At 37.6% G+C, this 61,084-nt stretch overlaps 1 protein-coding gene and 1 long non-coding RNA gene across 5 annotated transcripts; both read left to right on the forward strand.

Moving 5' to 3' along the window:
• Nucleotides 1–1,750: 1,750 nt before the first annotated feature.
• LOC310885292 lies at nucleotides 1,751–15,444 on the forward strand. Of its 2 annotated transcripts, none has more exons than XR_014574684.1 (3): nucleotides 1,751–8,360; nucleotides 8,480–8,545; nucleotides 14,122–15,444. It is a non-coding gene; the product is annotated as an uncharacterized lncRNA (long non-coding RNA). The 2 variants fall into 2 exon arrangements; XR_014574685.1 differs by lacking the exon at nucleotides 14,122–15,444 and adding an exon at nucleotides 8,984–9,763.
• A 4-nt stretch (nucleotides 15,445–15,448) lies between these two features.
• On the forward strand, nucleotides 15,449–23,668 carry MGST1 (microsomal glutathione S-transferase 1). 3 transcript variants are annotated; one of them, XM_083808439.1, is made up of 5 exons: nucleotides 15,449–15,655; nucleotides 15,992–16,061; nucleotides 18,210–18,358; nucleotides 20,493–20,587; nucleotides 23,057–23,668. In XM_083808439.1, exons 3-5 carry the CDS (start codon nucleotides 18,233–18,235, stop codon nucleotides 23,301–23,303), a joined length of 468 nt encoding a protein of 155 aa, XP_083664565.1. In that variant the 5' UTR covers nucleotides 15,449–15,655; nucleotides 15,992–16,061; nucleotides 18,210–18,232; the 3' UTR covers nucleotides 23,304–23,668. The 3 variants fall into 3 exon arrangements, with proteins under 3 accessions (XP_083664565.1, XP_083664564.1, XP_083664563.1); XM_083808437.1 differs by lacking the exon at nucleotides 15,449–15,655 and adding an exon at nucleotides 15,707–15,786; XM_083808438.1 differs by lacking the exon at nucleotides 15,992–16,061.
• The last annotated feature ends 37,416 nt before the right edge of the window (nucleotides 23,669–61,084 follow it).

The raw sequence follows: 61,084 nt of genomic DNA on the forward strand, positions 1-61,084 counted from the left end.
GTCTTAAGCCATGAGATTTCTTCTCATTCTTTAATCAATAATAAAATACCACAGATGTCTAAGTATCTAATATCTACAAAATTGCTCTAAGGTCTATAGGCTTGATAAAATTAATTTCCATTAAGAGCAATGGAATGTGAGGACACCCTGTACTGACCAGAAAAGTAGGCCTTGCATAATTTGCAGTCTTCTAATATTCTTTTAATAGAGAATGTAAAAATCAGGGATAGTCAAATTAAAAATAGAGGAAACAGTTGCCAAACCTAAGCTAAAACCAAAATAACTGATTCAAGAAGAAAACCAAATTAAAACAAAACAAAACAAAAAACAGGTCTAAAAAAGCAGACTCTATGAGTGAAAACATTTCTAATGATTTTTCCTTTTTTAAATTAGATAGTTGTTTGTCAGTGTTATGTGTTCTGTTGTCTTGAGCTTTAGGGGTGCACTTGGTCACATTTTTTAACTCCCTCATAGCACAAAGGACTACCAACAGAAATTCTCACAGAATCACCTACCTGAAGGATTTGAATTTCAAGGAAAACATCAAGAATCAAGGAACCTGAAATATGATCACAACAGTCAACAACGCTGAATTGCTTATGCCAATACCTGCAGGTTGTAAGAAAGGAGTTAAGCACTGTGGGAAAAGTTCATCCCTACTACCCCCATAAAGGCCACCACAGAGAGCTTCCAAAAATACCTGAACTCCTTACACCCAAATCTCTCTTAGTCTCTTTCAGATTTTTCCACAAATGTAACAGGAATCATCACTGTGTTGTGCAGTATGTAATCCATCCTCAGCATGTAGTGGGTATAAACTTTGAATCTGCCCATCCCCCTCTATTGCTTGTTGAACTGACTTTTTACTATTGCTCCAACTTAAGCCTGAATCTTGCAATGAGTTATCACCATGCCTTAAACTGGGCACAGTACACACATTACTGACGTTAATGAAATTGCATAGCTAAACATATATATCCAATGTAGTTGTTGTGACAGGTATGACTTCGTTTTTAAAGCACCTAGCTTAACTGGAACATGCAGCTATTGCTCCAGTTAAAATATCAAATAATAGTACTCATGTTATTTTTAATAAAACGTGCTACATTTATAGCACTGATGTTGCAGCAAAAAATGCAGAAATTAAACCATGTTTCATTACAACCTATCCTAGTCCTCCATCCTTGTCTATATGTAAATCAAACCAATTTAACCATCACTGCTGTAAGATACTGTAAGACACTACAGTACAATACTATTTTCCTCATTTCCAGTGTTATATAATAAACTTTGATTCTCTCAGGAATTTGCACAGGGAGCTGACCAGTATTCCTTGTTAAAACTATTGCACAAAAAAGCAAATTATTTTTTTTTTTGCAAAATGCAAAAAAAAAAATGCAAAAATTAAATTTGTTACTTTATAAGACAAATTGAGGTTCTTGGTTGGCATGGACTTACTAGATGGAAACTTTGTCCCATTAGTGTTTATTCTGATAAGTTATCTTTAACTGTTGTAGGGCAAAGTTCTTAGGAAATACATGCCATTGCTATCACTCTCTGCAGTTGTGAGACGTACCCTCCAGATAGGCCCTACTCATTCAACATCCACCCTATTAATCTTCTTAATCACAAGGAAAATTCAGGTTTAAAGAAGGTGCCACTGCTTGTGGCTGGGCTTATTCTTCAAAAGCATACAAATAATTGAAGTCTTTGTGATCCACTTACAGAACACTGGTAGTGATAAGGCATTTAGTTTACAGTTACTAGTTTGACAATTTCACTTCTGTGGAAGTGTTAAGGCTGCTTATTTCTGCAAGAATGGTAGTCAAAAGACTTGACTTTAAGTGAGTATCAGCCCATTAATCAATGATTATATTTTATGTGTTTCTGAACTTATAGTAAAAGGTCACGAAACTTTCTAGGTGACTTGTTTATTCCATAAATTTTAGTAAAGGAAGGAAACTTGTGCTGATGCTCATGATTGAATGGAATGTCCATAGAGTTTAACAAGACCTTCTGTGGAAGACTGGTAGCAGAAAGATCACATTCAGGCAAATCAGGCAACTGTAATGTGCCCTTGACCTCCATTATGTAGCATTAATATCAATTTATCTGCCTTGTCATGAGTAGAGTAGAGGGAATACTGAGTGGTAAGTAGAGGTGATAAGAGTCCCTGAACTGGCTTCAAAAGTAGAGTGGGTATAACTTCAGACAGGCTTTTTAGAGCTTATAAATCAAAGAGTGCACCTGAAAATTCAGAACTAAATGACTGAAGTAACTTCATGAAAGATTTAAAAAAAAAACATGGATCAAGAGTAATGGTGAACATACACATAATTTAAATATATGGTGCTAGAATGTGCCCTTGGGTTATCAGGTTATAAGGGAGATAAAAGGATTCATTTATGCTGCTGGACATTATGTTTGCCTTGACTGCTGTAGACTAGAAAGGTAATGAATAGACTGAGTGCATCATGCAGTGCAGTGCCAAAAGCTGAGAAAAATGAAAGCAGGATCCCCCAAACGAGGGGTAGTCACTTAGCTCTATTACAAGTCTAAGAAGTTAAAGGGGAAATCCTTCAGCCTTACCTACAAAGAGCAGCTGGTTTCAGCACAAGGGAGGATAGAACTTGGCTTTTGCCCTAGAGTAAGCTTAACGGCTGAAGTTTCCTTTTCAAAAGGTTGTCCTTCATTAGGGATGGATCGAGTGTTCTAAGACATGCTTGTGAGTAAAACCTCTATAAATACCTGAGGGGACAATGTAAAGTGGATGGGGCCAAACTCTTCTCGGTGGTGGCCAGTGATAGGAAAAGGGGTAATGGGTATAAATTGAACTACAGGAAGTTTCATTGCCATATGAGGAAGAACTTCTTTACAGTTTGGGTGACAAAGTATTGGAATTGGCTGCCCAGAGAGGTTGTGGAGTCACCTTCTTTGGAGATATTCAAAACCTGCCTGTATGCAATCCTGTGTAACATGCTCAAGGTGACCCTGCTTGAGCAGGGGGCTTGGACTGGATGGTCTCTGGAGGTCCCTTCCAACCTCATCCATTCAGTGATTCTGTGAAAAACTGCCCCATGAAAACCTGCATGTGGTATTCAGCAACAGGCTTCAGTGGAGCTATTGAGGTGAGACAGTTGTTGGTTTCTGGGTCACCAACATCTGGTAGACATGGAGCTAGAAGGACGCTGTATGATTCATGAACTTGAGCTTTTAATTGAGCTTAGATATGGAGCATAATGGGAAAGGATATTTAACATTTACTGAACACAAGGTCTAAAGTAGTTGGTCTTTTCATTAACTTTGTTAGACTTCAGATCACCATGTGAAAGATCAAAAGCTACTGCACAGAGTATGAAGCCCACAGGCTAGAAGTGGAGCATGAAATCTTTATCCCTGCTATCAGCATATCAGGATGACTAGCGACCAAAAGTCATCATCTGACAATTAATTGTTCAGGTGGCTGTTGAAACAAGCTCAGGATCTTAGTTCGCTTCCCAGCAAATGACAGTATGTGACTGTCGCACCAGTATTTTAGTCAGGTGTCACAGGAGGGATCAAGAACTGAGTTGTTGTCACTGACTAGTTCTTCTCTCACCTCTTCCTGTAGTTCATTCAGGTCATTGTTGAGGTGGATATAACAAGCCTTTCTGCTCCTGTCCTTAGAATAGGGAGGTGGGAGCAACATGCTAAATATTATCTGCCCTTTTAGGAAGATTGTCATTTACCTGCCCTACCTCAGGTTTAGTTATCTGATTAATCAAGTAACTCCCCACTCAGTACAAAGCCTTAGAAATTGAATTTGGCCAATGTGGACCACATTATGATTCTCAAAACATCCTTTATTTGTTTGGATCTCATAAACTATGGTATAAGTGGTCTCAGTCTGACTGTATGTACAGTGCTCCATACTGTGCATGACTGAGTAAGATAATTATATTTCACAGTCTCTTGCTGAGTCTGAGTAGTACAGTACAAAATATAAAATGATATAGACTTCTTAAGTCCCTAAAAAGGGTTAAAGGAGGTTTTGAAAAACTTCTGTTGGAAAAGATCTGTTTGGTAGATGATTACTCTGAGCTCAAACGGGCTATAAAGTTTCAAGAAGAAAATATGTAAAAGGAATGAATATGACTGCTATGGAATAAGTTTTTGACAATTGTTGTCAGTAAGCTGATCTCATGAAACAGAAACAAATGAGTTTCTTTGACAAGGCAGTAAATGACTGGATTTGCACACATATGCCTATTTATTTTTTGTTACCACACACACCATTTTCAAGCACACAACATTACAAACAGTAATAGCATGAGCACACACACACACACAGAGAATCTTGAGGGGCCAGTGAACAGAAAATTAAATGCATCACAAAATAAAGAACCTTTTAAAGGAAGCAGTGATGATGGAATGAAAACTCAACAAAGCAAAGGAATTAATTCTGAAATCGGGGTGTGCTACTACCCAAGACTCTCTTGGACTGCAGTGCCCAAATATGTATCCACCCAGACATGGTTTATCTGATAGCAGTCATGCAACTTCACTAGAAATACTAAAGTAATGTTACCAGAATTTTCCCTTGTCTTAACACACATCCCATCCCTTCTCTGACTGTATTCTAATCTGTATTTGTGGACGGTGAAGGCAAATTACATTTAAAGGACAACTCTAATAGTATCTACACAATGGCTCTCTACAATTCATTTCACTTTTTGTGTTCCACACTCCCTCACAATATAGAGATCCTCAGTATGTAGCTTCTTGTAGATTCTTTACTGCACCAGAGCTATAAGTCTAGTTCACAATCAGCACAATCGGGATACTTTTCCCAGGACAATATGACATGGACTAGGAAGAGGATTTATGTCAGGTATCTTTGCTTTGTTCTTTTCTTAGGATATAGTCAATCACATTTCTCCTACTATCTCTTCAATGCGTAATTCACCAAAATCCCTTATTTAGCTTCACAAGAAAGTAATTTTCTAGTGTGAAGACCATTCATGCTACCATTAGAGGGCAATAATCAGATATTGCCCTCTGAAAATATTTATGTGTGTGGAAATGAGGGTAGGGTAAATAGCAGAAGGAGCTCAGTCCTGAATACTCTTGCTGTAGCTACCAGGGTGGGAAGCCGTTCTTCCACGGAAAGGGACAAAATCCTCCTGTCCTTGGGGTAGTAACCTGGTTACTTTTTTTTTTCTTTTTACTTTTTTTTTTTTAAGAACGCTTTCCAATTCTCAATTATTGCATAGCTCCTACAGTCACATATACATACACATGTATGTACTGGTGAGTCACTATAGCTACTGTCAAGGCCTTTTTTTGTTCCCCTCAACTTCAGTGTACTCAATATATAGTAAATGCCTTTGCCAATAGGAGATTGGCACATTACTGCTGAAAAAAAGAGCAAAGTTATTGCTTTGTGATCCTTCCTGAGTAAGGAGAGGTACATATGATATTCCATGGCTCAGAAAACCAGCAGGAAGAAAAACAGTTTTGCTCCATGAAGAAGTGACCAGCCCTAGATCTGTACCATCTCATGATGTGGTGACTTCTCTCCTGTTCTGAATCCAATCCTCTTGGCCAGGGTGCAGGAGATGGGAAGGGAAGAGGAAAGGGGTGAACTCAAGGCCTTTCCCTGCTGCATGGCAGAAGGAGGCTCTGTTCCTACTGCTAACCTCCACTCCAGACAAGGCCAGTGGAATACTTTTTCTGCAGAAGGGCATAAGAGAGTAGTACAAAGCTCCTGTGTGCACTGTGCACAGATAAGAAAACCTTGCCCTAAATGTGAGAAGAAAGATTACAGAGGGGAGAAAACAACAACCCAGCAAAAACTGGCATAGCTACTAGAACTATGTTATTGAGGATGCTATTTGTCATCTGCTGTATAGTAGAGCATGCATTTGGAAACAGGCTGGCAATTCCATTTCATTCACTTCTCTTTCCTATTCCACAAGTGTCATTGAAAGTAAGCAGCAAAGTCACCCTCTTCATGAATTTCTCAAACTGAAATGCTCTCCTGAGGATTGTTATCCAGCTGCTATGTGATCTAGTCTGGAAGCCTGCATGTACCAAATTAAAGAGAACTCTATGAATCAAAGCTGTGAGACCGAGGTATATAATGAACGCAAGAGCATATAAGGCCCAGACCTGCTCCTGCAGAAATGAGCAGCAAGGGTCTGACTCTGATTTTGCTTATCCAGCTATAAATCAAGAACAACTTCACTGAAGCATACATCAGTGAATAGTGAACAAACAGTCTTTCAGTACCAAGCCACTAAATTCCCAACATATCACGCACTGTGTTTAGTATAAAACACTTTCCCAGCTTGACTTTGTCTGCAGGGTCATCCTGGAAGAAAATGCTAAGGAAATGTTCAAACTCTGTCTTAAAAGAAAAAGTGGTTATGATACAGTTGAGAAGTGGATTAGCAGAGCCTACTGAGCCCCCACCAACTGCCCATCTGCAAGGAAAAAGAAACAGGGACACTTCTCAGAGACCAAACTAAGCAAGGCTACTGCTGTCCCTTTGCTGTACTTTCAAATCCCTTCTGAGTCCAGAGCTGGAGGCAGGATTTGATGACCAGACAGCTACGATGAAAGCTATTAAAAGATTCCATAAAATTTTATGTGTGTATGAGCACTCTTTTTTTCAAGCTAAAAAGACAGTGCAGCTAAATATCCCTTTGTAGAATGAGACTTAAAACATGGAGCATCAAGCTAAGCCACAACTGGGCTATATGGGCCAATAGATTTTCACAAGGACTAGTTAGAATTGCAATGGCAGAGAAATAATTAGTTGCAACAGAGTGTAACAGACAAACGCTGGTTATCATGGCTTGGAGGAAAGAAAGAGAAATGGTATTTTTGTTAAGGCATAGTACTCATCAGAATGGCAAGGCTGAAGTTATGCAAAAGAAAATTGCCCATTTCTACCAGAGTGAAGAACACATGATTTTGTGATGTTCTTTGTAAATGGGACTGCACCAAAGAACATCACTACCAGAGAGAATAGCTGCATCCCTGTCTTATCACCTCTTCATCTTTTTAATGAGAATTGCCTGGCAAAGCACCATGTGCTAGGTCACAACTTTGCCCAGAGAGGGTTTGTGTTTGTGTTTGTGTAGTGACTGAATATGAATTTGTAGCCTATTACTGGGCATTATAGCATTATATAGGCCACTAAATGAAAAATGGTCTTTTCCCCAATTACCTTTTAAATCATTTGCAAATTATTTATTTATTTATTTGTTTATTTATTTATTTTCCCCAAGCTAAAAGATGGAACAAGACACATACTCTTGTCTTGCTGCTGTGGTTTGTTTGTTTTTATTTCCCATCCCAGGGCTTTAGGGAACATGTCTCTGCTAAGTGTTTCTGCAGCTGCTCAAAGGCAATCTTACTGCACAATACAGTATCTGAATAATTGTCCCAGGTGACTATTAAAGTCTACGGCTGCACCATAAAATCATGAGGAGTAATCTTGCACTGCAGCAGAAAACACCCAACAGCCAACCCTGCAGAGTGTCATTCCTGTTAGCAGAGAACTACTGCAACCAAGTAAAGATTCAGGAAGACAGAAAGAGCACAGGGAAGGCTTTGGACCTTAAATTGTTGCTTTTCTTGCCAACTAAGCAAAAGTTGTAAATGATTGTTAAATATTGAATTGTCTGTATTCATCCCTAGCCAACTGAAGTCAACGGACTTACATCGAGGATGACATTAACCCATTACATGCAAAATGTTTGTTTTTTTCCTTTCCTTCTCTCTCTTTCCCCTTACAGTTTTATATACTGCAGGAGAGGAACCCCTTTAAAGCCTAATGTATGGTAATACAGTTTAATTGTGGTTGGTTGGCCTGTTGGGGATAAAATGTACTGGTTCCAAGTCATTTTGCTGACTCTAAACTTGGCACAGTGCAGAGAGCTGGGGGAAGGGAGATTGCTAATAAAAATAGCTGTGCTACCTGGGAAGTCTCTGCATACTGCAAAGGTACTGCTGGGGTAGGCCCTGCAATTGCAGATAATCGATTTTTTAAAACAATGATGTTTGACTCACTGACTACACAGTTTGCCTCTTAACCCTTAAATAAGCACAATTTACACACAAATTTAAATCCCAGATGAGCATTATGTGGGCACCCAGTCCTCTCTGAACAGCAGGTACTAACTTTGCATTTATTATACAACTTCTTCCGAGTTGTGAGCTGGGGAGAGCCGAATTGCTTAAGGCAGGAATCTCTAGTCTTCATTTCCTGCAGCATGACAACTGAGACCCAAAAGCAGGGGTGCTTGTTTCCTCTTCCCACCTCTTCTGATCTGTCATTTGGACAGAATCCCACCCCACAGTCCTCCTACCAGGTAAGTGATTTGTGCCAGTGTGGAGCTGGCTACCCACAGCTCAGGACACAGGCTTAGGAGAGATGATTATTACTGATCGATACCTTGCTTACATGGAAAACTTGAATTCTTTCTTTCAGATGGTTACTCCACAAAGGTAACCACCTGTGCAGGAGTGCACCTCTCCTTGTCGGCCTTCAGCTCTTGTAAGTATCTCCAAACTGCCAGACAGAAGCAGCTCTATTAGCTACACGTGGTTCACATCACATCAGTGATATGCATACAAACATTGTGTACACAACTCCAATTTTAGATGATTCATAATGGGCAATGGGGCCTTTGAGCCTATTCACATCCATCCGTGATATGAAACCAGTTAAGATTATCAGTGACCAAAGGTTCATACCACCACGGAGCTGTTCAGCACCCTCAGGAAAAAATGAACTTGCTTCAACCAACAGTGCCTAGCACTTTTACTCTTTTACTTAAATACCTACATCTACATGAGTTTAAAAACCTCACAGTATGATTTCGGAGTGCTTTCAAAGTTGGCTTTATAACTTCACCTATTTGGCTATAGACAAGTACAGGGCAGTAAGCCCTTTCCTAACAGCCATTATTGATGAATCTTTTTCCTGCACCAGCAACCAGCCCAGGGCTAATGAAGTGGTGGAAGCTGAAACTAGTTTCATTTTCCTCCTCATCGCAAAGGTAACTTTAAGTGCAACATATAAAACTGGTTCTCATTCAGGCACTGCTGATGTTCTTTGGTTTCAAGCCTCATCATTCTGAATTTCAGAAATGGAACAGCAGGACATTCATCCTGAGTTTAAGATCATCAGAACTGAATAGCACAATTAAATGATTTGTCTGTGCAGCACTGAGTTACGGTGTCATGCTCTGAAAGCTGGTATTAGTGCTCTGGACAATGAGGAGGAGAGTTTAGATCTGAGATAGCATTCCTACACTGTAGTTGTTACGAAGTTGATGAGACTTGCACAGTTTGGCTTTATGAATAGATAAAGGGATTTCACACTTGCAGCTGTGCTAATCACAGACACTTGAAAATTCATTTAATTCTACCCAAATACATCCTACTAACCTGGATTTTCCAACTTCCAGTCTGCTGTGTAGCAGGCACTCTAATAGCCACAGCTGACATTTGAAGAACTTAAATGCACTTAGCAAAGTTCCAGCTTGGCAATAATTATGTTCTACCCATCTAAAATGCTGTATGTAATTTAAATTTCAGATGCTAGAGGGTTCTCAATTTCTCTACCTGCAAAGTCTGTCATAGAAGTGCAAAACCACTAATATGTCTTCCTCCCTCTCCTCAACATTAGCTTTATTTCAGCAATGTGATGCTGAAGTAATTAACTAGTCTGTGAAAGTGCGTTTTGAGATGGGATACATCACAGATTCCCTGTTACAGATTTGCCATTAACAGCAGCAAACTTTCCCATCTGTGGCTAAATCACAGCCTAGCAACAGCTCTGATAAAAAGCTGCAGCCCACATAGGAGAGAGGTAGTTGTGAGTGAAGCTGGGAATTGCTTCTTAATTTTTATGGCAGCTTAGCAAGGAAGTGCCCAAAGAACAGACCTAGAAACACCACCTCACAAAGAGGAGGTAAATCAGATGGGCTTATATTTATTTCTTCACTCTGTGCAAAGAAGCCTGTGCTTTCTGGGCCCACGCAAAGTTGAGTAACACACGTGGACTAGAATAATAGAAGACTGTGGTCCTCAAGAGTTGAGAAATTCTCGACAAATTTTTTTTTTTTTTTTGAGAATGAGTACAAATCTCTCTCTGGATGCTTCCTGGAAGGTTGTTATTGGTGGCTTTTTTGAAAATAAAAACAGTTAGTAAAGGCTGACAAAGAATCTGAGTGGATGATCTGATCAGGAGGAATATACGTGCAGACCTGGGAAAAGGAGGGAATCCAAAAAGAGGACTTATTATTGTTCTGCATTCATTGGGATCCTTACTTAAGTTGTGATGCAGTTTCCATTATCTGTAACATTTTTGCTTGTTCACTTCTAGGAGTCTCTTGTCTGCACAAATACCTTGGCATCCTCTGTTTATATATTTTTTATCAGCCCTGTGTCTTCTCTGTAGTTCACTTAAACTGACTGCAAGCCTCCTTGTGTCTTTGAAGTGGCAATGTAGCAAGAAACCTCCCAGCTTGGTCTCCAGCCATATAATTCTCTTGTGCCACTACAGCAGAGCAGTAGTACTACAAGAAGGAAAACTTATCCTTACTGGACTCTTCCAGTAATGATTATAAACTCAACGTCTTAAAATTCATTTTGCTTTATGTACTTTGACTCCTCTCTGGACTTTGTTCACTTTGTGAAGTGAAACTTGATAAGTCTTTCAGCTTTTATAAATATTTTTCTCTTTCTGCTACTGCTGTGCTATTTTAAAGGATCACATTTTGCTCTGCAAGCTGCATTTAATAATTCTTAACAAATAACGCTCTGTACAGGATTAGCTTAAAAGTAACTTCTATGGCATCTGCATAATCTTTTTTTATTGGCACATCTGAGCACTGTAATGATGGCGACTCTCTCATGGCCTTTACTGAAATATCTTGCTTTTCTAATAAAAAAACAATTTTACAGATCGAACAGCCTCACAGGAGCTGAGATTTAACACTCTTTTCACTTCAGTGCAGCACAGAACTTTAAATACCTCACCACATATGTCAGCCACCACCAGTCAACTGCAAAGGTGGCTCTGTGCTGCTGATGTATCTTCAGAGGCAGGTCCATTGCTGCAGTCTGCACAAGCAGGAATCAAAGCAAACAGTGTTCCATGATATGCTTATAAACAGACTCACTGAAACAGTTCACCTATATGCTTGCTCCGGCTCTTCCGAGAGTCTTTGGGCATCAAGCTGTGTGGGACACCAGTCTATGGATATTTCTCATGTGTTTGAGTATTTCTTATATGTCCACATCCTAACTTTTGATCCCTGTCTTATATGGTCCTTGTAGCAACTATGCTAATTGATGGAGGGAGCAAGCAACTTCAGAGGATAACCTTACTCATTGTCTCTTTAAATAGCCATCAAATGAGCTTTGTGGGACTTTTGAATAAGGTATTAATAATGTGTAACTGAATAGGCAAACATTTGACATGACCATTCTTGTGCTTTGTGGAGATGTCTCCTTTCACCTTCCCTCGATGTTTGGTGGTTACCACCTACTGTGGGCAAATATGTTATATGCTACTGTTTTCTTCTCTAAGTGAGTGACTGTGATTCTTTAAACAACCTGAATTCCACGACTGAGAATTGTTGTCTTCCAAATAGTAGCATGAATAAAAACCTATTGAAATGAATACTTGTTCAAAAAGCAAACAGAAGAATCATAAACACGTGCAAAGCAAGTACCTGTTAAAAAGGTGAAAAGAGTTGTTTTTATTACCTAGTGGCACTGGTGAGCAGCCCTCGTTGTGAACCCTTTGAATGTAGCCAGGCTGGTTCTGTACAAACACAGAACACCTCCTTCTTTACAGATCTCACAATGTGAAGAATGTTGTTTTGTATCAAAAAACAGCATTTACCTTACGCTCGGTAAACCGGGGAACTGTAAAGACATTTTTAATGAGGCAAGAGAAATACATTTTGGTGAAACTGTTTCTGACTCATGGTTACATTGCCTCAGTTTCTGTGGACATTTTGAGCTTTTGAGTTCAGATCTTCATGACTGAATTATTAGAAGAGACACGCTGGATGTGCATGGATGCTTTGGAGTCCTAAACCCAACCAAAAGACTGCTTATACCAGAGTAGCCTTCACTGGGTTATAACCAGTAGGAAGCATTCCTAACTGCAGAAGGATCCTTTCTTGCTGTTTTTGAAGCAGTTCCCCAGAGAAACTTGATAGCAGTTTGAGATCTGATGCAGAAGCACGTGAATCACAGTGAAATTAAATAGGTGTCAACATTTGATATAGCGAAAGTGCTTTCTAACCAGAGGGTGTAGATTTTAACAGAGCAGCACAAAAACTGACTGTGGTCTGCTATACTAAACATTTTTTAACACTTTCCCTTTGGCTTTAAACAGTAATTCAGGTTTTAACTAAATATGTACTGAATCTCAGTGTTCTTGATTTGTTTTACTCTGCAAATCATCAGTTAATATAATTCAGGAGGTATTATTTACTAATTTTACAGAACAGCTGTTTGAGGAAATAACTACATTAGCAGTGGGGTGGTGAACAGACGCTTCAGGTGGGGTGAAAATGTATTGTTGGTACATTCTTTACCAGTCTAATCATGGTGAATAAATGGAGCCACAGAAGGAGACAGGATGGAACGGGGTTGATCAATACATGCTTCTCCCTCACCTTCCTTGCAGTCAAAAGAGAATGATTACACTTATCTGAACTTAGTGGGCAATATCTATTCCTTGCTGGAGGTTAAATGAAAAACTCTTGTGTTCCTACTTTTATGCTGACCCTAAATTTGTGTCTTGATTCTACTGTCTCTGGCTATATGGATAGTTCTTCAAGTCAATGGGAAAATTGTCATGAAAAAGGGTTGCTCACATGAATGAGGTTTGCAAGATCAAGCCCTTCATGATCAGTATAACCCTGGGCATCAGGCTGATATGGCATCCCTGATTTACAAGAGTAATCCTATTAGCATCAAAGGGACAATTCACATGAGTAAGGGCTGTGAGAATGGGTCCCTCAGGAGCAACTACCACCATAGTTATGTATCTAACCTCACTTAGATCACAGCAGTTTTCAAATGTTGCACAGGCACTTTGTGCTGCTACCGAACTTTAAGAGAAAATAGACCTTGAGCACAAGTTCACTTCTGCTTTACTATGGCCCCGATTTTGCACTCTATTTAGACTCCTCTTCCCCCAACTCTTAAGGAGTCAGTTTGCGAGAAATATTGGCTTCGGTTCTTGTTTCTTTTCCTTCCTTCCTTCCTCCCTTCCCTTTCCCTTTTTTTCTTTCCCCGTCTTTTTTTTTTTTTACTTTTTTTTTCTCTTTTCCTTTCTTTTTTTTTTTTCTCTTTCATCCTTCTCCCTGCCTTCTTCTCTCTCTCCTCTCCTCATAACTTCTTTCTGTACCTTCCTTATAACTAGGGGAATTCCATGGTGTTAGGAAAAAAATGTTGGCCTCAAAATTCAAAGACTGGGAATGTATAAGCTTTCTGTTTCAGAAGTGTTTGTTAAGATAACACAAGTCAATCTAAATTTGCAGAATCCATAAAACAGAAAAGAGAAATCCAAAGGAAACAGTGATTTTTGTAGAATTTCTAGCTGCATTTCTGCATCTCTTAATATCCTCCCTATATCTACTGAAAATGGCCTTTCTCCTGGCATTCTTGTATCTCCAGGTCTGGTTCTGAGAACTGCATATAAATCAGTCACCAGCTTTTCTTCTCAAGTATAATAATGTGAGTTTAGTTTAACTCTGTTTAACTTAGTAAGTTTGCCTTCTTTTTAAACCTGCTTCAGATAAAGAAGAGTATCAATCAGAAAAACAAGAATTGATAGAAAATAAATATATTTCTATCGTAGTAGGACTAATTAGACGATGTGATTGGGATATACTATGTTTTAGGTTGTGTATAGATATTTTTGAAGATACAATTTCTGCCTTGAAGTAACAGCTAGGAGCGGCTGAAACATTTCCAGATTTCTAATAAATACATTCCCTAGGAAAGGAAATTTTGCAGATTTTCCTTTCTCTTACCTATTCACATTCATGCGACTTGTTCTGTTGACTTCAACTGAAATACTATTTACTGTGTCACTAGTGGGAACAAAGGTTGTTGAACCCAGCTCCTACGGCACTTAAAAACAGTTCCAAAGCTACAGTCCTTGCTCAACTGAGTTTTGCTGTTTCATGGTTGATATGAAGTCTCAGAAGGTCTGCATACACAGGTACGTAAGTAACACGAATCATAGAAGTAGCCTCAATGAACACTGAATATATGTATGCAAGACTAGTTTTTCATAATGATGCAGCTTTAAATATGATATCCCCTTCCTCCTTTACACGTATCTACATATACTACTTCTGAAATTTTTACTGTGCGCCTGCCTACATTTGTCTACATCTTCATCGCTCTTGTTTACATAATCTGCTTAGTCACAAACATCATTCAGTTACGAGAAGTGCCCTGAAGGTTGTGCCATTTTCTCTGCAGAAGCAGAGGGAGGTTTGAACACCCCATTTCCTTCTTTCATCACATTCTGGTGTGTTGGGAGAAGTCCTTGCCCAACAGTGAAGTTCCTTTATTGTTAGGTTTTGCAAAACAGCATGATTAACTGTAATAGCACTGATGGTTTTGCAACATAAATAGTTTGGTAAAAGTTCAGATCCACCAAAATAACACAGGCGCTGAAATCACCGAGATTTTTCATAGAATCATAGAACCATAAAGGTTGGAAAAGACCTTCAAGATTATCTCACCCAACTACCAATGTCACCCACTAAACCATGTCCCTAAACACCACGTCCAACCTTTCCTTAAAGACTCCCAGGGACGGTGACTCCACCACCTCCCTGGGCAATCCTTTCCAATGCCTTACTACTCTTTCTGAGAAGAAATGTCTCTCCTAATTTCCAACCTAAACCTCCCCTGGCGCAACTTGAGGCCATTCCCTCCAGTCCTATCACTGATCATCTGGGAGAAGAGGCTGACCCCCAGCTCCCCACAACTTCCTTTCAGGCAGTTGCACAGAGCAATAAGGTCTCTCCTCTTCTCCAGACTAAACAACCCCAGTTCCCTCTGCCGCTCCTCACAGGACTTGTGTTCTATGCCCTTCACCAGCTTCACAGCCCTTCTTTTTGGTGCTTTCAGTATTTTTTCAAGCAACCTTCAAGACCACTTAGCAACTTGTGTAATCGCTGAACACAGTGCCTGATGATGAAGTCTGCCTGGGTTGCAATCTTTGCCTTCCCTCCAGGGTTTTAAAAGCCTTTAAGACCATGAGTGTTCAAACCAGAGGGCTTTCCCTTTGCTTTCTCCCATGGTTTTCTTCCAACTAACCTCCGGGAGGGCCGAGGCCTAAACCCGGCCTCAGCGGGTTCACCGAATCCCGCGGAGCCACCAGGCGAGCTCTGGGGCCCCCAGACACATCCGCCGCCGACCCCTCACTGGTGGCGGAGCACGGCCCTCAGCCCCCCGGGGGCCAAACTGCCGCCCAGCTCCGGACCCGCCTCCACCGCCGCGCCCGCTGGGGCGAGGCGAGGCGGGGCCCTGCGGCCAGCCAGGGTTCAGCGAGCGGCCGGGAGCAGCAGGGCGGCGGCGCCGGGCGCGCTCTCTTCGAGGGGACCCGGGCGAGGTGCGTGGGCGCTGCGAGATGGCGGCGCCGCGGCCGGGCGGGAGCGGAAGGTTCCCCCCGGGGCCGCCGCCTTCCGGGGCCGTGCTCGGAGAAAGGCAGCGGGGTTTGCTCGGGGATAGCCCGGGAGCGGGGTGAGGGGCTCGTTGGGTACTGGCTGGGGAGAGTGGGGAAGTCGCCTCCCTCTGAGGAGCCCTCGGGGCTGGGGGAGGTGGGGGAGGTGTTGGCTGCCACCCCCTGTCCCCTAGGCTGCCCCCCCGAGCTGGGGAGGAGTTGCTCGGCCTGGGCTAAGGAGCGCCTAGGGCGTGTTGAAACTTCCCGATTTCTTTCTTTTTAAAGGGCGCAGTTTCTCTTTGGACGCTTGCAGCAGCCGAAACGTGCTTTGAATTCACAGCTGCGGACGGCACAGGTTTGCTAGGGAAGCCCCGTGACTTCAGCGTGGCCGCGGGGGTTTTGTTATGGATTGAGTTTTGAAGGCGGGTTACATTATTACAGTTTATGGAAGGGGTGGGTGTAGTGTCAGAGCTTAAGGATGAAACGGGGAAGAACACAGCATGTATTTCTGAGAAGCTGGACTTGCTATCAGCCTTTGAAAAGTAGTGTTTTAACAAATGAACAACACAAGGCCATCCCAGCTGGTATTTAGCTGATATTGCCAATTACAACTGCATAGGGAAGGCCTAGTCTGTCAGCATTGGGACAAAAATCATGTGTAATGTGAATATTAACATAGTTAGGTTCCCAGTGAGGGCAACGTGGCTGAACTATCTTCCCCTCTGTGCTTTTAAGAGCCTGTACGTGGGATTCAAACTTTGACTTCTGAATTTTGCATTCACACCACAATGTGGTATTACATTTACAGATCAGTCTGCTGATAGTTTTAGTAAGCATATGCCTTTAAACCCTGACCTGTTATACAAGGTAAGGTTTATTTTGGCTTTTCTGCTGATGAATTCTTTGTCTTCAGTGAGGTTTTGATCTTCCCTTTTTGTAGTGAAGACAAGGCCTTGAGAATTAGAATTTAGGAGAATTAGAAGAGGATAACCCTAGAAGTAGGGAAAATGGATAAATATGGTTTAGTTCCAGCAGGTGAAAAAAGAGACCTTGGTGAACAGTTTTTCATGACTTTACATAGTTCTTGGATATATTTTTAATGTGCCTTTCAAATTCAGTGGGGGAAAAATGCTCCGAAGCCACAGATTTACTTTTTTTTTTTTTTTTAAACCATGCATACTTTTTGCCGTGATACTAAGTTAAAAATGACAGTGTCTATTCATTGCTGAGAAAAACCTTTGCCAGGTTGCTGGTTGTTTTCAGAACTGCTGGGCTGCAGTGGGAGTAGAAAGAGTTGCTCTGAGTTTCCCATAATCCCTAGATCCAGTGCTTGGCCCAGTGACCGAAGCACTCTTTTGTAAAGAATAAAGGAAGGAGCAAAATCCCATCCCCACATCTAGACATGTTCAGGCAAGGCTAGATTTGCATCACCGAGCAAACAGCTGCTTACCTATGTCCTGCTCACTTCGTCACCGAGGATGTACCTTCAGAACAAGAGTCTTCTGCTGTGCACAGCTAGTCCAGTTTCCCTTGTTTGGTTGTTGCTGGCAGTGACTACATGCTGAAGGCAAAATGAGTGAATGTTAGATCTGTACATAACTTTAACTTTTTAATGTTAAAATATTATAGGAAATTTTGAAGTTAGCTGTGACAAAAAAAGGTAATTTTGTTTTGGTCTCAGAATGAATGAAGTAGCTGTGAGCTAAGAAATACTAGTTATATGGATTCCTACTCACTAAATGCATGATTAAAGCAGCTGGTGAGGCAAAAGCCTCGCTCCGTGCAGAGCACAGATTGGATGTGCAAGTGGACATGCTTTTCATTTTATATGCATTCAGTCCTCAAAACTTTCTTAACTTGATGGTGTTGATAAAAGATACCGCCTCCATATGATGGTGGGTTTGGTACAGCCTCACTGGAAAGAGACTTCATTAGCTTAAACCTCCCTTGATAAAAGCATAAATAGTTCTCTGCTTTTTGTCATTACAACTTAATCTTTGCCCGTGAATCATGCTAAAAGCAATTTTTAAGAACTAGGTCTCAAAGGAAGAAAATGCATGTTTAACTCAGTTTGATCGCAAGTTATTGCTGGGTGGGAAGATATTGGCTAGTTTGAAAGCTGAAATGCAATTATAATTGTGTCATTTTACAAAAAAGGTAGGCAATACTAATTTTCCTCTTTAAACACTCTACTACATACAGTATGTCATCACACTCTTTCTATTCTGGTAATTGCTTAGGGAAATTCACTAGTTCAAATGACTTGGTCTAAAATTGGCTTTTGTTACTTGGAAAGTGTACTAGTTTCTTTGGCTAAATTTTGTTTGTGTGATTATGCTAAGTATTTTGCTTGTTTAAAAAAATAATTTTAAAATAATATTTTGAAAAATATTTTTTTCAGAGAGCCAAAGTTGTGTTGTCACTGCAGTGATGCTAAAATGAGCTGTTTTGTTGTCAGAACTTTGGGCTTCTCTAATGTTAGTCTAACTTCAATATTTTTAAGGGTCATCAGTGAGAAGCGGAGAAATGGCTAAACTTACCCAGCTAATTGACAATGAAGTCTTCCGCGCCTATGCTACCTATGCAACTATTGTTCTCCTAAAAATGATGCTAATGAGTCTTATAACTGCATACTTCAGAATCACGAGAAAGGTAAGAAGTTGGGATTGTTGTCTGGTAGAAGAGCTTGGAATCTGTATTGAAATACAGAGATATCACAGGCATCTCTTTTCACCTTTCAAATACAGCTGCTTTTCTTTCTTTTTTGTTTCAACTTTCTCTTCTTTGCCTCCCCTAATGATATGCTGGATTTGGCCAGCTGGTGCTTTATTGCTATCAAATGGAGAATGTTTTTAACCTAACTGTAAGATATTTATGAGACTGTCTCTTGCAGTCGCATTTGACTTACGCTACTCTTCTAAAACATATCTATTCTTTTTAAATTAGAAGTTTTCAGAACTGTAATTTCCACTGTCTTGTGGATAATGCTGGTGTCCAGGCTACCCAATTTATAAAGAAAATAAAACATGATATGAAGCTGTGTTAAGTGAATAACCAACCAGTAGGGTCAGAGAGGGGATATGAGTTATATTTGTATGCTTCTATAACCCTTTCATCCAGTAATTTCAAAGCTTTTTACATTCCCTAATTGTTTTAGCCTTCCCATTTCACATAGATCTTAAAAAAAAAAAAAAAAATTCAAAAATGAGTGGCAGGCTGAAAGTTTATGTGGATTGATGGATAGTCTGGATAAGTGTATGAAAGATCGAGTGAGGATTGCTAAATAATGTAGAAGCTAAATGATGTAATGCTAAATAATCTAGCTTAGGAGAGGGTGCCCATGGGAAGCATCACGTTGTGTTTGCAATGTTCTTGGTGATCTCTAAGTATCTGCTACTGGCCACCCTTGGAAACGCTTGGTCCTGAGATGAAAGAGCCCTGGGTTTGCCCCGTATGACTGTTCTTGTGAGATTTGCTTCTGCAAGACAGCATGTGCTTCAGAGAGTTTGTTGCAGTCCCTTAGTTGAAATGCTGCTTTTTATACCTGCTGGTTGAAAGAGAAAACAGCTCAATTATTCTGTTGTTTGTGATGTTACACAGTACCTCTGAGGTCCTAGTAGTATGGCATTTGAGCAACTGCTGATTTCAGATGGTTTTCTAGGTCTTTGGCACAGCTGAATGTTGAGTCTAGTAGACCACACACACTCACATGTTCAAAACAGAACACAGATTTCTGTGATTTCTGTGTTGTAACCTTATTTCCTTTTGCTCTAGAAGCAGGTCAGCTGTATGATCCTATATGTAGATCTAATGAAGTCCTGTATTAATGCTCATACTGTGTTGTGATCCATATGTGTGCAGATAGCAATAGGGCTTTCATTAATTTGGGGTAATTGCTTTTCTTATGATGGACAGTGATATTAAAAACAAATAAGTAAAGTTCTTTTCATTTCTTATTTAAAACAAAAAAAGTCTTTAAAAGAAAATAGACTAAAGAAGTATTAAGAGAAAATGGAGGAAAGCAGTGGAGCAAGGGAAGGTAGGGTGTTGCTGACACTGTTAATGTCTCCAGAATTTTGAGGCCAAAGATATTTAACAGCGAGGGATCAAGGCTGCCTCAGAAAGCAATCATGTACTTCTTAAAATCTAAATCCTATATAGCATGAACGGTTCACAGAATGCATGTGTTACTACATCTTGGCAAGGAGACATCTACTGCAGTCTGCATCAACTGAAGTGAATGATGTTTTCAAATGATATCTTAAAGTATTGGAGGTAATAAAGGGTCATATAGGTGGCAAAGTTTGTACCTAAAAGGAAAGGGATCAGCTTATTTGGTAATAACGAGGATGGAAGTGGATGCTATTCTTGTATAGACTTCTGAAGAAGGAAAGGATCCAAAAGGACTTTCAGATAGTTTGTCAAGAATAGTGAAAAGAGGCTTAGGCAGTACAGACACTTCTACCTTCCAGGTTATGATGTTCCTTCAGGCCACTGGCATTGCTTCAGTCATCCACTGTGTTTGTCCATATTACAAGAAAGCATCGTTTACATGCATAAATTATGTTAATTTGTCAGCATGCATGCTACACGTGGGCTAGGTTCAAGAAATTATTATTGTATTGAATGATGTATTGTCCCCTGTGCTTTTAACTGCAGGTAGGTTATGTGGGTTTACAGGGGCATTAGTAGAGAGCATATCTTTGTATGAAGCTACTTTGGCTAGAAGCAGCATCCTTGCATCTAACGTCTCTTGTATGCTTTTTTTTTTTTTTTTTTGAAATAGGCATTTGTGAACCCAGAAGATACAGCATCATATGGTAAAGGCGAGAGTGCCAAAAAGTACCTGCGGACTGATGCAGATGTTGAACGTGTACGCAGGTAATGCATGGGAGTCTTTCAAAAGCTACTTTAAGTAGCAAAATCAGCCTAAATCAAAGAACTAATTTCATCACATTCTCTTTGGCAAACCCATGCCTTTTTTGTGTTGCTATTTCTAATAATCTTTTATGTTAATTTGTCCAAATGAACAAACTATTCCACATTCAAATGGTCAGCATGCATACTACAAATAATGTCATTGGCTATAATAGCACACTCTTGGATAATATCCTGAGTGGATGGGAAAAGTGGTGAGAAGATTGTAAAACATGATTGTACATTGATTTAGTATGAATCAGTGTATATTAAGTATAAATCAGCTTTCAATATATTTCAGTAATAGTTGCATCTTTTACTAAAGTGTAAAGGAAATAACAGGGGGAAGAGGAATGAAATTGTATTAACATTATGGAACTCCAGAGTTGTAATGAGGGTGTGATTTGGCAAATTATACTGAGTGGGAGTCCAAGCTTGTGTTCTTTTTGCTGGATTGAATTGGGGTTACTGCCTGATGTATCAGTTGTACAGGGAAGTTGACCAGCCTTCTGGAAGGATGCTATTAATAGTATGGCAGTGTGCAACCTGCAGTGTATGTATTTTGTTTTGCAAGATTCATGGCAGAATGTAAAGTTTAGTTCAGTGGGCTAAATGTTGCAGCTTATTTAATTTTATTTAGCTATTGGCAAAAATTTTCTGATATCAGAATTATAAGATTAGAGATGCTGTTTGATATACCTGTACTAACAAGGCACAGGAACCTTTAGTATTCTTAATGCTTTCCATATCATTATTCCTTAATGAAGCTTGTAGTTTATTTGCTATATTCAAGTTTTATACCAAAAACTTCAATGTGAATGAACTGTTCTCATTAAAACACCATTAGGGAAGATCTAGAAAATAAATATCAACTTTGATTTCAGAACAGTAGATTCTTGCAAGTGTAGATGATTGTAGTTCCATGAAGGCTAGTATATTTCTGTATATCTCTTTTGGATTAAAATCTCAGAAAGGATGGTCTCAGTGGGCTGTAAAGATATACTGAACTTTCCTTTTCTTCCCTTCTGTCATTCAGGGAGTTGTTGTTTAATTTGTTGGTTGCTACATAAAACTGGGCACTTCTTGTTGAAGAGTAATTCCTTTCTGTTTGTGATTTGTAAGAGGACAGCTAAATTGCTACCAGCTTTAGGACCAAGTGCCCTTTTAATTCAAATAAGTATGTTAGGAAAATGACAGTCACCTCACAGTCTCAGCTACACAGATAGGGTTTTTACAAGACGGTATTCTCAAAGCCTGCGCTGCTGTTTTGCAGTGTTTGAGACTTCCCCAGTACTAGTAAGTCAGCTTGTCTCTAGTTACTCCATTGGTGTTAGAGCATCCATTTTTTTTTCTCCTGACAATGGTTCTTAATGGATGTTTATTTTCTGTTCCAAGCTTCAAGGCAACAGAGAATGTTGGATAGATTTATCATGGCTTCTCTTCTATATAAGTGACTGGAATTTGTTATGTTTATGGGTATGGAAAACATTACTTTTTCACTGTACTTTTTTGGGGAAAAAACAAAAGCAAAAAACATTTCTGGAGGATATGTTTTCTTGTAATGATACATGAGTTCAAAAAGCAGCTGCAAAACGGCACCATGTTCTGTTTCTAGTTGGCAGTGAAATTTGACATAATTAGTAAGGCTTACAAGTTGTTTCAATCAGCAAATTTGGCTGGAATTACAGTTTATCTGAAGAAGTAAAGGGAGCAGGGAAGGTTTAGGAAGAGCTGTGTAAGGGTTCAAGATCCGGAGATCATTCTCAACACATTCTTAGTAAATTATATTATGGTTTCAAAATTTCAAACACTTTTCCACTTAGCACTATTTTAGTGCTTACTAGTGAAGAAAATGAACCAAGAGTGTAATTGTCAGACATGTTAGGTGCTAAAAAATAACATTCTTCAAGATGATTGAGGCTCATGAAGCTGGATAGAATGTTTGATATATAGGGTATTTCATATTTTCTTTATGGAGACTACAAACTAAGTTGATAGGGTTGGAGTAGATCATGAAGGTCTACTAATGAAGTCTAATAGTTGTGGTTACTGTCATCCAGTTTAATTGATGTTCGTTTGTGAGAGGGTACAGGAGAATTCCAGCTGTTGTCTTCTTCCTTTTGTTTCATTCTTGCACGCCATGGTGCCCTCACATACTTCATGTAAGTCCCTTATATTACCAAGATCCTAGAGAAAAAATAAGACATTTCATGTAGAAGATCAGAAGCATAAAAGTATGGGGGTGCAGCAAGAGAGACCAGAGCGATGTCAGGTGAACATACGTTCAAGTCAGGGCCTCACTGTAGAGAAAGCCAGCAGTAGTGTTAGGGCCTTAACAATACCACACTTTGAAGATGCTGAAAAATAATAAGACTTGAAGTGATTTACTCAACAAAATGTAACACTATAAAACAACTTTGCTTTTCTTCCCAGAGGCCACCTGAATGACCTTGAAAACATTGTCCCATTTCTCGGCATTGGACTGCTGTATGCTCTTAGTGGCCCCGATCTGTCCACAGCCTTGCTGCATTTTAGGATCTTCGTTGGGGCTAGGATCACTCACACTTTTGCATATTTGATCCCTCTTCCCCAGCCTGCCAGAGGTTTGTCTTGGGTAGTTGGGTATGCTGTTACCATCTCAATGGCATACAAAGTGCTGAAGACGGCGTTGTACCTGTAACTGAGTCATAGCTTCTGTGTATCATTTGACATTCCATGCAAAGTTTCCAGTGGTGTGTGTTGATGTCTTGAATGAGCCATCATAAGTTTTACAGGGTGACTGGAATTAATTTTTTAACAGAGGCTTTTCATTTCTGGTTAGAAATATTTCTTTTTGAAGAAAAAAGTCCCTCTCTCTGCATTCCCTATTCGTGGGCTGCATTGCCAAAATGTTAGATTGAATGTTCTCTTTGCTATTTGTCAAGTGCTTATAATTCTAAACATACGATGATGCTGTATTGATAGCATGTGTGGTAATTTTCTACAGATGCACTATTTTTGGCTATAGCTCTGAAGTCTAAATAAATAAAGATAAGACGAAAAAAAGTGTGTTTGAATTTTTGTTTTCATTTTGACTCTTCTAACTGCAGCCAGCAGATAGAATGTCACTATGTATCAGAAAGAGATTTCCAATCATACAGTTCTTTGAAGAATGCTTACCTTAATAATAAGATGTAGCCAGTAATGCTAGGTTTGTTGTAAAAAATCTTTGATGAAATTGTTGTTTGTGGAATCCACTTTGGGATTAAAAAATGCAAACCATTGTAGCTCCATTTCTCCCAGATGAGTAGATTAAAAAAGAAAAGAAGTATTTGGGTTAAACACTATTTAGTGACACTGGTGAAAATTTGAAGTAATTATTTTTGTAGAAGTTACTTTATACATAGGTTTTGTGACTGGATAAAGTGTAGACCCTTTGTAAATGATCTTTTTTTTTTGGTTTGTGAATAAATTCAGCATAAAATGAGTGACACTTGCAGATGTATATATCGAGTAATTCAGATGTGAATATATAATTAGTTTGCATGTCATACTGTCATAAATATGTTGCTGATAGGAAGTTTTGCTCTTTGCTTATATCTTTCTACGATGTGTTAGTTTGAAATAATTTCTTTAAAGACTCTTTCTGGTCTTTTTTGTTTGTTTTTGTAACTGTGGCTTAAATAGTAGCACGAGATTTCAAGGAAAGAAAATAACCCCCAAAAGACTTTATATCCAGTGTGCTGGTCATTGATATAAGTGGCAAGTCAGAGCCCATTGTGTTTGGTTTTCTTTCCTGCCTCTATACTTCAGAAGCTGTTCTACTAATGGACAGCCCAGAGAGGAGTGGAAGACTTTATTCTGCTGTCTCCATATGCCACAGGCTTTTTCTCTTGGCCTGAGTAAAGTTGTAATAGTGCAAGGCACATCGTGCTGGGGCCTGCCTATCTACCCGTTGTTGTGGTGAGTCACTGAAGGTCAGACAGCGTTGTACTAGGCTGTAGCAGAGAAGGCCGATAGGAGGAATTGGGAAGGATACAGACGGACTGGGTAAATGCAAAGAAGGGGGATTTTTATTGCAATTCAAGGATAGTGTCTAAGTCTTACTTAGTAAACAAGAGAAGGGTAGGACATGAAATCAACAAGTAAACATTGATTTACCAGAAATTAAATTTAACTAATGACTGAAATAATGAGGAACTGGATTCTTTAGAAAGAGGTTGTTCAAGAGAGGATGATTAAAAGTCAAACACTCTGGAATTGGAAGTACATGTCAACACCTTTGGGTTACCAGGGCCTTCAGAAGGGAACAGAACAACAGAAGCATGGACTTCCATGTTTCTTCTCCTTGCATCTTTCTCTACCGCTTCCTGCTTTTGCTCTTTTCCTCCTATACCTTCTTTCTCTATTAGCTTTTTATGAGAAGTTGAGACCAGCTACCTGGTAGGGTATGACTGTAACGAAGTAATGTTGCCCATCAGCCCTTCCTAGTTTGAGAGGGGCTGGTAGTGGAGATGGAAGAGGCCAGGCTGGGACCTTGAACTGGGGCCCAAACCAATAGTTGTCAGTCAGCTTGACAACTCAGACTGATCCGTCTGCGACTGCCCTGCCCCCTAGTATTGTAATGTCAGCATCTAAAGTTGTATTTTTCTCACTTCTTTGTGGCTTGCCTCTTCTTACCAGCTGTGTCTTTCTATCTGTTTAAAAAAAAAAAAAAAAAGGAAAGTAGCCACCATGTAGAGGGATCTGCTTGAAATTCAGCAGAGCTAGTCCTTCCCTTTAACACAAAAAAGGCATTATTTGACAGAATGAGAAACTCACAGTACCAGCTTTCCTACAAAGGAATTCTTAGTAGGCTTTTGAACCCTTAATTTCAAAATCGTTTGGTTCTTAATTGATTAATTTCCAAATTTTTGAGTTTTTCTAGTACACCTGCAGTAGCACTAAGGAAGCAGAGGTCTGTGCATTCAATTCATTCTGTTGTTTAGTAGTACATTATCTTAACCACCTAACAGCTATGTGTTCATAACACCTTACGTTTAAAATAGGAGGTTAAGTTAATTAACAGGCATGTTAGGAGGTCAGAATGTCACAAGTGGTCCACACGGAGGGATGCAGCCTAGCACAATGTATTCAGGAGCAGCTTTTAACTCCTTTTGCATCAAGCTTCTGTATAGAAATTTGCTTCTGTATAGAAATTTCACTCTAAAGAGAAATATCTGGAGCCTATCTTTATTTCTGTGGTTTCACATTTGAAACAAAACTAATTTTAAAACCCTTCCATTTGCTCAGTGGTATCAAAGCCTTGAACATACACTCACTATGTGCTGAGAAGTAGAAAAGATAAACAGAAACCCTTAGAAATACCTAGAGTGATTCAATATTATTCTGTGTTTCTCTTGCACTTATTTTAAACCTATATTTTATTTTCCTTTGCTCCCACAAATACCATCTGTGAATCTGGGTGGGGTACAATCTGTGAAATCTGCATTACCAGCTTCAATGAAACTCTGACTGCCAGCTCTGTGGAAGTTATGTTTGAGTGGTCCTTTTCAAATGGCTCTTGCATTGCTCCAGGCCATGCGTTAGAGAGATGTGTCTGTGTCATACCCAGTTGTACAGGTGTATACTTTAAAATGTTAGCACATTTTCAGAACTAGTAAATTAAAAAAAAAAAAAAAAGAAAAAACACTAGTTGAATACACTGATATAAAATGATTTTTCACCTTTTGTATATGTGAATTTCGGACTGAGATTATCTGGCTCTATTACAAAATCATTAAATGAGGTAATCTGTAACTCTGATGAAGCAACTGACTGTTATCGGCAGGTAGAATACATCTGAGATGGTGAAAGTACAGAAGAGGCTAGACCATAGGAAACTCAAACCAGTGTCTTGCAGGCTTCATTTCTATACCTTATGCATCCTATTTCTACCAGTAATCGTAGGTGGCTGGAGAAACTACAAGTTTTCTTCTCTCTGCACAGCATTCCTGACATTTTATATTCTTACTTTTGTAAAGTACATCGTGGTTTGAAGTGTCTCTAATAGGTTACCTTAAGGTACTTTAAAATACTAGCTGACATAGCTTGATCTAGTTAGTTAATTTCCTTTCTCAGTGAATTTCATGGGCTGCTTCGTTTTCGGAAGTGTAAGCTTGTGAGCAACTCCTCAATTTAGATTTCAACTCAGAAGTAAATGTTTACGTGACTGTAGACAAGGTTACTTTGTCCAGGTTTTCATGGCTGGAGACAGATGTGCTGTAGGCAGTGAGTTGCTGAGAGGGCTGGTGACTGGCGAAGACCTTGGAGCTAGGACTTGCCATCTGAGCATGATTTCATGGCCTGGCACAACAAAGCAGGTGTTTAAAACTATAAATGATACATTACATGTTTCCTTGAATTTCTGGGAGTAAGTCTGCCTTCAGGGTTTTATTTTCAAGAAGCTGGTACAATGCTTCTGAAAATGATGACGTTGCATGTCATCAAAATGGACAAAAAGAAAAGCTTAGGCTCCTAATTCAAATCACTCTGGGGTTTTAAAAAATGTAGTCACCCAAAGTCTGTTATGGTCATTACTCCATGCTTAGCACTGTTTCTTCTTAGTTACTTATAGAAACAAGTTCAGTCTAGTTTTTTTGATGGACGTTGCTTGTAATGTATATCCTTTCTCAAGGCAAAAAATAAAAACTTGAAAAATACCCTTTTAAAAGTAATTAGAATGTTCTTTGTTATTAATCAAACTTTTTAACGTTTTTCATTTCAAGGCTGAAGTTTTAAGAAAAACTTTTTTATTGCAGTACAAACCTTGTCCTGCCAACTGAGATAGCACATCAAATGCTCCGTGAAAAGTTGTATTGACATGCATTAAAATACTCTCACGATTAAATACCTCCAGCAGTTGGATGCTTAGAAAAACACATCTTTGTCATGTATAAGTCTTTGTAAGTGAAACAAAGTGGTATTAATTAAATTCTGATTTTCAAACTTCCAAAACTTGATTAGTAACTCTTGATTAGTAACTTGATTAGTAACTCTCACTCAGAGATTTTGAAGGCTAGAATAGATTATTACTTCCTTCAGCCTGACCTCTAGTGGAAAATATGCCATGGAATGGCTGTCCTTCTGCTGAGGTTAGTTTAATTACAGCATGTCTTCCAGGAAGGTATGTGATCTTTATTCAGAGACATTAGGAAACAAGCATTGATCAACTTTTTTCTTTAACCTGTTTCTCTCTGGAATACGCACACTAAATTTAATCTTTAAAAACAGGATTATTATTATTTTTTTTAAGTCAAGATAGTTATTATATTATTGCAATGCAAGGAGGAATATGAAATATTTTAAACAGGTGCTTTCCTCCTACAATGCACACTGTTCTTCACTCCTGTTCACTCTTGGAAAAATAAAAATAACACAAAGAGAATTTAGAGCCTCTTTCCACGTGTACAAAGATACTACTTTTCTATTTTAAAAGTAGTCATGAGAAATGTAAAGTATAATGCCTGAAGTTTCTTCTGTATGTTATTGCTAATTAAGCACTCTTAGGAAAGTATATTCTGGTGAATATGTTTCACAAACACTTGCAATGTATGAAGTTGTAACCATGACCCTATGTTATAAATTCTGTAAATAGTAGTATAGTGATGTAGGGCATCGCTTGCTAGCCTGGAATGAAGCGTCTTGAAGTGGGTGTTTATAAAAGAGAGGAAAATGACATCTCCAGCACACTTTCTTCAAAGCCTATGGAGGTGTAATATGGGCAGGGGAATGGTGGCTGACTTGTATTAACTAGTCAGCCTCCATGCCTTGACATGGCATTCCCAAATACTGACCTGTGTGCCAGGTGGCTGCTTTTGCCATGGAAACACATTTGAGAGTCATTTATTTTTATGCCTTAAAGGACGTTATTTTAGCAGTTGCCATATAATCTCCACAACCAAATGCTTTCATCTTTAGTTCTTTGCTGGTGGATCCCAGTGCGCATCACCACTGACAGTTAGCATCTTTCTTTTATTCCACATCTTACATGTGCTGCTGGACTTTTGAGAGAGCATAAGAAGAGAAGTTCCAAGAAGCCTGTCTGTCATAAAAAAAAAAAAAAAAAAAGGTGTGTGGGGATTTGTCTCATGGGTACTGCTCGTCCAGTGAGGGGGAATAAATTCAGAAGGTAGTAGCAGTCGTGCAGAAACAATGAGGAGAAAAAGAAAGAGTGAAATGAGAGGGTTATTTTCATGAAAGCTTGGTGCAACCTGAAGTAGCAGACTCAATGCAGTACTATTAACTGAAGATTAATAGATTAAGCATTCTCAAAGAGGTAGGCAGCATTCTGCTTCTGCAGTTCTATTTTATAAGCCCACTTTACTATCTCAAGTTAAAATAAGTTAATTTTAAGGATGTTTTTCCATGTACATCTAGTCATTATATATCTGCAAAGAGAATTATTAATATCCCAAATCAGAATGGATATGACCTTTGGGCTGGGCCAACTCAGTAGGTAATTCTGTTTAATCAGCTGCCTCTTAATGCACCTTTGTGACACACAGTCCACCACTGTGGGAGATAGGAGTTGACATTATGCGATTACAAAGAATAGCCTATGATGCTGCCCCAAAATTAATGTCACACCTAGAGCATTGGAGAGGATGACTTTTTTTTTTTTAATGGAAGTTCACATATGATATATGCTTGCAAATTTATGGGAAAGTCTCCCTTTTCATGCGTTCATGGAAAGTCAGAAAAGTCCATCAGAGCAAGGGTGAAGTTCTCTGGGAGCTGAGCAGAAGAGGGCTCAGCCCTGTAGGTTGTCCCCTGTTCCTTGGAAGAATTTCTGTGCTTTGTCTCTCTTTAAACCTCACTTTAGAGAGGAACTGTAGCGATCAGCATAAGTGGAACTGCCACAGAAGTGCTTGAGATAGGTTAAGTTTACTTCTCTTTTGGTATGTAAAAGACCCTTACATAATTGTTATGAAGCTAGAAGTTCATCTGCTTTGTCTTTTGATAGAAAGTAATGCTAAAAACCTCAGTTTTCTGTAACTAGTTTGCAGTTATATTTTAATATACATGACTGTAGCTATATAACACAAAGTTGCTTGTTATGTGACTTTAACAAAACAAAAAGTAATTGTGGACCATCTTACAAGGCTGCGTTTTTGACAGAGAGCAGCTGCCCAGCATCATGCAGAGGAGGATGGGCAAGAAGTTTGCTCCTCATCATCAGTGTCCTTGGTCCATAGAAAAATATGTGCACATTTCATGCCTTAACATACTGATGTTTGGAAGGATGTTTTGTTATGGATTGTAAATTCATTGCTCTCCATTCAGACATCTGTTTCCCTGTGAAAGAACCAGCTATAAAATGGGTTCTTTTTTCACCCCAGCTGTTATCTCGAGGTAAGGTCCTACTTCTGCAACTTATGCACTCTTTTTGGGGGTGTCTCTTTATGCTTAAAGGGCATTTTCATAAGAAAGACACAGTTTGTTACAAATACAGATGCTCTTTGATGCTAAATTTAACTGGGACTCTGTGGCTAGTGCTACACAGCTCTGCTTTTTCTTTCCAGCATTCAGGAACTTGCTGTTGATCTCTCCTTGTCTTCAGCTAGGAAAAGAGTCCAGTACTACTGATCTGCCTCACTAGCTGACAGATGGCTTAATTCACTAATATTTCATGAGCACTTCATGATGATTATGATGAAACGTTCACTTCTAATATAAGTTAGCACTAAATCTTATGATTTTCTCATTTGGTGACTTTTTGGAAATTTTGTTAAACTGGAATTTAATTCTAGTTTCTGTTGGTGTTCAGCCCTTCACTGGAGTTTGATATATCTGTAGACTTTCAAGGTAAATGAAATTAGTTTTCCTGATCTTAGTTGTCATTGGGATTGTTCTGCTAGTGAAAGCCAGAGTGCAGCTTTTCTCTTTGTGTCTGGAGTTCTGTGGTAGTGTTGTTTGTTTAAGAATTTTTCATTTATAATTAGTTAATTTTGCATAATATGACTTCAAACAGACTTAACTTGATTGTTAGCTCTCCTTTTGTTTCACTTCATCTTTCTGGTTTGCCCAAGTGGTGTTTAGTATTAAGTATATTACCATTATAAGATTTTGTAGGTTAGAAAATAATAAAATGAACAAACTTTTTTTTTTTTAATGATTTAATTTCAGTCTTTCGTTCAACTTTTCCTCATTTCCGATGAGAAATAAACTATTCTCTCTGATCCATAATAGTCATTGCAGTAGGCTTTTCCTTCCTCTGCTGATGCTTAATTTCGTTCATGTTACCACTAGATGTCCCTCTTTGGCTTTTTTATTAGGATTTAGATCTGGTCCTGTGAAGAATGAGGTAGCTGTGTTCTGCATCTCTGGCAGATTGAGTTGTAGGGCAAAAAATATTTTGCTAGCTTTAAAGAAGAAATTTGTAATGGATATTAAGGCTAACTACTGTCTCTTAGTACTAAAAAACCTTTATGGGAAAAGTGACCTTTGTGAAAACAGGATATTTAACCCATGGCTGAAGCATTAGAACGTTTTGCTTTATTTTTTAAATTAATACAGCACCAAATAACTGCAACGTCTAAATTATTCTGTTGAGGTTTCTATAGAGCTATGCAATTTATCTTTTAGTTTTCCGCTATTGGTATTGATAAGTAAACACACTTTATGATTTGTATGTAGCTGTAGGGTAATCTGAGCAAGACCGAGTCTGTTCAAAAACTTGAATTGAGTAAAGCAGAAATAAAACTTATAAGCTATGTGTATAGATCTAACAGAACCCTGTTACCTGTTCTGCCACAATATCCAATGGAGAGACTCAGAGCAAATAGTTTTATTAAAAGTATCTCAGTGGTTACAAAATTCAACATGGGAATTTAAAGCTGCTGTTAAAAATGTTGCTTGTATTTATACAAAACTGGGATGCCCTCTAAAGTAATGTGTGCACAGCAGATTTACTTGTCACACCAAATGCCAGGGAAGTGGTGGGGGGCATCTTTGAGTGATCCACTTGGCACAGAGGTGGAGTACAGTGTCAGCATAATGAATAGGACCTTGCTTGGTGGATGGAAAATATTTTAAATTGAGTTTTTATTTAATGGATTTGAACTTTTCATGCCCAATTACCTTTTTGCTGAAAGAGAACAATAATAATAATAATAATAATAAAGTGCAAAGGTTCAGTTTCATTCTAGAAATGGGGAAATATGCTTGGAGAGCTGTCAAAAGACACAGTCAGATCTCAGGAGCATGGAGCAAGGTAGCTAATGCTCTGCAGAGGATGTCCGTCAACTTCTTTTGTGGCTTTGCATGTCCTTGTCAATGGTAATGTGACAGACTGGGATGAGTCATATATGGGGAAGGATAGCAACAAAGAGTTGGTTAGGGTCAGAGAAAGTATGTCCTTGCAAGGGGGTTTATATGATTTTCTTAATTTGTTCAATTAAGTCTTATGTATGCAGGAATTATAGAGAAACCCAGCAAAATGAGGCTATCAGGATTCAAGGAAACTATTCCTGGACATACAGGAGTAAATCCTTCCTACAAAAAGTTTAATCCATCCTATAGCAGAGGAGGAAGAAGAAAAGCAACAGTCCCTATTAAATTTGGTGGGTCTTTTCCCTCTGAAATAATAACCTGTTCTCAATGAACTTCAGTTATGAGTTTTTAACTCCAGGCACATGTGTATCTAGGAAGAGAAGCTTAGCCCAGATGTGTTGAATTTACTCAATAAAAGTGTACTTTTAAGAGTGTATGTAATGAATAAGCACACATCTGTATGTTACTTGTTAGTTCTCATCACTCTGATATCTGGGTAGCAACGTATTGACTACAGACCTGATTCAGACACTAGTAAATTCAATGAAAAGGTTCCCACTGACTCTTACAGGCTTTGTATCTAGACAAGTAGTCTGTATCATATTGGCTTCATTTAATGAAATATGTGCACAATAGAGTCCATGTTAGAATATATAGTGTCCAGATAATTTTATATTTTTTAACATCTCAGGGGAAAATAAATAAATAAACAAACTTGTTAGGTAGTTGCCACCCTACTTTAGGTTTAACTCTGCTATAACTACCTCTAGAAGTGGCTGGTCCATTGTTTACATATTCTTGATCACAGCAAGAGCTTTATTGATGGTTGGCCTTTGACTTGGCGTTACTGATGGCTCATATGGTGCAATCCTCAGCAGGGGACATAAGAGAGCACCACTTTAAAATGGATCCTGCTGGCCATGTGGTGCTGTTTTGTTCTGTACACTGCTAAAAGGGACACTGTCAACTTGAAATCTAGTCAATTAAAAACAAACAGGCTAATAGGAGCTTCATGTCTCCAACTCCTTCTGCCAGTTTCTGTGGGATTACAGTCAAAAGGATCCTATTTTTAACCATGTTTTTCTCATTCATGTGGGTGACTTATTCATTTTTATTTTTGTGCATGTATGTTTGTGTGTACAAGTATGAACCATTCTAAAGGAGGTACTGGCTACTTCACTGACATGGAAATGAATTTGAGTAAACCCAAAGCACACAAATAATAATCTACATTTCCTTTGTGCATTTCATGAAGTAAGAATAAAATGGTATTTTGCCTTTAACTCTTCCAGTTGCTAAGATTATTATTATATATATTTTTTAATTTGCATGGAATGAGCTTAGCAGTAGCATAGATAAACTTAGTGCTTTTTTAGCAACCTCAGAAAATATTAGTTTAAAAAATTGAATAGAATTATAAGATCTGAATAAGCATTTCAAAAATACTTTATGAAACAAACTTTAAAAAATCATTAAAATTGCTGCAATTAGAGAAATCAAAATATTTTATTTTGTACAATGATACGATTATGTTTACAACAGACACAGCAGATATTCTGTGCATTACAGATGACATTTAACTATGTCTGTATAAACTCTTTCACCTAGAACCACCCTATCTCAATAGTTCCAACAGTGCTTAAAAGCGGAGTCTGGATCAGCTCAAGAAAGTCCATGTTCAGTCAGTCAGTGGGCTGTGTACTGTGTGATATGCCACGGAGGCCAGGCAGGGCTGATCACTAGGGGACTGATTCTAGGGGCGCTGAGTATCATCTGTTTCTATGGACTGCAGCGTGAATTCACGGCACTTTAGTTTGAGTGTGTGGGTCAGAACTATTGATGCAGGGTATTTATTGAAAGACCCTCGGGATGTTTTCTGACCAGAGCTCTGGATGACTTCTGGAGAGCTACCCAAGTACCTGTGACAAAAGTAGCACAAACTGTGGACAACACATATCACATCCACTGAAGACCAGTGACTGACTGACCTTTGAGTTACCACTGCAGAATATACTGATCTCAGTCCTATCATAAGGGGCCTATCACACAACTGAAATAGTTTCTCAGCTGTTAATATAACTGCTGCTTCTCTTAGCTCAAATATAAATTTTTTCCCTCCTCTGTTTTGAAGTATTAAAGTGAGACTAGCAGACATACCGGAGAGTGATCTGAGATCCTTGTATTCTCCATGGTCTCCATGCTGTCAGTGAACTTGGTGTTGGCAATAGAAGGTCCATTGCAGCCCTGGCAGAGCTGGTTGATGGAGTGGTTAATGATGCTACACTTTTTTTAGTAATGTGTCTCATTTGGACACCACAGCACATCCTGTTTGTATTTCATCTCCTTTCCCTGATACTTTATCGATGTCCACTACTCTTGTGTTTTGACCCAAGGGACTTTTATTTTAATCATTTGCTCTTTCCACCTGAACTTTCTTGTACATACTTAATATTACTTTACTTGGGACTTGAACATATGGAACAGGTATTTTTAATTCTCACAGTTAGGCTTGATTGCTTAAAAGATATATTTTTCTTCTTTCAAAGAAAGCATTTAAAAACTCCTATATTCTCACTGGCTCACCCAGAAGGATATTTAGTGCTGACCAGAAAAGCATACAAAGTGAAACTTTTTTTTTTCTTTTTTTTTTTTTTTCTTTCCCCTCAGCAGGTTTAGTGAATGAAGAAGCCTTATTTAATGGAAACTTGATGTTTTGCAGCCATGTGAGCTCACTTGGCCCAGTCATGGATCTGTGCTATGTAGTCACATTAGGGAAGCACTAAATGCTGGCAAGTAGGTTTTATTATCAGGGCCTTAATATTATGAGAATCTGGTTACAAAACTTCTAGATAGCTCAGACCAAGAATAGCAATTGCTTCTGCTCATAAAAACTAATTTTATGAGTTTTATAATTGGAGCACAAAAGGCCTGTGTTTTATCCCTATCTTGTTTTTGACCAAGTCAGATAATATCCCTGTTTCTGTGTTTTCAGTCTCCAAACTTCTATTAATAAAAGAATTAAAGCTTAAACAAATAACAGTTACTAACATTGCCTGTATACAAGTTGGCCGAGCTGTAGATCACACACATGCACATGCACTCTCAGACTTTCATGCATAAAGTGAAACATTCAGGTGTAAGGTAAGAGAAGAGACATACTGACAAAAGGCCAAATGACAAAGAAAAAATTAAATGTGGTACCTTGGACTTGGTATTAGGAAACTTGCTCTACTGTTGACATATGACATGAGCTGGGTCACCTCTTTTTGCTTTGATTTTGTTTCTGTCACCTTTATTCTTGCCACTGTGAGCAAGAAGCTGTATCTTATTATCACTGAGATTTGTACAGAACCTAGCATAGCAGGATAATGTTTATGATGGGAGCTGCAATTTTAATTTGTTGCTATAGATGGTACTGTAATGTTAATACATAATATTAAAGAAAAGGAAATAATAAAAGTGTAAACAATGAAAAGAATGGTAGCAACCAAATGCTGGTGTTTCATACTGTCTAAGAAGAGTTCCCCCTGAGGTGACTTTTAAGCTTGAAGGAGATATGGTGACATTCACATGGTGGCTTTTAAACTGACTAGTACAAGTCTGTTAGATGTTTAATTTTCAGATCTCTTCCACCAAACTTCACAGAGTCAGGGCTGGATCGCACCCTACTCATTTCTACTGACCTAATAATTGTCTGTGATGAATACCTGAGTGCTGTAGCCTGAGTGCTGTTGCAAAAGGCTGTTGCAAGGTGATCGGGAAATCTTGAAATAAGACATGGAAGTTAGCAGATACCTTTCCAAAGGGAAAATGTTCTTTATATAGGCAACCAAGAAGAGTTTGAAGGGAGTGTTGTGCAGAAGACAAGAAGACTTAATCTCCATGGTCTTCTCCAGTCTCATCTTGAACAGGCTTTCCTCTCACCTAGCTAGACTCTTTTTTTTTTTTAAAAAAAAAAAACAAACTTTTTTTTTTTTTTTTTAACTTTTAAATAAGTAGTGCTACTTAGTTTTCTTACATTTTATAGTATTGTTGTTTTCAGGTTATGTAGTAGTCAGTCCAAAGAGGAACTGAAACATAGTAAGACTTGTGCATAGGCCTCTTTTGAGAGAGTTCTGTAGATCTCCCATTTGAAATTTTTCATTCTGATGTATTTTACTTTGGCCAGAAGTGTGAACGTCAGTATCAAACGCTCCAGCTTTTCCTTGGTTACTAAATCTGGAAGTGCAATAACATAAATCAGTATTCAAGGCAGCTGGATTTTCTCAAAGCTCCTATTCTGACAGGATAATGCTGACTGATCTTCTATAGTGGCATCAGTAATAACACATTTTCAAAGAACATTTACTGTACAATAAAGGTGATTCTTTAGGATGTTGAGGTCAGCATGCATCTTCTGGCTTGTCCTACAGCCTCAGTGTTTAGAGTTCTTACATACCATATGGGCTTTGAGTTCCAAGAGAACAAAGAGTAAGAGTCGCTCTTTAAGACTTTAAAAAGACTTAGGGTATGGGACACGTGTTATCAGCAGACATGCTCTGTAGAAATACCCAGTTCATTTTGATAGTACACCTCTGCATGTTGAAGGAATTTGAACTATTTTCTGTAAGATAAGAAATATCGGGGGGTTGAAAGAAATGAAATTTTTAGCACGTCAAGGAAGACATCTGAAGTCTAAAGACATAAAATAGAATCATAAAATAATTTGGGCTGGAAGGGAAGACCTCTGGAGATCATCTAGTGCAACCCACTGCTCAAAGCAGATCCAGGTAGTTCATAGCCTTGTCCAGCTGAGTCTTGAGCACTTCCAAGCATGGAGATTCCACAACCTTTTTTGGCAACCAGCGAGGTTAATTACCAAAGTCTTATTTATTATCAAAAGTTAGTTACCAAAGGTTTTAGAAAATTGTATAACATTGTCCAAACACTTTTCATGGGGATGCCTGAAATACTGAGGTGCCACTGTGTCACTGCATGAAGGAGTGGGCGAAAGGTGGCTGGGAGAATAGCCAGTGAAGTTCTTAGGGAAGTCCCTGTCTTAAACATTTGAGATGTGTTGCTGTGACACAGAAAACTATGTTCTTTGTAACACCTCTAGGGTGCCAGAGCATGGAGGTATGGGAGTGCTTGTTGGGGTGGCTGGTCCAAAGGAACAGAATTTCTTTCTGATGAGTTTGTGCTAAGACATTTGTAAGGAAGACAAGAATGCAGGTTCAGTTCCCACCTGAACCACAGCCTTTTGTTTCCTCAGACTGGTAATCTGGGACCTGGTCTGGAAACTATGAGTTACTTAGACATTCATTGCTTAACTGGAGTAAGCCTTTAAACTTCCCTGCAGTTCTGTCACATTTAGTAAAACAAAGAAGGTGAAACTTTTACCTGCTTTGCTAATCTACATCACAGGATCTTTGGGACAGATATGATTGTTAATTGCATAAGTAGTTCCCATGCATGCCACCATTACATTAATAATAATAATAGTAACCATTTTTCTGTATGTGATTATGCATTTCAGTATAGACTAAATGTAATGGAGAAGGTATTCCACAGTGTAAAATGTTTATTGTATAGTCTGAAAGGTCTTTCTTTGTGCAGTGTGTGCAGTTTTTCAGATATAGTTATTTTTATTCTGTTCTGTCTATAAAATATATTTTAACCTTCCCCCTCAAAATACATTCCACTGTATCACTCTAATATCCTTGTGAAACAAACATTTGGGTTTTTTAACAACCAACACTATCATTTCACAAGGTTTTATACAAATGAGAAACGTATTTAAGATTTATTTATTATGTAAAATGGCAGGGATTATTATGTTTATTACTTTTAAATTGCACAATGCTTTTACATTAGGATCAATTTTAGAACAGGATTAGCTACTATAACTACTGGCAGTTTGGGTGCCTTATTACCTTCTATTATATTCTGAAGTAATTTTCATTTATTTAATTTAAACTTCTGTCATTCTGCTTTTTCAAGCCTTAATGTCTCAGTTTCTAAAAATCCAGTTGGTGTTTTCTATCTCCACTGCTACAGAAGTGTTGTTACTAAGTGATTCAATGGCTTGTTTAGTCCCTTGACTATTCCAAAGCTCACTTTGCTTAATTTAACTACTGTACTTGCTGCTCCCTTTCTTCTACCCCCCTCTCACCCACCCCTTTTTTGTTCCTAATTGTTTTCTGAGTACTCAACTTCCTGTGGGGAATCAGTCAGCATGCCAGACTTCAAAGAACTCGTTACAGTAGACCAGTTTGGCAATATGCTAATTTAAGCCTATTTTTATATCATTCTACGTTGTTTCTACGCAAAGAAAGACCATTTTGGACATTAGCTAAAGAGCCAGGTCTTTGGAGGTTTTTTTATTAACTCAGATCTTCTTGGAGAAAAAAAAAAAAAAAAAAGAGTGACTCTTAGCCACTGGAGATGGAAAATACCTGTTGGGTTCCATTTAATACAGCCTTCTCCTAATTATTTGCTGCATGTCCAATCCAGCCCTGGTCCTTCCAGTGAACCCACATGATATGGATTGGCTTTAAATCAGGATAAAAGGGTTACGGCTGTTACTGTATGACCATGGAAATGAGATGTGGGGCTTATGGGCTGTACAATCAGCTGTACACATCTTTATGGGTGCACAGAATGAAATTATGTGAAAAGTAATGAACACTTAATTAAACAGTTTGGACCTTTGAATTTCTAAGAACAGTGAAACAAGTTGAATATGTAAAGTTTTTAAGTGTGCTGGGCAAAAACATTGCATATATAATTGCATACACATTTATCAACACTGTACAATTTAAGCAATCAGGCGCCTGACAGTTGAATCTAGGAAACGCACACAAAAATGAAGTACAAGTTTATTCACACATGCAATTTTATGACTGAATTGCTTAGAAGGATCATTGATTCATGTTCCTTCATGGATGATGGGTGTGATCTAAGTTACAGGACGGTTCAGGCATAATCCAGGTAAGATTTTATGTTGTACTTAAACATCTCACATCATCTCAGCGAAGTCAATGAGGTCATAGTTCCAGACTCGTCCACAGTGGCTGTGCACATCACTGAATAATGTAGCTTTAAAGATTTGGTCTGGATCCTTCACAAAGCTGTGGTTAGTGTTATTTCTGTTAAAATAAGACACAATTTGTTGCCAGCTTTGTGCTTCGTTCTGGTTGTAGGGCAGAGGACAGACGATCTGGCAAGAAGTATTCTGGGACAATTTTTTGAACAAATTTTAACCGGCAGAACAAGTTTGGTTTAGTTTGGTGCTTTGGGTCTGGAGAGCACAGCATTTTTGTAATGTTATAAGGGGCCAGTGTCTTGCAAAACCATGACCTTGGATTTATCATCTGCTTATAGTTAGGAATGTTTAGTTTTTCAGTGGGATTATTTGATGACAGAGAGAGAAATCTTTGCCAGGTTCTATAAATCTTCAGTAGAGTCAGAATCTCGTTCAAGGCCGCTATTAGCCTTATGTTTAGTAATCGATGTCTTTGCAGTTCTTGATTATGGTAATTTCATTAGTGATACTGTTCCAAAATGGCATGGATTGATTTTTGCGAGGGGAGTCTTGTATACAAGAAAACGACAGGAATTCTTTTATTCTCATAACCATTTTTCATAATCAGACTGTGGAACGCATTTTCAAAACGCTCTCTCCGTTTAAGAAGGCACTTCTGTGCTGGAGGACTTCAGTCATGAAAGGAGAGGCTACTGTGTCAGCAGAGGCTGATGGCAGAGGCTGCATGCTTGTGAAGGGCACAGACAGGTCATAAAATGAAGAGTTACCAGGAATCTCTTGCATGTAACATATAATTTTTCTTTAAGATGATGGTGAACGTGAACTCGGTGTAGAGTGCTGGAACAAGGACCCTTATGTGAAGGCTGTGCTTCAGGCAGAGGGGCTACAAAGTGGATTCCTGCATCACCTGCTTTCTGCAGAGGGAGCACTGTGCAAATACTGGAAAGGCCAACCTGAAGACTAGATCTGAAGATTTTCCAGCTACTAGCTGAATAATTAGTTTGAACTTGTGGCCCAAAATCATACTGAGTTGCTAGGGATTTCCATAAAGAACTGGCTCTTTGGAGAGTTACTCTGACTGATCTATTGCTGTAATTTGTAAGGCTGCCTTTTTGGATGGGTGTGATCTAAAGGTGGTCTTTTGGTTCACAGACTCAGCTGAAAAAAGGAAACAAATATTGGGTAATTCCCAAATGGTATTTTATTTGGGCTTTCCTACTGTAAGAGAAAAATGAAGGAGACATATAGGAGACAATGAAGGAGACCTGTGTTTTTTAATGGGATTTAATTCCTTCAGTTCTTATAAAAAATAATAAATGTCAGTGGATTTTAAAGTGAAAACATAATTTTTATCTATTAGGTTGAAAAACTTTATTTTTTTATTTTTATTTTTTTTTTTACTTTTCCAGACTATCATTCAATTATTTTCTTAGAGCCAAAACTATTGTCTTAATTCTGTCCATCTGGTACACAGTTTTGGACCCTCTAAAATAGCATTTCTTGGTAATTTTACTACCAAATGATATAGTTGATATTTATATACATTGATGCAGTACAGTCTTTCTATAAGAAATGGTTTCTTACACATTTAACAACACCCATAATGTGGAGTGATGCCTGCATGCTCAAAAGATCAAACTATAATAATGTCTTTGCAAATGGAAGATAGCAGATTCTCCAGTAGCCCTCATTAGTGGAATTATGTAGTTGTAGCTAAGAAAATTATTATCTGAATACTACAGATGGTTCAATGGCTTCTTAGTGCAGGGACAGAGGAAAAAAAAAAGTAAGCAAAACATGCTGGGAATGACTAAATGGAAAATGAGAAAAAAAAATCTGACTCCTAGTAGAAACGGCTCCAAGTCAAAATGTCAGATTCAGATAGCTGCAGACCTTGAGGCTAATGAGATCTGGATCTGTATTTTGTAGCTTGGATCCATAGTTTAAAGTGAATTTGAGATCTAAATTTAGATGTGTGATGCAGTTTAATATCATTTGAGTTTTTGGTTCTGGTTCCAAAAAGCTCTTAGACTGATCTGAGGAGCTTCTGAAGAAGGCAATGGAACGTATGTCTCACATTTTGCCTGAGTCTTTAAAATCAGAAAGATGTTGTATTCTTTATGAACATGAATGTACAAAAGAAGTGTCTGTATTGCAGAAGCATAGGAAAATAAAACAACTTCTTTCATAGTAAAAGTTTAGGTCTTGTCCAGTAGATGTTTGTTGTTATTTATTGAATTTTGCTGTATTGATTTCTATAACTCTGACCATTTATCTTTCTACTGCAACACACATTTCAGTAAAAACTCTTGGGGGCAAAAGGCCAGAATGAAGTCTTTGCATGGCTTATCTCTAAAGTAGGAAGTGAGAGACTCAGAAGTTGCACCTACAAAAACCAGCGGGGACTCTTTGATGTCTCTCTTAATGTGCTGGGTTTAGATTACTTCGTGAGTACAAAAAGGGTGAAAGGTTTGAGGTTACTTTCAACTAACTCTTAGGATCATGATTTGTCCATGGGGTAGTTTTTAATGGAGCAGATACAAGGGGATGGGCTATCAGATGCAGTGTCTTGAGGCTGAAATTCAGCCTATGTCCGTAATAAACTTGCACAATCCAAAGATTCGTGATCTTAGTTTCAAAATCATACTTGTTAAAAAAAAAATAATAAAAAAGTTACAGCATGGGATATTTTTTTCTCCAGATTTTGAGCCCTTTCAAGATATTTTCTATAAATCAGAGTACAGGATTGCCTCTTTATTTTTTTTTCTAAATATGCAGATGGCTCCAAGGTGTCTTAATGTAGAATGCTAAATACCACAAAGTGCAAGATAATGTCACAGGAGTATACTGCATGATGCAAGGGATTTAGCAGGCACCACCAGTCCTAGGGTCTTGAAGTACGTTAGGAGCATCCTTATTCTAAAGCAATCAGATAGTAGTTCCTTTGTTCACAGTCTACTGTATTATCCATCAGTTTCTGCTGAAATGCGGAGATATGTGAAAAAGAAAATTTTAGGGCTAAAGCTTTCGATCCAGTTCTTTCATTCTGAAGGGGTTACTGTCTTCAGCTGAGCCCAGTAGTTATATTTTGAAGTAAATTTGTTCCATAGCAAATGGAAGTGACATGATAATGTTTAAATTAAGGTGAAGGAATTTTAAGATAAATAGCATTTCTGTGAGTTTTGCATAGGTCAAGAGCATGCAAATTCACAGTTTTTATGGGTCATCTCATTCATACTAACAATAATAACATGATTCAGAGGTCAAGCCTTAGAATGGGGGCAAAATTCTGACCCTTGATTAGTCTATTGCTTTTGTTAATGCTCTTCCACCTGTATGGGACAATAGAATATTGTGTCAATAGACTTGCATTCTTCTGACATCCTAATTTAAACTACCGAATTTCTAATAATCTGCCAATCCCATTGCGTATTCAATTTTTGCGATAATACCAGTCCCACACTATGTATCTTCTGTTAGACGTTCCATAAACACCATAAATGATGTCTACGTTACTGTAATGACACTGCCCTTTTAATTTGGTTGATTAACATGTGATTCAGGTGTGTTGTCTTTATTTAAGACATAAGGCATTCAACTCGTAGCTCATAGGTCATTATTTAATGGTTAAACTGATGTTACTGGAATGTTCCTTACAAGTGAAAAAGTACACTGAAGTGTACAAACAAAAAATATGAAAATTGATCCTTTTAGACCTAATGCTGATTGGAAGCCTAATGGTCTCATCAAGATTTCCTTTACAATCTGAAATAACAGTTAAAATCAGTCTACCCCAGATATATAGCTATGTTACGTGGATCAGAACCTAGCCTAGGATGTTCTGCTTGTTTCTCCACTCTACTCACAACGGGAACTGACAATTTCTGCTTTTATTTTATTTTATTTTATTTTATTTTATTTTATTTTATTTTATTTTATTTTATTTTTAATAGAAATGTTACATTTTCACTGCATGGATAAATGGATTAAGGATTTGTCAGGCCAATTTTGCAGCTTGCTTTCAAGAAATTCACAAATCTTAAAAATGTCATTTGCTTTTATTCTTCACAACGTCTGAAAGATCTACCTAGGGAAAGGATGCATATTATTTATTACTTTCCTATGTATCTTGGCTTCAAATATTGAAATCTGCTAATTACTGAGAAAAAAAGACAGCTGTGATTTCTGAAGTACTTAAAAAAATCAAAGAATATTTACAGGTTAGGTATTTGTTAGTATGGTGACAATGAGCCCTGTATAATTATATACTAAAATTATGAGCTAATTATATAGGTTGAGATTCTGCCCGTTAGATTCATTCTGGACATGTATAAATCTTCTGTTGCCTACTCATATCTCTCGTTTGTCGCTGTCCTGTTCCTGACGTTAAGAGAAGTAGGGGAGAATGTCTTTGTCCTTTCAACATTTTCAGAACTGCAAGAGAGAATACTTCTCATGTGTTGAAACAGAAAGGGCAATACTGGCCCAGATCTCTTCTGCAGAAGGATAAAACCTACCTCTCACAGAAGAGGATCTGGAAAGGTTATGGGGGATCTTCCTGACCTGAATGAATTTATGTAAGGACCACCAAATGGACTTCAGACCCTACCTTGTTCCTGTCATTGGACCTTTTTTTTTTTTTTTTCATTTTCTTTTTTTTCTTATTTTTTCCTAAATGTAATGCTTTAATTATCTTTAGGTTTCCAGGATTCTCATGTAGTGGCCACCATATTCAACAGACAATTTGAATATGGATTGTTTCATAATTGAAGCTAAGCTAGGACACTAATTAATCCCTTTTCTACAGCTCTGTAATGAGTTGGCTAGCTTACAAGTACCACTGACCTCTAATGGATGGAATCAGAACTGTTCAGTCATTTGTCATGTCTCATAGGGCACAACTCATGGCGAACCTGCTTTAAGTTAAATAGCAAGGACTTTTGCTTTTGGGTCAGGAGAATCCAATTTCAAGCTCAGTTGCTGCCAGGAATTTCTGATCGGTTGTGGTCTCCATCTCATGAGTAGAGTGTCATTAGCAAGCTCATACTAGTGAGCAGTTACTCACAGGAATGAGTTAATGCTAATGTTACTTTGCTCACCACTGTAAAAAAGTTTGCAGTCTGTCCACAGTAACAAATGTGAAGCTGTAGGTGGTGAGAAGTATAAACAGAACATTTCTGAGCTATTATAAAATTCAAGATTTGTGGTGAACAGAGCTCTTTATTATGTCTCTGTTCGTTGTGGGCTAGCTAGCAGTGATTCATGGAATATTATTGTACATCTGATTTTAGTAGTTACCCATTACATCATGTTAACATATTTCAGTAAGTAATCAATTCAGTTTTCCGTACGCTGCTTTAATTCAGGTTTCATTCCTTGCCTAGTATTTATTTGGGGAGGTGTGTTGTCCATCTTTCTCCACGATCATACTGCCCTCTTTACCGTAGCCATTTTAGGATAAAATGCTTAATAAGATTTGCATTTAAAAAATGAACTAAAAGAACTGGACCCCCTCCAGCGAGAAACAAGTAATTATATCATTTGTATTGCAAAACAGGAGCAGCTATAAAACATTAGTATACTTTTTAAGAAGATTGATATTCTTAAGAAGCATTACATTACATATAAAATGACAGCCCAGGCAGAGGGGAGAAGCTCTCTGCAGGGCAAGTAACCCTTAGAAACATAGGCAGAGGCATGGCTTTTACTCTGGATTCAGTTTAATCAAGAACTCAGAATTTACTGCTTCTAGTTTTTCCCTTTTACTTTCTTGGTATCGTTATGAAAGCTAGTGAGTGACATTATTAGACTTTGTGATCAGAAGAATTTTTTTTGGTAGATTTGTCCCAGAAAACCATCCAAGTGTTGCATAACACATACAGAAGTCTTTTGTCTGGTTATTTTATCTTACATTTCTTCCCCCTACCCCTGCCAAAATATAAGCCATTGAAATTTTTGTCTGACTGTGCAAAAACTGACATAACTAAGGTGTATTTTCTGGTGTTGGTTAATGTGGCAAAAGATATTTCATGTAGCTTAGATGTTCCTGACCTTAAAATCTCTTGTTCTAAGTAAAAATACAGGAATTGTTATTCCTTTCTGGTTGGATGACTAAACCAGTTTAAACAGTCTTCAGGCAAAGCACTGTTTGTACTAAAATCCATGTAATGTTTTATGAATCTCAAATGGGAATGCTCATCAGTTTTCCAAATAGTTGTGAATAATATGTAATCTTATGAACTAGAATCATGTGTGTTTGGCATTTTATTAATGAAAATATACCCAAATCAGTTTCTGTTAGCTTGTTTAAATATTCAGTAACTTCTATCCTTCTAGACCATTTGCCAAAGCTGTTAGGTGAATATTAATAAATTAGTATGTTAATTAAATCAGTATCTGTGTATGGAGTTTATTGTTGTTTGTTTTGCATCTTTTTCAAATAAGGCTTTTATTTTCATGTGTAGCAAACTTTACATTAGATTTGGTCAATCTATTCTCATATTGGCAGAAGGGGATTTTCATTGATCGTTTTCTCAGTATTTGCCTTTTTTCCTCCTTCTCTAAACCCTAGTGCTGTAATGCAGAAGATTTATTGTCAATGATTTATTAAAATGCAATTCTAAGGTGACTCCTTATCGTGAAAGTAATCTGCAGGCTATCTTTGTTTAAACTTGCAACCTGCTTTGTCAAAGAAAACAGCCTATGAAATTTTCATTATAATAGACAGGTTTTTATAATGAACTTGGAAAAAGCTATTATGACCAAAAAACAAATTGTTAGGAAACTTATGCATTGAAACAATATGCTCATTAATTGTAATTTTTTTGGGAGGGTGAACAATTGCCTTTAATGGTTACATTTCTCAGTCTTATAAATTAATTTCAATTACCCAATATCACTTAATTTTTCCCTAGGAAAGCTTCTGCTTGCCCGAGCAATATTATAACTGCTAATTCAATTATGCTGAAATTGTTTAATAGAAAATATAATTGCTTATTCATACAGAATACCCATTAAAGAAGTGCAAAGGCCTATACCCTAGGGTTACTGCATATTAGTACTTTGGGAATTCAGATGGGAATGCTGAGTAGGGAAGGTGCTGACTGATCTTTAATTGTTCATCACCTGCCTCCAAAATAATATGAATGGACCCAAACTAAATGACCACTCATTACAAGTTTCAATTTAGGAGCTTGGCTGGGGTCAGCAGATTGCTTATGCTGATCGCAATGATTTGAAGTTGTGATTACCATAAGCAATTTAAATTTTATTGATCTACCCTTCTGAAAGTTGTAATTGAGCATAGATGTTGGACCCGTAGCTCTCCAAACTAAATTGTACTCTGAAGCCCTTGCTGGATTACTGCAGGAATCAATAAGCAGTCAGTCACATTAACAATGAAATAGCTCCATTAACATACAGTGCTACTGGTGAAACTTTATTTAGGAGGGGTGTTAGCTCACTTCATTGTTTTATCAATGAATTTCAGTTGTATAGGGAAAAGTATAGCTTGTGTATGCCTAATGAGCTTGCATAATGATAATCTTATATGCTTTAACTATGAGTCTTTTTATGGGAGAGAGTTTTTGTTTTTGTTTTTTTTTTTCTGTGACAGATTTGCTTTATTATGAGCAGAGGGACTATGTAACTGAAATTACAATTTGTTAACCACAGTACAGTGGAATAACTTGGGCACCAAAGAATTTTCTACCATTACATATGCTCACTATTAGTGGGTTTCAGACAAAAAGCCATGTCTCAAAGAAGAACACAGACACATAGTGAGTTTGTCACTTACATATTTTTGGAACTTCCAAGTGGAATTCTGGGTCAGGGGAAGAAGGGGTTTAGGAGGTTGTCCACTAAAGTCTCCTGCTCTGTGGCATTGCTCGGATGATAACAGTGACTGGGGAAAGGCACGTTGTTCTTAAATAAAATAGACACTAGAAACAACACAGAAGGGTGTAGTTAGATGGATAACAGACCTAGTCTGGATTGTGTGAAACATTTTTTTTCTGTTGAAAAAGTGGCCCAAAATTTTGGAATTGGAGTTTTGGAAAGACCTAGACTAGTAGAAGTATGGTGTAGCTTGAACTACAGAAGAACCTCTCATGCATCCCTTCTTATCACTGCTTTCACTGCATCTGCTACCTTAGTTTGTCATAACTTTAACTCACTGCCATCCTCTTTACTGCCTAGAAGCCCTAGCTACATACAGCATGCCTCAGTTCCCTCTGCATTAGGTTTTAAGTTAGCAACGAGCCTATATTGGTTGACTTGATTGGCAGTGATATTGTGCTAATTGAGTGGTTTTAATTTCGTAATCTTGGATTTGGGAAAGTGCCATCATTGTATTCACCAAAATGATAGTGGGAGAGCCATAATGATCAGCACTTTACGTTCATAGATTATGTAAATTTATACCTCTGTGCTACCTAAGGAGCTGTTGATTTTGTAATGTCCCAAACAATCCTATTGGCAACATATTCATGAAGAAATGAAAGACGCTAGTACACTGGACCTAGTTTAGAGACTGATGGAAACCATAGCCATTAAATACAACAGTTACTTTTCAGGATCAAAAGACATCTCTCCTAGTAAAGGATTCACATGTGTTTGAAGGGGGTAATGCTATAATCTCTTGCCATGATGTTACATAGCAGTATTGAAGGTATCAGCACTGGATTACCACTCTTACACAATCCTTGACTTGAACACCTCTCATAGAACCCAAACTGCAATTTCATCACTTCAGTACTAAAAAAAGTTGTAGTCTTATTGGTGTAATCACTCCAAAATCAAAATGTCTGACATCTATCTATGCAGAGCTGTTACAACTATGTTTGCAATAAAGCTTGTTCATAAAAATTTAGCAGTAGATCAGCTTTTGTACTCTAGGACATACTTCAGATCAGTGAGACCACCCCTAAAGGTTGTAGGCATGCTACAGTGAAGAGCATTCACAGTCCTCTTCTAGAAATATACTCCTGTATTTTGATATGAACTGTTTTTTTTGTTTGTTTGTTTGTTTGTTTTTAGTGTAGGACAGTTCAACCATTTCTTTGCAGCTATAATGACACAAAATGATACTTTGGCTTGTCCTACAGGTGTGAAAGTATTTCATGATATTTTTGCTGCCTTTTCAGGAATGTATTATTTTGTCCAGGTTTCTGCCATTATATGCCACATCCTTACTGAGATGATAAAGTGTTTTCTCCTAGATCTTGGTTTCTCCAGGATTCAAATGAATGTATGTATTCTGTGATCCAGCTCTCAGAATCCCTCTCTCATTCAACAATTCAATTGGTATGGTTTATGTGAGGTTCCTCCTCTGACCCACATCTACTTTATAGAAACCCATGTAGAGGATGAATTAAAGAAAAATGCATAAATTGTTTGTCATTCCTTCAACTGAGGCAGTGTTATTATCCCAGGGAATATGTGTGGAACAAAAATATGTGCTACTTACATATAATTTCTATACCAGCTTCTGACATAGAGCAGACACAGACCAATGTAAGATGTGGCATTGATTCATAAGAGACTTAATGATATGTTTATGAATGCAACACATCCTAAAAAAGACACAGCTAATTTTTATATATGAAATATCATCAAGAATAATATTCAGTGAAAACTGTCTAGTTTAAATTACAGTTCTTTGGTTAAGATATTATACTTATTAGAAGACTTAAGTATTTTATAAACTGTAAGATCACTCACAAGGTTGCGAATCCAATACATACTTAGTTTTCAAAAGGGGTTTTTGAATATGGTGTTCTACGGCTAATATATTTCTTGCAGGAAATCTGAGAAAAACATGTCTGATTGATCTATATCCTATATAAAATGTCATGCATCAAGAAAATTCCACATGTACTGTCTAAGTGTTATATTGAAGGGATGAAGAGTTCTCTGTCATGATAGCCCGATTATGAGATATTACATATCAAATTACATTGAGGAAAGAAGATTCTCTTTTAATATTTGAGATTCAGATCTCTCTATCCTCTCTTTTTTGTTAAAGAGCTTGGGGTTTTCAGGTCATTTGTGATAGGAACTCTAACAAAAAAAAAAAAAAAAGAGAAAGTATCCTTTAATTGAGAGCCCTTTACACTAAAAACAATTAATTTTTGAGATCCATTTAATTTTTACATGTTTTAAGCACCATCATAAACATCTGCCACCTGGCGTAGAAATTGCTTCATATGGCAGGTGGAGAGATGAGATTTATTTAAAAGTTCTTTGTCTTTGATACTTCTCCCTGCTGTATTTTCCAGTGGAGTAATTTGAACCTGATGGCATTTAAATAACCATTTATTGCCGTAATGAGAGAATAGAGTTAAAAATACATAGAGTAATTACTGCTATTCCAGGATAAGAATACAACAGTAGGCATAATGGAGCAAATGATCTCCAGTCTAGTTTGGCCTCCTGCCATAATATTGGCCAAGACTTGGATCATTCAGAAAAAAATAAAATGCCTTCCATCTCTTTTATTAAACTGGCCAGAAAAGTTTTCTTTTTCCTTCACTAGATAGTGCTGGAAACCCCAGATCAGGGAGCTGATTATATTCAGTTTTTAGCTCATCCACAAAGTCAAAATGAGTTTCATGTCGTTCTCTGAAAAGCACAATGTACACATGGAACCTTGTTCCCATGAGCTGCAAACAGCCCTGTTCTGTGTCTTTCCTCCCCTACATAATTTGTGTATATTTTTTTAGTGCCACTGGAATTCCAAAACAATTTATAGAGAAAGAGGAAGCCTTCCCATTGAAATTGCAGCAGTGCTAGAATGCAAATGTTAAGAGTTAGAAGGAAAAAAGAGAGAAGCCAAGTTCTTCTGCTTATCTTTTCCCTGCCTTGGTGTCCTTCACATTATTATATTTTTTTTTTTGCGTGACAGTTTAGGGACAAAGAAAGGTATTTCTGATTGTCCTGCTCATGAGGCTTTTGATCTCTGTAACAGAATCATCTAATAAAATCATATGTTCTTGCAAAATTTGAAACATCTTGAGCAAATGACCTAACCTGAACAGTTCAACTTACAAAATTTTTGCTGATTCTACTTGGTCCATAAGAGCTTAATACAGAAATAAGACCATACAAATAGATAGTCAAGAAAATTTGTAAAAAGATCTGAGTGCACTATTCGCAACTATAAAATCATCAAATTTGTTTTAAATGCAACCGTAACACTTGATTCTCGTGTCAGTAATTTTAAACGGCTGAGTATGAATGACTGCAAAACAGTATTTTATATTTATCTGATTCATTTTAATTGCTCATACATAGAGAGTGTTCCTAAAGCTTCTTCTTAGTACTGAGAGGAGGAGAAAGAGTGAAGAGGATGATTTTGTCATGGTAATCCTGTGGATTTGGGGTACTTTCCCCAGCTTTTTTATTAGGTTATTTAAACTTCACTTTGTCTGTGCTGGCATTCGATAAATATCCCTGTGACACCATTCATATACTCGCTATAAATTCCGTAGAAACAGCAAAACATGAGTAAATAATAGAAAATATGCTTGAATAGGAAATTGTAAAGTTGGTGACATGAAATTTTCCACAAAGATCTGGCCTCTGTGTCCTCTGACTTTTTATTCTGAGTGTGCACAATGTACTCACTGTGATTAATCTAGAGATCAAAATTTGTCAGAATTATTGGGAAAATGGTTTTGAGTTACAAATATATCTGAGGAGAAGAGAAATGATGTTTAAATGGAGGATTCATCTGTGCTCAAATACCATGGTCTGCCCTATTTTATTCTTTTTTTCCAATTCTTCAACTGATGAAAACAAAACTGAACATAAACCATTGTCTTATATCGTTATGAAAGTTTCTTGATTGCTCTTTCTTCTAACTTTATTTTTAGCTGCTGAGGGAACAGGGCAGATATACTCATTATGGCATTCAAATCAATTTCCCAGCATCTTCTTCAGAGAATTCAACTATACTGGTTGTCCAAGGACCATGTTCAAGGACTGTCAGTGTGTGAACATGGATTTGTTTTGGCCAGCAACTGTCAGCTTGCCAAGCTTCAATTCCTCTTGACTTTCCATTCAGAGACAAAGCTGAAATTTCCCACAACTAAAAATAATTTTAAATTGAACCATTGCTAAATTAAACTAAATTCACTATTTTTCCTTTTGAATCATTAGTATCAGATGCAGACCAATCAAAAGCCAAGTTTCACATTTATTTTGGAGAAAAGTAAGTCCCAGGCTCTTGTGTCTAGGCTTGTGGAAATTCAGGTTTCATTCTCTGCTCTACTACTACTTTTACTACTACGACTAATCAGTTCAGACTACATTTCTAAATGTTCGAATTCAACCACCATAACGGAGGTTAAACTACTGTGGTGGTTTTGAAAATTCCAGTAAGCACTTATGTGCATCGCTCTGGCCCACATTTTCAGAGATATTTCACTGATTTCTACTGATCTCAGTTAACCTTTGTGCCTCAGTCCCTTACTTGTGTTTTGTTGCAAGGATATGGTAAGTCTGAAGCCAGATAAGGATTTTTTTTTTTTGTAATAGACACAAAATTCTGGATGTAAATAATGCACTGTGATTGTAAATATGGAGTAATCAAGACCAGATACACTTCATTTTGCATAGCAGATTCACTTTCAATATTAATTTTAGTATGACCTGCAGTCCTTGTCTCATTTCCTTGAGCAAACCATTATCAAGCAAATTCTTGAGCTATATTTGATGTCTCAGAAAGTACCAGATTTAAATAATCAGAGATCAGAGTGGTTTTTTTTTATTTTTTTTCTTCCTACTAGAAAATACTACTAGAAAAAGTATTTATTTTAGAAATGTAAGATGTTCATTTACTGGTGCAGTGATTTAAATTTAAATTTAAGATGATTTTTAATTTAAAGATAAATTATTCTTGGAGCAGAAAAAAAAATTATTTGTTCATGTGTTTGTTGTCCTACCAGGTAGGTAACAATTTTAAAATATTTTGGAGGCCTTATTTTGTTATCTTCTATTAAGCTACCATGTAGTGTCTGTTTTACGCATAGAAATAATAAGAACATAACTGCTAAAATAGTGTGTTTTATGTGGCAAAATAATCTTATGTATGCCTAATAACTGTGAATAGCCTTATATATAGGCAGATGATCATTTATTAGACATAGAGTCAGAGAATGGTTTATGTTGGAAGGGACCTTAAAGACTATCTAATTCCAACCACGTAGCCATGGGCCAGGACACCTTCCAATAGACCAAGTTGCCCAAAGCCCCATCCAACCTGGCCTTGAACACCTCCAGGGATGGGGCATCCACAGCTTCTCTGGGCAACCTGTTCCAGTTCCTCATCACCAGAGTGATTTAATTATAAATAATTAATGAAATATTAGATCATTAATAGATATATCAAATTCTGAACCTGAAAGTCAGAGTCCATTTAAAAAAACGTCAAAATCTTGTAGCTGGTGTAAAGTTTCATAGGTGTCTTGATTTCACAGTAATGCCTCTGCATGTCTCAAGATCCACATTTTGGTACTTTCTGTTCAGTAGCAGGCTGTTGCACCCAGCAGAAGTATTTGAAAGGTGCCACGAGGATGACTGCCCACCCTGGTATTTTACTCCAGTTCTATTCTATCTAGTTCACTCAGCAGCCACTCAGGCTTCACTGTAAATGTGCCTCAAACTTAACCTCCTACTTTAAGAAACAAAATGGGCTACATTGTCTTAAGGTGAAATTGCTAGCTTTAGCAGAGGTATTTATGTCATTTTCTCCTGTATTTTAGACACTATAATATACCACAAGGTAGTCCTCAGGGCTGAAGACAGATTAGGAGAATGGAAAATAAACAAGCCAAACAAACTTTGCAGAAGCAGTTGATTGGAGAGGATATGACAATGTCTAAAAGAAAGAGGAAGAGGATTATGAAATAGAATGAATATACTATTTCTTCCATAGTGCATATCATATCTTAATATAGATATTGGTTATGATTTTCCACTGACTTAAGTGGGTATAACTGTTGTACACACTATGATGGATTTTGTATGGAATTGTGATGATTTCTGCCCTTTGATGGTATGAAACCTAATTTTGCAGGCCCATGGAATGGGCCTAATATCCTATTTGCTGTCCTTTGGTATAATAGCAGTCATTTGAACAGAAAGCTCCATGACTTTTGTTTTGAACTGCCATAAAAAATATTTTTTCTGATAAAAGTGTCTCAACAACTTTTGAAATGGCTGGAATTAACCAGAAAAGGGCATATCCTTTAACCAAATTTTCTCCAAAGCACCGTTTTGGAAATGGTTGCCTGACCATTGTAGTGATTGATGGTCACAACCACAGAATTGCTTTTGGGGGGAGGCTCTATTAACTATCCTAAGCACAGTGTTGCCCTCCTTAGATAATTTTTTCTCAGTCTAGTTTGAGTAGTTTAACCCTTTACACTTCAAATAACTTAAAAAAAAACACAGCCCTAAAATAGATAGCTTCCATTTTCATTCCAAGCTTTATAGCTTCCATTTGCTGAGTGCTTCTTCTGTTTGTCATACATATAAAATATACTTTTTCACAGTAATATTTTAGGTATTGAGATACACAGTTTGTGTTGAAGCTAGTTGTAATAAATCAGAAATCTGAAATGTAACTTAGTTAGCTAATTAGATAGCTGTAAATGAAGAATAATTCATGATTATGGCACTCCAACAGTCTGCCAGCCCAGAGCATAAGAAACACCCTGAAGAACTCAGATTTGAAATACCGGGAAATCTTCAGAACTCTGCAGTCGATTGGAAGTTTCCAAATTAAAATTAAGAGTTTCTGTTCAGGACTCAGGAGAGTGAACCAGAACCTTCCCTAGATAATAAAGTATTGTTTTTCTTTTGTTTGGGGAATTTCTGAGAAATTAATACTACCTTTTCCAACCTACCCTCTAAAATACCCATTTGTATGAAGAGATACTTCTCTTTGGTTGTCCTCTGTGATGCTTAAGTAGCTCTGTGATTCCTGTGTCTTGTAATATAGAATAAATTTGGTTCTTCTCACTTCCAGCTGCACCCTTGGGGACTGTACCACCTATGGAAGGCCTGTTAAAGCAGTTTTTTATGAAAACAGATGGTGTCAATTGTTCCTGTATGACAATAGATTAAAAGAAAATGTCTGTTTTAGTTAAATTATATTCCAAAACTCTGACCCAACTGAACATAGGCAATCTCCATAACAGGGATGTCAGAATGACTGTGACCCAAAATCACATTATACTTCAGTAGCAGGATTCTCGAAGAGATACCTTTTGAAATGGAGCACTGTGTTACACCAGATGGTTGGCCTGAATTTCCATTGTTCCTCTTGGCTCTCTAGTGATATGCAGATTTCAATAATGCTTTTTACTTTCTCACATCTCTGCCTAGTATTTACATTCAGACAACTGTGATGAAGAAAATGAAAAGGCCAAACATAAAGAAACTACAGAAAAATGTTTGTCGCCAAAATGTGTGCGCGCACCTGTGTGTGTGAATACTTGTGTGGTATTAGAGGTATACTAAGTAGGTATTAATCTTGTTTTCTCTTTTTTTTTTTTTCCTTTTTTTTTGTTTCCATTTTACATGAAAGCTGCCACGATTGGGATAAGAGTGAAATGAACATAAGTATGATAAATGATAAAGTGCTCCTGGGAGTAAATATACCACTCAGAAAGAGCATTGCTAATCAAGCAGTGCAGCCAGCTAATGCACTCTGAGAGCAAGCACCTCAAAAAGATTCTAAATTTGAAACATTGAAGACTGGCATTTAGCTTGAGTAGTTTCTGGTTTAAGATGAAACTGCTGCACCAGGGGATCACAGTAGCAAAATGAAATCTTGGAAGGGGCAGAGGCTTGATGTCTTGTATTAAATGACCAACAAGATAGAGGGAAAAAAGAGAACTAAAAGCCGGATTTGCTACCCGACTTGTGCTAACTGACAGTTTGGGCAGTGAATATGATTAAGGAAAGGCAAGAATAAAATCTGTCCCTTTTAGATTCATAATAAATATGTAACTGTTAGTGTCCACCAGGATGACTGAGGTGCTGCTTTGTTACAACTGTATCTTTGAAGGGCATTTGTGAATGCCTTTGTAAATTTTGGTAGCCAAGATGCCAAAAGGACTTTGATCTGGTATACTGAACCAGGCAGTAAGCACTGCTTTCAGAGAAAGCAGCATATGCTCCACTTGTGAATTTCATCTGCCACCCACTCTTCAGAAGTGTAACACTGCCCACATGTCTTTCCTGAATGACTCGAAAAATATATTTTTATTAGCAAATGATACTCAAAAGTTGGAATTACTGAAGTTGTGACAGGTCAGGGAAATCATGCAGAAGGGCTTCTCTTTTAAAAAAGCAGGATGAAAATACTTCTGGCATGAGCAAACTGCATTAGCTCTACAATGTGAACTCTAGAATGGGTGAATATTAGGGAAGTATTTAAAATAATTTATCTAAAAAACTTTGTAGATACAGTATGTAAACATTTGTCTGTAGTTATGAAATTCCACATAAGTTGCAAATGTGACTGTGAATCCACCTAACTTTTTCAGAAGATGGTTTAATTTCATCCCATTTTTATTCAACTTCACTTACACTTGTGAATTAGCTTTTCAATAACTCCAGGAACGTGAATGACCTTCATTGTGACTTACATAATCCTACTATATGACATGGAAGGAAACAGAACTGCATGCAGTAATCAAGATGTGGATGCACTGGGTCTAGATTATGTTTTATATTTTAATATGCATTCCTTTCTCAGTCATTCCCAATGTTCAAGTTTGCCTTTTTTCAGCAGCACTGATCAATGAACCATCACTGATTGCTAAGCAAACACGGTAACTTTAAGATCTCCTTCTGTAATGGCAATAGTCATTGTCATATATATGGTTACCACTATTTTTATCATGTGCATTATTTTGCATTTATCAACTTTTAAATTCATCTACCTTTTCATTGCATAGTCATTTAGTATTGTAGGATCTTCCTACAGTCAGTTTTAATTTTGACAGCTCCAGGTGTTCAAAAGCATGAATCAGACCTCAGGAAATCATTAGATTGCCTTTAAAATTATTAATTTGGATGATTTTTACCATCTTCTCTTTTATGTGAACTTTTAAGCTTTTCTCTGAGACAACCAGGTCTAAAAAATGCCATTGCTTTTTAATAAAAGTTTATATTCTCTAATAATCTTTTGATTTGGGGATTTGGAGATTTAAGGAACATACTCAGTATTCTGAGATCTATGCAAAACTGTCAGGTGCTGGCAGCACTTCAATTCTCATTCCATGCCTCCCTAGGGTTCAGGTGGCTGAATAGTAGCAGAGAACACAACTGAACATGATCTTGTTACAGTGGCTCTTTAAGTCACCGTATCTCAGCTGAGTTGCTCTAATTGGACATGTTCTCTTTGGAAGACCTCTCTTCAAGTATAGGCACATTAGAGAGACAATTTATTTCCAGATTGGATCCAGAAATTAATCTCATATGAATTGAGATTTGTCCACAGCAGCGAACCCAAGTGTCTTTTCCAGCACATCTTCAGAAGGATACTTAGACCTCAGTGTCTTTAGAGGATGATTTCATGCTTTACATGCTTTTATATTTGAACATTCTACAGATCAGAAAGCAATTGCTAATGACTAATCAGTAGAAGAAAGGTAATCAGGTATTTTTCCATTTGAACAGCTGGTTTAAAAATATCTAATAATCCCTCTGTCCTTGTGTGTAGGGACAAAAATGTCTTTGAACCTTCCCTGGGAATGAGGGGTCTTGTTGAGCTGATTCTATTGTTAACAAAAGTATTTGTTTATTATTTGATTTTGTAGTGTCTCCTGAGGACATGCTAGTACATTATAGTGATCAAGGTCTTGGGAGACCAGCACAGCCTGGTCATCTATATTGTCATACCCTCTTCTTTCCCCATACTTGAACTTGTCTTGCTTGACAGCTTGTCATGTGGTAGAATAGTCTTTAACTGCACAGATGGGGCAACATTAAAGCCTCTTTTTACATTTCTGAAGTGAAACAGACTGGTCAGGATCCTTTGTAGATGGAGTCATAGTCCAATTTGTGTAGACTTTCTGCAGTGAAAAATTGCTAAATCCACTTTGCTTAAAAACAACTTTAGATGGGGAATTTTTTATTATAAACTAGATAATTTCTTAACAGTTTCAGTATTACTGGTTAACTTTTGGATACTTAAATGTAGAGAAAACCTAAATAAATAGTTTTTATGTGTTTTATGTTTTTATAATTTTTTATGTATCAAAGTTAACAGTAATGTAGCTTATTTTCCATTTCTAGATTTATTTTTACAGTTTTCATAAAGGAGCTAAGACTAAGCTGCTGTAGTACACGAGCTGTAGATCTAGGCATATTCAATGAAAAGATTGTTCCTTCTGAACCTTTTATTATGAAAATCTTTAAAAATATTTCCTATTTACATGAAGATCTGTTAAGTTGGAGCATTGACATTTTCCAGCATCGTCTCTTGCCTAAGTACAGTTGAGAAAGTTGCTGCATGCTCAATTACTTCACATAGTATAGGCTGTTAGTAAGCAGGACCAAGATCTGGCAGCTTGTAGCTCAGTATTAGCTTAGTTTGTGTTATAGCCAATTGCTGTCTGACCTCTCCACACTGCAGAGGAAATGCAATGCCATCTGTATATCTCTTAGTCACATTAAATTATGTCATTTATATTACAGTGGAACGCAGAGTTTACTTTATGCTTTGCAGTAAAATTAGCAGAAGTAACAAGATATAAGCAGAAGCACATAGGTGGAAGTTTGTGGGCCCTCTCTCTCTCCAGCTTGCTTTGATTCCACCAGGTGGTGAATTTAGGGAGAGAGGGAGGTTGTTTAAATCTATGAAGGTGCTAGCAAGTGTAAATGTTTATGAGGCTTAGACACCCATGGATGTCAGACAAGACTTCCATGTGTTTGGTCCTACAGGATTGAGTCTTTACTGTTAATAAATGGCACCCTTAAAAATACAAGCAGGAGAAGAGGATGAGGGGAAAACTCGTTGCAGATAGAAAATTGATATAAAATTGCTACTATGTTATTAAGGTATTAAACAAGAAATTGTGTACATTAAAAAACAACTTCAAGTTAAAAATAACTTCCTGATAAACAATTATATATATATCACTCGTTTTTTTAAACAGTTTCCATGAGCGTGTCAAGCTTGTACTCTGTGAGTATGGTCCTGGAGATTTTTTGCTAAAGGGAGCTAAAAGGAACAAGAATTTCTCTCCAGGGGGACCTGTTCCAACACCCCTGGTAGTAGATAGAAAAACTGTTGTGGATTTAAGTGGAGCTGGGTCTTACATGTAATTTTTCTGTCTTTAATTTCCACAACTACATTTCTCTCTAAATACACACCTACGGATCCACACTATCTGCTGCTCAAATAAAATATCACTCTGCCCAGAATATGAGTTACATTCCACATGGAATAGCTTCCAGAAGATACCACTTTTTTTACTGTAGTTTTGCGTAAAATGGAAAGGCAATAAGACTGTCAGTTACTTGGTACAGCTCACGCATGCTGAAACAGGATCCAGCTGCTCTTTGGACATTTATTGCTTCATTCCTTTCCTGTTAAATGTCCACTGTCATTTTGGTTTTATGTGAAACCCTTCATTCAAAAATATGATCATAGACAAGAAGGACTCTTAAAATAAAAAGTTTTCTATGTGCTAGCTGATATAAAACTAGGCTATGGCTGGCTTGATAGGCTTACAGAAATTTTCAATGTTGATTTATATCCAAAGTATGTCTGAAATATTTATAAATGGTGACAATTTATATGAATCTTTGACATAACTCATCCTATATTTTGTTTTATAAACATTCAGAACCTATTCACAAGGAAACAGGATGTGCACTGTCTGAGGAGCTTTCTACTCTTTCCTTAAAAGGATCTGCTACGTGCAAGTTGTACAGAGCTGTTGTATATCACTTTAGTCTTAAAAAAATGTGTGTACATAGAAGGGCCAGGGATATAATCCTTGAATTCAATAGGAAACTCTTATTGATTTAATTGGAACAAAGATTTCACCTCAAATCCTCAAATGCTGAAAACTAGCATAATTTTATTAAAGATGATGAGCTAAGCTGAAGGATGTTTTAGTTGCATTATAGCTGAGGATCTAGCCCTCAGAAGGCATATATTCTTAGGGTAAGAAAGCAGTCAGGAGGAAATATATCAGAAGACAAGTAAATGATGTAAATTTGGTTTGCAAGTTTAACCCTGGGCTAAACAACAGAAGTAGGCCTGTGCTGTAATCCTCTGCTACCATTTGTACAGGAGTGACTGTCATTCTAAATGAATACAATTAGGTAAGCTTGTATTCATGTCAGATTTATATCCTCATTTGCAGTACATTAACAAATAAAATGAAAATGTATTTATACTCATTATATAAGCTGATCTGAAATCCTTATGTATGTACCCACAGATTTATAAGTTATACTTGTAAATCAATGTAAATTGCTTGGTCAGAATGTTCATGCTTCACCATCATAGAAATTAAATACAGAAAAGACTGATTCATTTTCCTAGTCCATCTCCCTGCCTTCTAGTGTGTTGTCCAGAGCAATTTTGAAAGATTCAAAGATACGGATTTTTCTATTTTCCTGTCAGATATAGATTTTATTCCTTTACCTCTTGATAATTTAGACTGAGGGAGGTGGCAGATTTTCAGGGCCCAATACTCAGAGGTACTGAGATCAAACATCACCAATGCACCTATACCATTGAAGAATATGAAAGAGCCATACAATTAGCACATAATAATAGAAAGCAAAAACGTGAGCCGTGTAATCAGTGTACTTCTCTTCATCCATGCATAGAGTCCCTTAGTCATGAAAAATCCTTTGCCACTGCTTTCAAAAATTGGCTTATTTCCATTTGAAAATATGAGAAGCAAGGAGTTTAATAAACAGGTGCTAAAGTAAAGCAAAACCCGTAGTTACGAAATGGAGGTATTATTGTCTTGATTGAGGCTCTTAATGTTAAGGGCGTACTTGGTTAAGTTTTATCTCTCTTTCATTTGCACAGAATCCATTTCCCAGCTCCGGATGTACAGGAGATTATATATAGTGATCTGACACCTGTCTCTATATGGCTGTTGAATCTTGGCAACTAGGTCCATTAACCCTGTAGTGTCATGTACTTCTGGAGTCTACTTGAGAGCTGCATGGTATTAGAGGCAGCAGAGTTTACAAGTAAACGAGCAAAGTGTGAGGCAGACAAGTTCCACAGTTCTAACTGACACTGACCCAAAAGAGGCTTTGTCCAGTCATCTATTTTAGCACAATAGGAAGTTTTGCTTGATACAGTGAGTGACTGATACCTACTGATACCTACCTTATCATGAACTTATGCATAATATGAAAAGTAAAAGAAACAATAGCTAACACAAAGAATTTATAGCTGGTTTATCATTTACTGATATAGCTATCCTCGTTGAGGTGGTTTGCACCCATGTGATAACTGCCCATCAAATTATAAAATGGCCCTATTTAAATATCTGAACTAGAGCATGAATGATAAAAGATCTTGTGATTAAGATGTAAGACTGAATCAAAATATTCATATCCATACCCTGGTTCTGATTAATCTTATTTGGGTTTGATTAATATTTCCAGAAGCATCCACTGAAGTCTATGGTGCCCAGTTAAGTATATTGTTAGACAGATTTTTCAGAAATTGTGGGTATCTCTTCCTTCCATTAATTTGCTGGATATTTTTTAACACTCTTCTGAAGTTCTGTTTCTTTTTCTAAGTTTTAGGAACCGAGGTTCCCAAATAATTTAGGTGATTCTGAAAATGATGTCCTTAATCTTTACATCTTGCCTCCTCATTATCTCCAAATTGATATAATGCTTTCCTTAAAGGAATGTGAGGAGGGTGACATAATTCAAGCTGGTAAATTGTGTTGAGATTTTTAAATGGAGAGAGAAAATTGTCAACTTTCTCTTCTCTTCTCTTCTCTTCTCTTCTCTTCTCTTCTCTTCTCTTCTCTTCTCTTCTCTTCTCTTCTCTTCTCTTCTCTTCTCTTCTCTTCTCTTCTCTTCTCTTCTCTTCTCTTCTCTTCTCTTCTCTTCTCTTCTCTTCTCTTCTCTTC

The sequence above is a fragment of the Anser anser genome (assembly GCF_964211835.1).
Source record: "Anser anser genome assembly, chromosome: 1".
In the NCBI taxonomy this organism is placed as follows: domain Eukaryota; kingdom Metazoa; phylum Chordata; class Aves; order Anseriformes; family Anatidae; genus Anser; species Anser anser.

Coding starts and splice junctions, on each gene's coding strand:
- MGST1 (XM_083808439.1), top strand. CDS start 18,233: ATGGCTAAACTTACCCAGCTAATTGACAATGAAGTCTTCCGCGCCTAT. Junction 18,359..20,492: donor ACTTCAGAATCACGAGAAAG/GTAAGAAGTTGG, acceptor TTTTTGAAATAG/GCATTTGTGAACCCAGAAGA. Junction 20,588..23,056: donor GATGTTGAACGTGTACGCAG/GTAATGCATGGG, acceptor TTTTCTTCCCAG/AGGCCACCTGAATGACCTTG.